Here is a 72,089-nt window from a genome sequence, read left to right on the forward strand (position 1 = left end):
TAAATATCAATCCAATCTAAGTCAACCTCATTAAAAAACGATTAAAAAGATATTGAGATATCTAAAACGCACTGTAAATTATTCATTGTGCTATCAAGGAAGTGATCTGCATTTGGTTGGCTATACAAACTTTGATTGGGGATGTGATTTAGATGAAAGAAACTCTACCTTTAACTATATTTTCTTAATGAATAGTAGAGTTATTTTTTGGAATGGCAAAAAATAGACTTACATAACACTATCCATAATGAAAGCTGAATTTGTAGCATTTTTAATTGTAATACAATAAGCTGTTTGGCTTAAAAGATTTTTAAATCATTTAAGATTTGATAAAGATGAGTCCAATTCAATGTTAGTGAATTACAATAGTCAAGTTGCAATCGTATTCATAAAGGAACCTAAATATAATTCTAAAATCAAACATATAGATACCAAGTATAACTACGTGAGAGACATGGCTGCACAAAAAAAAGTCAACATCCAGTACATTTTTATGCATAAGATAATTGCATATTCATTTACTAAGCCCATATTTATAGATGTGTTGAATAGTCATATGAGATTTCTAGGATTGTGTAGATGTTTATGTATATGTACTAATTGAACAGTTTTTATATGAACAATGCATGATATTTTTTTTATTTGAGTTGACTTATATTGAATATTAGTAATGTCATTAAAGTTTAGTACTTTGTTTTGTGATGCATACACACATGTATATTGTATATGTACATATACGATATGATTTAAAAGGTATGTTAGATGAATGATTGGCATTCTCACATAGGCAATCATTTTAATTATTTATCACCATAGAAATGAGACTAGTTTAAAAAAATAGATCAAAAGCCCAAGGTTAAAATAGAATCGCCTTGATAAGAGATCAAAATAAGGTCATTCGATATTGAGATTGTGACTGAAAATGAATAAACTCATAATTCACTTTGTTTGTCTTAATATACCAGGTGAAAGTCTTGTTAATTATATGACATCAAGAATAATTGTGGACTCAAGTTTGATATTTAGAGTATCAAAACTATTACCTATAGGTATTAATATATAAATGATAAAAGATATATGCTCCATAGGTAAAAGTGAGTAACATTATAGCATGCATTTCATACCACATGTGTATTATTTAAACAATAAGTGTAACAGAATAATATAACTCTGCTTCTAGTTATGTGATACTCTTGAGATAAAAGGATTTCATATTTAGTACCCTCAAAAACTTTCAACCATTTTTTAAAGTTTTAGTTCAACGTTAACTATTTTGGATTGTTGCTAACAATCATATATGATTCGATCTAATATGACATATCTGGATAGCAGTTGAATTGAAATGAAAAAATTTTATAAAAAGCGATGATCATTCTAGTGTCACATTTAGTTGTATTGATAGGTCGACTAATTATGTTTGAAATGTCGAACATAGTTAAGAATACACAAGTATATCATGCAATAAAATAAAAGAGAAATCATGAGAAACTTGAAATGTGACTAAATGGATTTAGAGTGTTGCATACTTACTCTACTTATACTTGAAAGTTGCTATATATATCTAATAGTTGTATAGTGACTAATTATGATAACGAGTTGTTATATGCATCTAACAATCATATAGCAACTGAGCTATCGAAATATGTTAGTCACACAGCTTATTTCCTTGTATGAACCCAATGCAAAGAAAAGAAAAAATATTCTCGAGATTATAAGAGTTTAACATCCATTCTGTATGAGTGAGAGATAAAAGAAATTAGAGATGTGGGTATGCTCATAATTGATGGCCTAATCCCCATGTATGAAGTAACTACCATTAGACAGTTTACTTCTTTGAATAAAAACTGCTTTAGGTAGTTTCCAAACACTTAAAAGGAAAAACTACCACTTTTTGTCTCACTAATTAAGGAGATAATGAAAAAAGACATAGAAATGAAAGATTTGAAAAAAATGAAATAAAATTGATAATAAATGTATGTGTTGGTAATAAAACTAAAATATTTGCATTTGTTGGTAATAAATGTGAAGTGGTAAAATAAAAGCTTTAAAAATAATTACTTTTAGAAATAAAAAATTATTTTTAAGTAAAAAATAATTTTTAAAACTTTACCTAAATATTGAAAAGATTCTCAATAATTATTTTTTATAAAGGAATAATATGGCAAATTTTAATGGTTATTATGAGAATTCCAAGTGGAGAAATATTTTTTTGAAATTTCGCCTATAAATTGAGGAATTCAAAAACAATTCAAAACTAAAAATTTTCATTTTGTTCCCAAATAAAAGGTTTTAAAAAGGATTTTACAAAAATAAATAAAATTAAGAGAATTATTTTAAATATTTAAATTACAACCATTTCTTTATCAATACTAAAGATAACACATGATTAATTAGTATCGTTTTTAAAACATACATTTTAACGATGCTAATCGTTCTTCACTTATAATTGTACTCCTAAACCATATTTGATTTCAAATACTAAAATTATCTTTTTGATAAACTTTAAGCTAGTTTTAAGGTTTTATTAAAAAAGTAAACTTTTTAGGCAACCAATCGTATTTAACAGAAAATATTAGTGACGACTCCCTTATTTTGGTTGTAAAATTTTGTTTAGCTATTTCGAAATCGTTAGGACACATTCATAGTCTAAATCAATAGCCTTATAAATTTAATGTAAAAAAAAACCTTATAAATTTAAATTAATAGAATTTATAGTTGAGTAATTATGGTTTACTGACTTTCTTATCTTTTTGTTTATTATTTAAAATAAAAATATCTTATCTCAATATAAAATCGCATGCATATTTTAATTTAAAATTATAAGATTTTTTTTTTATGTTGATAAAAAAATATGCATTATCACTAAATGATTAAAGATTAGGAGATAAATAAACAAGTCATGCAAAAATAAATAGAGCAATTTAGATGCATCTAAAATTAAAACATGTAATATTTAATCTCAACTATGAATAAATTGTAAAAAGTGGTGGCAGATGATGTCAAAAGCGAACTAGGTCTCAAAAATGTAGGAGAAGGCAACAGAACTCATGATCTCAAAGGTAAAAATATGTATATGACTATCAACTTTAATTTATTATTTTTCCATGTTACACGTATTATATTTCTTGCTTTCTTTTTTTTCTATTTCTTCCTTTTTTTTTTCTTGATTATTCATGTTAATTATCATATTAATCTTGATTTCTTTGAGATTTTCCTTTAACCTATTACAGGTGCCTATTTGATTTGTTATAGGTCTTTTTGGAATTTTTATTTTTATATGTACAATCTCTTTTTATATTTTTACTTGCACATTATATAATAATAATAGTGTTTTCATCATTAATCAATAAATTGAACACGATAAATTTGTTTGGTTAGTTTTTTTATTTTTCAATATTTGCAAAAATTTTTCTTTTTTCTTTCTTTTTTATTTGGTTGTTTTTAAAGAGAATTTAAGGTTATAATGAAATTTTATTTTGTTAGATAAAGAAAAGAACATGAATTTTATTTCCTAATTTTATTTTTCAATTTACTTTTCGTATTGCTAAGTTTTATTTTAGTATAGTTCTTTTCTAATTTACCTTCCATTTATATATTTTCATTTTAGTTGGGTATTTGGTTAGAAATTGATTGGACTATTTAGTTATCACAATGATGTCTTCATCAAAACCATTGCTTCAAATTTCATTGCTCAGTTTTTCCATTTTAATATTATATGTAGTATATACTATATGTTAAAAGATCACTCTGAATTAAGCCTCCACATTTTGATCTTTATGTATGATTATATTTTTTTTATTTATCTTTCTTAATTGTGATGGTTATGTAAGATTGTAAAATTAAATTAATTATATATTAAAAATTTTACAATGAATTATATATTAAAAAGTTTGTGAAAAAAGCAATTATTGTATAAGACAATAAAAAAGATTTTAAGAGTATAAAATTTGAACCTTTATTTGAGTTTTGGAACATATAGTAATTATCGTATCTCTCTAACTTGCATGACTTTCCATAACATTTTGGAAAAGTTTTTTTCTTGAAAACAAAAAAAAAAATTAACAATAAGTGAATAGAATGGACTAATAAAAAAGTATAAATGAAAATAATGAAAACAAATAAAGATATCTAATAAATTAAGAAAATAAACAAACCAAAGCTATTTTTACCTTAAGGCAAATAAATTTTAAAAAATAGGTATATCAATTATAATTGTTAAATTTCATTTTTAATATGCCCTTTAGTTAAGTTGTAATTGGCAACATCTCTTTAGGTAATGTTTGGTATGAGATGATCACTCAAAAAATCATGATGATCTATGCATGGTGATCGGATCACCATGTTTGATAACCATTTAGTAATTCTACATTGCAATTATCTTGAATCACTGAGAGTGATTAAATCATTATCTTGGAGAGTGATTTAATTTTCATCTAAAAGGGTGTAAAACTTTTATCACTGAAGTGAAATGATATGTAAAATTAATAATAGTCAATATTACTCTTTTAATATGTAAATTAAAAATAAACTTCTTCTTAAAATTAATTGTTATTATTTTATATTATAATTTTTATATTTTCAAATTAATATTTATTATAACAAGTTCAAAAATATTTGGTGTGAATTTTTTTAATTTTTTTAAATTTATTTATAATATAATCTTGTGAATTTTAATATATATATTTATTTTTTAATTCAAATATTTTTTTATATAATTTATACTATAAAAACTAGTTTACTATCAATAAATATATTTTAAATTTAATAATTTAGTTATATTTATTATGAAGTAAATAAAATATTACTAATATTTTATATACAGATTATTATCTTTAAATAATATTGAAATCATTAATTTATATAACTATTATAATTTACATGGTTATTTTGGTATTTTCAAATAAAATAATATTTGATTTTTGTAATACCAAGTACAAAAATCTTTAATTACTAAGAATTAATAATTTTTAACCTAACAAAGTGATTCAAGATCATAAAATCACCTTGATGATTAAATTATCATGATAATCTTAAAAATTATATCAAACGCTATCTTAATGTTTCCTTTAATTAACTAAATATCATATGTAGATGTTTTATGCTTTATGTTGATCATGAATTGGTAAATCAAGAATAAACTATTTTTTATTTTTCGAACAAATTAATTTTTTTAAAAAAAGTTATTTATCATGTTTTTGTTATCTTTATATTAAATAAAAATTGGACAATGAAAATGAAAGAAAGAATATGCAGCTTTTTTTTTTTTTCTATTTCCATTTCTATTACTATTACTATTACTATCTTTTTATTTTTAATAATTGATTTTTTAATTAAGATTTATATCCGTTCATAATTATCTCAATTTTGACAAATTAACTCATAAGTGTGTTGTAAACTTACTATTATATATTTTATATATCTTACACATAAATTAAATAATATTAAATAAATAAAATTAATTCATATATTGCATGGGTCAGAAACTAGTTATAATATATACTGGCGTGTTGCCTTTCTTTGCTGTGGCTGTTTGATTCTTTTTTTCTTTTTTGATACAAAAATTTTTAATACATTAGCAAACATAAAGAAATATAACAATTCAAGTATTAAGAAAACCTTAAGGATATTTTTAATATAGGGTAGTATAAAAATACTATATTATGAATAAATTCTTTCACTTAATATGTTAGTTCATCAAATTTATTTAAAAAAATATATATCTATAATCTATAATCCATAATCCATAATCTATAATTTATATTAAAACTATCCACCAAGAGGTTAAATGTTGGATACCTATCCAATATTGCAAATGACTATTTTATCTTTAACAATTACAGAAATTTTCAAAATATTAAAAAATAAATTAAATGAGTATTTTACCCTTAGTCAGCACACAAAAAATAGCCTAAAACCGATACCTAAAGCCTCTACAACCGATACCAGCCTAAAACCTCTATTACCCAGACTAACATCTCAAACTTTAAAAAAAGAAAAAGAAAAATCATAACAGTCAACGATCATAAACCAACAACAAATAACTAAGTACAGCAATCACACTAAAAAAATATAAAATAGGAAAAGTTTTAGGTTTGGGATGCTTTAGGACGTTTTGGGATTTATTTTTGAAGGGGAAGAAGGCCATGAAAGAAGAAAAAATATACTAAAAGGCACCCGTGTTTGGAGCCGCGCAAGTGGGTTTTTCGAAGGTTGAAACCAATTAGCGACGATTGATGGAGGCTGTTGATGGGTTTCTTTTAAGAGAAAGAGAGAGAGTTTTGAGACAAAAAGGATAGTTGGAGAGAGTAGAAAAATGAGTGTTTGGATTCTTATTTTTACATCTATTAATGATGCATATTATTGTTCAGTCCTTGTTTGCACATTGGTCTGAATGATGCATATTATTGGCCTGAAATAAAATATTGTTATTCAACTTTCAACTTTTTGTTGTGTTTTGATTTGTATTTTTTTGTGATAACGAACGAGACATGTTATCAACCACACTAGATGTTTTTTCTGTACTATTTTAGCCGACAACAAATTCATTTGCAAGTCAAATTATTTTAGACAATGATGATTTCTTAATGAATGAAACTTTCGATGCAACTGATTCTAACATGAATAAAACACCAACCATTGATGCCATAGATAAAGAATGTGACGATGGTGACCCTGCTAAGGGCGGTGAAGATAATGAGAAAAATAGGCAAGAGACATCTATTATTTGGTTGGAGTTTAAGAAAATCTTCCTAACGGTTTTAAAAAAGGTGAGTGTTTCCATTACAAAAAGAAGCTAACTATAAATATAAGTAAAAGTAAAACTCAGTATAATAGGCACTTGAAAACTTGTGTGAAGTGAAAAATTTATCAAAAGCAACAACAAAAAATCAACTTCCAACCAGTAGACAGTTGGTGATGTACAAATACTTTCTTGTGAGTGGTGTGGATTTCACCCATAGCTCTTCTCATTGTCGAGATGAAGTTTGATTAGGAGTTGCCAATCAATTTATTTATATATTGGGTATTGATGCCGGTTTCAACATCATAGTTTTGTCTTTAACAAATAACTTAGTTTAGATATTGTAAACAAGATTAAAGGAACAAAAGCTTTAAACCCTATTTAGGATGAACCCAGTTTTTGCTTATCCACTTTAGACCAATATCTCAACCAACTTACGAATTAAAAAGCATGTTTTTCCTTTTTATTCATGATAAAAAGTATTACATATAAACATTTTATATGTCCCATGATGTTATGCATGCATGTAAAAAATACATTTTGGTTGGAAACCTCGAATGATTGATCAACCATTAAATGATGCAAACACAGTGTTGTCAATTAACATTTAATCGAACATAGCTTTATAATATATTGCAAGAAATTAATATAACTATAGAAGCATGTCCTAGTCTAAATAGCATAAATAATGACAGTTTATATAAAAATGAAAAGATGCCTCAAAAACATATTTATTACATCTCATTTCATATTTCTATACTAAATGACAAGATAATGCATGATATACCAGATGTAGATTTACATAAAAAATATCCACCATCCTTAATAAAATAAACCTAGTTTCCACTATCACATGCCCGTAAAGGTACATGATTATATATCACATGCTCATAATAGGAGACCTAAAATATTTAAATTTGAAAAATATACTAGAGCAAACTGCCCGGTACAGGGTTCATAGGTATTTGGTGATCACAGATTGATGAAGACGAATTCCGGTTGGACTAATAGCGTCGCGCAATCAGCAATAGAGAACTTGTAGTGGGCCAGTCGACAACAGGGGGTGCTGATCAGTTAGGACTTTGCTTTTGGGACCTGCAAGCCGATCGGATCAAGTCAGGATCAATCGGTGGTTTCAGCCAACTTGGCTTGTTGAGTCTGATTGTGGTTGAAAATGGAGGTTTGAATTCGGTAAAAAGCTTTATAGGGTGTTTTGAAGGGAGTTGAGAGTAGAAATGATATGATGTAGAGGACTGAGTTATTACAGGTATCATTTGAGCATTTTGATTTTTACTATTCTTGGACTTATTATGGTAATTTCGATTCACTTTTAACACTTAGCTTAATTATTAAATACATAAGAGTAATTTCATTTATATGCCCTATAAAACATTTTTCTTAACAACGTGAGATACATAAAATTATAAACTACCCACACTTATAATCTCCATCAAAATTATCAATTCCCGATTAATTTCCCTTGGAATCAATCTCAGCACAAGTTACAATCAGCGTGGCAAGATTTGATGGTCAGGATTCATGGGAGTGCATTACAAAAGTTGCCATTGTAGGGTCATCGTTCTCCACTTCTCTTGCTCGCATGAGATCCATATTAAAACATGACAACTTTAATCATATCTCTCCGATTTTTTTAATCATTTATAACTCTGTGTCTCTCTGTATATAAAAATTTGTACTTCACAATAGAACGTGATCATCTTATCTCTCACATGAAATCACAACAAAACTACTGGTGATGGTAATTCATTAAAACCTTCAAAACAAAAAGTTAATTGCATGAGATGAGAATTTAATTTTTGTAATAGTAACAACACGACACAACTTTTGAGCCAGGCTAAAAATGTCCATTATAGTGCAGAAACTATATTTTGGTGTTCTACTAAATAAAAGGTCATTATAAAAGTTCATATTTGCATTGTTTTTTGGGTACTTTTGGTGAGGTGTTCAAGTGAGCATGATAATCAACATGGGTTTCTAGTCTGCACTAAAACATAGTCCAATATCAGATCAGATGGGTTTGAACTTTTGGGCCAATCATTGCACCCAATTTACTTTATGGGTTAGAACTTTTACAGCTATATGTTTTCTTACTCCTTTTCTTGTTCTTTTGTTCATCAGTTCAAGTTTCTTCCACGCTTTGAACTTACCATCTAACAGTTTATATCTGCTTTTTTTTTTTTCCATTTAGACACGTTTGCATCTGGTTGGGCAAGGCATTTGTTTCTTGCAACTATATAGAGACAGATATTTACACTGATCTAACTTTCTGTCTGTTTGGTTATTTTGAGTAATTCTCTGTTGCTCATGTGCTCACGTATGTTTATGCGTGGAATTTTAGTTTTCTATATTTTTGTACGTTATAATAAATATTGCAACCCAAGAGTAGTGATTATATCGTATAAGAAAAGTTTTCTCCAAATAAGATCGAAGTAATGATCAAACTGTGATATGAATACGATATAATACTCATTTTTTAAGATTATTTAAGTTTCAAAATATGATTTGGAGTATCTAATAGTTAATTTTGTAGAGATTTAAGAATGGAGAGGTGTTCAAGTGGCACATTTTATTTTTATTTTTTAATTAAGGTTTTTGTTTTTTTAAATTGGTTTTTTTTTTGTGTTTTTTACATTATTTTAAATACCTATCCCTCCTTTTTATTTTATATTTTTTCTAATCTTTATTTTTTTTGGATTTTTAACTTTAATTTTTTTAATTAGATATATTTTATAAAAAAATAAAAGTAATGACAAAAAATCCATATTTAATAAGTTTGCATTCAATTCAATCTAATGATAGATTTTCTTTTTTTTAATTTAAGGTCCGGATTGAGATTTTTTCTTTTTTAAAATCGGGGAAGGTGTCAACGTAGTACCTCTCTTCTTTTTTTTTTTTTAATTGTTTATTTCTTTCTTTTTTTTTACCTTTTTTAACCCCATCCTTCATTTTTATTTTTTATTTTTTTTGGGTTTTTAGCTTTAATTTTTTTAATTAAATATATTTTGTAAAAAATAATGAAGCTAATGAGAAAAAAATTTGTACCTGATGGATTTTGATTCAAACTATTCCAATAATAGGTGCGCTTTTTTTAAAATTTGAGGTCCGATCAAAATTTTAATTTTTTTTATAATAAATTTGAATAAGACTAAAAGTAGGTTTAGAATGTTCCAACTTTCTTTGAGTATATAAAAAATCATATATTTGGTTAAATATATATTTGGCCCTTAACCTTTATGATTTATATCACATTGATATCTAAACAATTTTTCTGTCACATTAGTACCTAACCGTTCAAATTCGTTATCACTTTGGTTTCTCGAATTAACACTGCTAGTCAATTTTGCTAATATAGTATGAACATTCAATATGATATTGACACATAAAAAAAATTTAGTCAATACCACATCATCAATGCCACATCATCTTTAAAAGAATTTTTTTTTTAAATTCACAAAATTATAAAAAAAATTTTTAAAAAAATTCTAAATTTTTTAAAAATTTTTTTCACAATTCTAAAAATTATAAAAATTTTAATAAAATTTTAAAAATTCTAAAAAATTCTAAAAATTTTTGAAAAATTATAAAAAATTTTAATATTTATCAAAAAAATAAAAATATGAAACATTTTTATAAATTATAAAAATTCCAATGATATATTAAAAATATGAAACATTTTTACAAATTATAAATATTTTCACAATTCCAATGATAGGTGCGCTTTTTTTTAAATTCGAGGTTCAATAAAAAAAAATTATAATAAATTTGAATAAGACTAGAAGTAGGTTTAGAATGTTCCACCTTTCTTTGAGTATGTAAAAACTTATATATTTGGTTAAATATATATTTGGTCCCTAACCTTTATGATTTCTATCATATTGACATCTAAATAATTTTTCTGTCACATTATACTTAATCGTTCAAATTTGTTATCACTTTGATTATTCAGATTAACAATGTTAGTTAATTTTGCTAACGCAGTATGAATATTCAACAAGATATTAACACATATAAAAAAATTTAGTCAATGCTATATCATCAATGACACGTCATGTTTAAAAGAAAATTTCAAAAAACTTCTAAAAATTTTTAAAAATTTTAAAATTTCAAAAAAAATTTAAAATTTTCAAAAAATTCAAAAAATTATAAAATTTTTAAAAAAAATTCTAATTTTTTTTAAAAATTTTTTCACAATTCTAAAAATTTTAAAATTTTCTATAAAATTTTAAAAGCTTTAAAAAAAATTAAAACTTAAAAAATTCTAAAAAATTTTAAAAATTCTTGAAAAATTATAAAAAATTTTAATATTTATTCAAAAATTAAAAATATGAAACATTTTTAAAAATTATAAAAATTCCAATGATAAATTAAAAATATGAAACATTTTTACAAATTATAAACATTTTCACAATTCCAATTATAGGTGCGCCTTTTTAAAAATTCGAGGTTCAATAAAAATTTTTATTTTTTTATAATAAATTTGACTAAAACTAGAAGTAGGTTTAGAACGTTCCACCTTTCTTTGAGTATATAAAAAATTATATATTTGGTTAATATATATTTAGCCTCTAACCTTTATGATTTCTGTCACATTGATACCTAAACAAATTTTCTGTCACATTAGTATCTAACCATTCAAATTTGTTATCACTTTGGTTCCTCGAATTACCATTTCTAGTCAACCTTGCTAATGCAGTATGAAATTCAATAAGATACTGACACATAGAAAAAATTCAGTCAGTGCCATATCATCAATGCTACGTCATCTTTAAAAGAAAATTTCAAAAAAAATTTAAAATTTTTGAAATTTTCAAAATATTATTAAAAAATTCTAAATTTTTTTAAAATTTTTTTCACAATTCTAAAAATTTTAAATTTTCTATAAAATTTTAAAAACTTCAAAAAAATTTTCAAAACATCAAAAATTCTAGAAAATTCAAAACAATTCTAAAAAATTCTAAAACTTTTTGAAAAATTATAAAAATTTTAATATTTATCAAAACAAATTAAAAATATGATACATTTTTATAAATTATAAAAATTATCATTATTTGAAAAATTCTAAAAGTTTTGAAATTTATTTAAAAAATCAAAAGAATTAAAAAAAATTAAATTTTATAAAAATTAAATTTTCTTAAAGTTAAAAAAAATCACAAAAACTAAAAAAACTAAAAACAAGAAAAAATGTAAAAACTTTTAAAATTTTTAAAATTTTTTGAAAAATTAAATAATTTCAAAATTTTGAAACATTCATTAAAATTAAAAAATCTAAAAAAAAAAAAAGCTTAAAAATTTAATAAAAATCCAAAAAAATTGCAGAAAACAATTTAAAAATTCAAAAATATATAAAAATTTGAAATTGTAAGAATATTAAAAGAAGAATTTTAGACTTTTTTTAAATTTTTTTAAAATTTATTATATTTTTCAAATTTTTTAAAATTTTAACAAAATTTTAAATTTTATTAACATCATCAGTTTTTTATTCTTCTAAATTTTTTGAATTTTTCAAAATTTTTAAGTTTCCTTAATTCTTTTTTAATTTTTTAAAATTATTTAAAATTTTTAAAGATTCTGGCACGTTTCAAAAAAGTCCAATTAGTGCCATATTATCAATTGAAAAGAAAATTTTTAAAAATTTTAAAAATTTTAGAAAAAATCCAAAAATTTTCTATAATTTTTAGAACTTTTTGAAACGTTTCAAAATTTTATTGGATATTCATCATACATTAGTAAAGTTGTTTAACGATGTTAGTCTTAGGTACCAATGTAATAACAAATTTGAACGTTCAGATACCAATATTATAAAAAAAATTCTTTAGGTAAAAAATTATAAAGTTTAGAGGTCAAATATGTATTTAACCCTTATAAATTTTATTATCCATCTATCCATCTATTATATTAAAGTTTTAGATTTTAGAAGAATGAGAGGGTGTCCTCGTGGCAACCCATCATTCTTCCAAAATCTACTTTTTTATTTTTTTTGTTTTTTAGTTTATTTTTATTAAATATATACATTTTAACATTTTCACTTTTTTATTTGGGTTTTTTTTTGTTTCTTAGATAAATTTTATATAAAAAAGCTAATAATAGTAATGACAAAACTAATCCGTATATGATTGATTTTAATTTGCATCGATCTAACATAGATACATTTTTAAAAAAATTTTGAGATTATCATTTTTTTTTTGAAAAATGGGGTCGAGGTCAAGATAGATTTTAGATATTCCACCCCATCTCGAAGTCAACATGACACCTTTTTCTTTTTATTTTTTTTTCATTTATGTTTTTAAAAGCTTTTTTTTTTCATTTTTTATTTTTATCTTTTTATTAGATAACTTTGTACTAAAAAAATCAATTTAGATAGAGATGACAAAATAACCCTTATCCGATGAGTTTTAGTTCACTCCAATTCAATTAATGCATTTTCTTTTAATTCGAGGTAATTGGCTTCATTTTTTTTTTTAATTGAGTTCAGGTAAGAGCAAGATTTTGGATATTAGGCCTCGAACCTGGTATATATAAAAAAAATTATTATTGATTTAATTCTATATTAGATATGTAATTTATTAAAAAATATTATTTATTCAATTAATGCGTTTTTTTTTTAATTCGAGGTAATTGGCTTTATTTTTTTTTTTTTTTTAATTGAGTTCAAGTAAGAGCAAGATTTTGGATGTTAGGCCTCGAACCTGGTATATATTAAAAATTTTATTATTGATTTAATTCTATATTAGATATGTATTTTATTAAAAAATATTATTTAATATTTTAATTTAATAAATTCATGTACCATCTTATTTGGCTTTTTTATTTTTATCATTTTCTTTATTTTTAAAAACTATTTTATTAGATAAATTTTTTAAAGAAAAAGTCAATAGATGCTGGGATTGCAAAACAATCCATTTTCTATAATTTCAATTTGCCACCATTCAATCGGTATGAGTTTTTTTTTAACAATAAGAATTGAATTAAATTTTATTTTTTTGAATAATTTAGGTCAAGTTGAGATTGAGTTTAGGGTGATTTGCCCTAACCCTCATCAAGATATACAAAAAAAATATTTTTTTATTATTCATTTAATTTATATTTATATATGTATTATATTAATAAAGATATTATTTAATATCTTAATTTAACAAAAAACTACACTTAATTTAATTTATATTTTCATATTTATTATATATATAATTAAGTTATAATTTATATTTAAAAAATAAATATACTTATATTTGTCTATATATTGTCATTAATTAAAATTTGGTATAAAAATTTTGCTTCTCTCATATTCGAAACATAATTTTAAAAAATTAAAAAATAGTCATGTGGCGAAGCACGGTTGAAATTCTAGCCATTATAATAATAATAACAATAATAATAACAATAACAATAACAACAATAATAATAACAATAATAACAATAACAATAATAATAATAATAATAATAATAATAATTATTATTGTTATTATTATTATTATTGTTATTATTATTATTATTACTAATACTACGACTACTACTACTTTTAATTTTACTAATGTACGACTCAACCTCTCTCCCCTTGATGTGCTACGTGGCACAAGCTATTTCTTTTTTTTTCTTTTTTGTCATTTCTTTTTTTTAATTTTTTTCAGTTTATTTCTTAAATTTTATAAATATATTTTTAAAGAATTTAATTTTTTAGATGGAATCCACTTTACCAAGTTTTTTTTCTTGTCTTTTTTGTTCTTTTCACAATTTTAGTCTTTTTAAAAAAATTCAAATTTCTTCCTTTACATAGTTTAACTCGGGTGTCACGTGTAATCCTTTAATTTTTTTGTTTTTTTATTTTTTTTATTTTGTAAAACTTTTTATTGCTTCTTTTTTTTTTTTTTACTTTTTTTAATATTTTTTATATTTAAAAATGTTTTCATTAAATTTTTAAAAGTAAGACCTTCCTTATTCCCATTTTTTTATCTTTTTCCTTTTTCTTTTTTAATAATTTTTATAAATATATTTTTAAAATTTTTAAATATTTTATATAAGAACCACTTGGTATCAAAGGTATGATGCGTACTTGCTTTTTTTCTTTATTTACTTTTTAAGTTTTCTATTATTTTTCTTTTTCATATATTTAATAAATATTTTAAAGATTTCAATTTTTTTGTGTGACCTACTTCATACTTAAGATATGTTACATGCCAAGTCCTTGACTTCTTTTTTTCTTTCTTTATTTACTTTTATGTTTTTTCTTTTTTAATATTTGATAAATATTTTTAATATTATACAATTTTTTATTGATGCCTATTTGATATTATTGAATAAAAATGTCTTTTTATTTTTTATTTTTATCTATGTAATTTTTTATATGTGTACAATATTAATAAAATTATTATTTTATAACTTAATTTAAAATATTAACATTTTAAACTCAATTTGGATGTTCATATGGCAATCCGATGATCTTTCTTTTTTTTTTTTCTATTTTTCTTTATTTATTTTTATTTTTTTCTCTGTATTATTTTTTTTAGATTTTTAATTAATAAAATTATTATTTAATACCTTAATTTAACATATTAATATTTTAAACTTAATTGGAATGTCATGTTATGCACCAATAAGCTCTATTTTCCTTTTTTTTTTTTCTTTTTGTTGTTTTTTTATTTTTTTCATCTTTTGTTTTCTTTTTCTTTTTTGTTTTTATGGTTTTTAAAGTTAAATTAATCTTGTGAAAAAAAAAAAAGAGGTAAATGAAAATGTTTACGTGATGTACTCAATTGGTTTTTTTAACTTTTATATTTTTATTTTTAATTAGATAAATTTTAAAACAAAAATACCAATTGATAAAGATGCTAAAACAATGTGTTGAAAGGATTTTGATCCATCCTAATCCAGTAGGGATGATTTCTTTTTTTAAATAAAAATTAAGTTGAGACAAGGTTGAGGTATTTTTAAAGATATAAGATTGGGGTAGAAACGTATTTAGGATGCTCTGTCCCATTATATTTAGGGGGTATGTATAAAAGTATATATATTTTGTTATTAATTTTATTATATACATTATATTAATAAGTTTATTATTTGATATCTTAATTTTAGAAATTAACATTTTAAACTTAATTAAAGTGTATATATGGTACCTTTTATGAGCTCTTTTTTATTTTTTTTAATTAGATAAATTTTGTTAGAAAATGAGGCTAATTAAATATCCACGTCTTACCTCTATTTGGCTTTTTTTAATCTTTTATCTTTTATTTTTTTAATTAGGTAAATTTTACAATAAAAATTTGATAAATAAAAATAGCAAAAAAAATTGACCTAGGGCATTACGTGGTGTTATGCTAGTAAATATAAAAAGAAAATTTATTTGATTAAAAAGGTTAACAAAGTGACATATATCCCATTTTTTTTATTTTTTTTATTTTTTTAAAAGTGTACACCAAGATATATGTGTCATTTTGTTAACTCCGCTTGTTGAATTGAAAAACATACTGTTAGTGTATTTGATAATTTCTTATAAAAAATACAAATATGAAAATATATGAGGTTATGAATGCGCTAAGAAAATGTGGGGTATGAACTGTTTAATTATGAGGTTTGTGGTATGAGCAAAAAAATATTTGAAAAAATTAAAAATTGATTCGAAACTGTAGTGTTTGGTTAAGTTTGGATCGATTTTTTGTTATTCGGTTTGGTTTAAATTCAAATATTAAATATTTTTATTAGGTTCAGATGTGATTTCATATTGGGAAGTGAAAAAAAAACCAAAAATATCCAAACCGAACCAAATTATATATCTTTATTAGTTTTTATATATTTTAATTTTTTATAAAATAAACTAATTATTTTATATCTATATTTGTTTAAATATATTAAAAATTATATTAAAATAATATTAAAAAATTAAGATTTAAAAACTAATAAATCGAATCGAATAGGCAAAATTTGGTTCATACCAGATTGGTTTTAAAGGAAGGTCCGATTGGATTTTGAAAATCCATAATACTATGCATTATCCACATAAACTAAATTGAATCCGATCTTATCTGAATCGTTATTACCTCTAGTTTGCAGAATAAAATTTAAGAGATAATATCATGAATGACCCTTAAATTATAATAAAATATTTAATGTGATTTCTAAATTTTAAAAATCTCTAATGTAGCATAAAAACTATGAATCTATTAATTAAATGGTACTTTGAAGGCTATTTGTCAACCGCATATCATCATTTGAAGCTAACACTATTAGAAGTGAATATCAAATTATTTAGCATATTTATAATTCAAGTACTGTTTTGAAAATTTTTAAAATTTAAGTGTTACATTAAATATTTTACTATAATTTAAAAATCGCGATTAATCATATGACTATCTAAATAGACAATTTTGCAACATCTCAATTGAAGTACTTGGTGACTAGGTAAAGAAATGATTATCAAAACTCACCTAAACCTTAAAATAAGCTAATTCATAAGTTTCTTTCATTTGCCCTATTGGTGTGTTTTTGTTGGTATGTTTTAGATTAGATGTAACTTGTGAAGACAACATATTTTAGAATAGATGAATTAAGTCATAAATGATTGATGAGATGAAAGAACGTTAGCATGTTTTCATCTCTCCTTAAAAGCAATGCTGCAATGTACATAACTAACCCTATCTATTATATGCAGTTCAATTTTTTTATGTTTCCTTCAAACTAATTTAGTCATGTTAGATTGCAAATCTATGAATGCTATTACTAAAACTATAGTTTCTAAAATGAAAGAATTGTAATATATGGCAAAGAGATGGGAAACATCTTGCATTTCCCCAATTAAACCACATTGCAACATGTTTGTAGAGGATGCTATCAAGGCAACAGTGAAATATATAGAAGCTAAATGTGTTAAGTTAAATGTATTAAGATAGAGTAATATGAATGAAAAGTTCACATAGTTTTCATTTCTTTGGAATAGATACATACGTACATATATATACATATATATACTTGCCTAAGTGGAAAAGATAAACTAGATTTTATCTCTTGTTCAAGATTAAATCTTTATCTTTTAATTTTTATCTAAGCTATAATAAGGAATAGATTGAGTTACATTTTAGATAACTTAAGTTACTAAGTCAATTACAAATAAGGTTTATTGAGTTTATTCTTAAGTTTCTGATGATGTTGTTGGGACCAATCTTTTGTGTGGAGATTGATCTTTGAACAGTGATTCAGTTAAGATTGCAGCTATTAAACTCTCAAACTTAGTGTTGCTACTAATACAAATGTTATTATGTCTTGTTGTGATCTTGCAGCTGTTATTGTGATTGTGAGGATGTATGTTTGGTGTTATTGCAGATGTCGGGATCAATCCTAATACAATGTTGAATCTATTTTTATAGTTGTTGTGTTGTCTTAATATGCTCTTGCAAGACTGTAAAGCCATAAGCTACACTAGTTTTGGTTCGCAAAAAAAAATGTTGTCTAGTTAATGGTTTTGTTAAGTCCATCAGCTAATTGATTTCTTGGATGATACATAAGAGACTTTGAAGGTTCTTAAGTGCACATGTTGTCGAACAAAATGATAGTCAAGCATTAAATACTTCATTATTGAGTGCAACATAGGATTGGTATTAAAGTATGTGGCACCAATATTGTAACATAGTAACGATTTTTATGTTTAAATGTAAAATAAAGTTTTACGAGTAAATTTTTGAACTATATAATCTCAGCAACAATGTTTTACAAATGCTTTATACTTAGGTTCTATGAATGATCTTACACTTATTTCTACTCAATAATCTTTTGTGACACTAGATTATACGAAAAAAAATAAGATGTAACATGATGTGGATGTTCTATCATCTAAGTTTCTTGTCATTATGCATCATTAAAGGCTATGAGTTGAAAATATGCATTTTGGTAAGAGTCAACCCATGATGAACGGTACATGTAAGACCAATGATTTGTATCTAATAAATTAGGTTTAAAATCATCTATAAGTCATGGGAATTTTTGGGCGAATTGGCATTAAAGTGTTACTTATGCATTAAAGTTGATTTTGAAACCATTAGAAGAACTTTTACTTCCATCCTTAATGTTATTTGATTTTGAGCTCATAACTTTTGCAATACTTGGAATTATTGGACAAACTTTATAATTTTGGAAAGGGCATTCCAGTCTCTTTCTTTTGATATATTATAAGCTTAAATATGATTAGTATTCAATAAGATATGATTAAAATACTAAACATGTTTAAAAATCTAACATACCTATAGTGATTTTAACATATTTTATAAAATACTTCGAATTTTTTAGTAAGATTTATATTCATTGGAATCTAAACTCTCTAAGTTTTCCAACGGTATAAACATCACACAACTCCAACATCAGATGAGAAAGTTATGGCCATTTGAAATTGGCTTGCGATGTTAGAATTGCACTATTGGTCAGTAATCACAAATGCTGATCGGCTCACCTTATTTTTACCTGAATTTCATTTTTAATTTTGTATTTTCAAGATTTATCCTCCTAAAATGATATTAACAAGTGATAAGTGACATTTTAAAAGATAAAAAACATAAATAAATATCGTAATAAGATAATTTAGGTGATGAATGTGACTTTTTTTGAAAATATCTCTTGATAATTAATCCTTAAAATTATGTCTCTCATTTGATAGACTTTAACCCTTATCTTTAATACTCAATCGTTCACTATAAATAGCCCCATTCAATTCTTCATTCAACACACCTTAATCATTCTTGTTTTTACAATTAGAAAGAGTCACGATTTGTGGGCTTTGAAGTGTGTAATAATTGACCTTTGATAAGTGTTGCCAACACATCTCACATATGACTTTTTACTACCCTTTTATTGGATCACACATTCGAGCTCACATGAAAAATGAAAGATATGGACAAGAGGCCAATGATAGTTTCGATTTTTTGAATCTTTAAAACAGTCCATGTTTAAGCTAACTTTTTGAAATGTTGAGATTGATTAATTTGGCCCATTGGTCATTTGAAGGAAACCTCAAAATTAGCTATAAATAAGACTAATAGTTGAATTTAAATGAGAGGACTTTTTTATTTTTTATTTTTTAGTCTTTAGGTTAGTTTCTCAAGATTTATTGGCAATACACTTGTTAGTCAATTAGACCTTCTTTGAAACATTATTTGCTTCTTATTTTCAAGTTATTTTTTAGTACTTTTATTTCTCTTTAGGTTCTTTTTTAGCTTGTTTCATTTCCTTTCATTGCAAACATTGAAACTTTTTTCTATTTCCTTATTATAGTTCAATTTTGGTTTAAATTTGATACTGCAAGTGTTTATTTTCATATTCAAGTTTGTGTTTTCTTTATTTTGCCAACCTTCTTGTATGTATTTAGAGCTCTTTAAAATTGGAAAGGGATGGCCTTAGATGCTAGTTTGGTGTAAACATCATAGGGCTCTAAAAGTTTTGACTAATTGTGTGTTTATTTACTTACACTACAAATTTCATGTTTAGTTAAGTTTTTGCCTAGTTTTTATTTACTTTTTTTTACTAGCTATTTTGTTATTGTTTTTATGGTTAAATTATGTTTTTATTTCATGTTATTATGATTTTTACTTGTATGATTCAATACCTAGTTACATATGTTTCATTTCGTGCCTTTTTTTTTTAATTTTCATGTTTGGTTTTAAAGTTAGTTTTTGTGCATGTTCTATTTGGTTTTTGCCTATGGTCACTCATACATGTTTTTTTTCATTTTTAGTATATTTTAAAGCTGTGTAGTTGATTTCTAGTTATCATGTCGTTATTTTAGATTTGATTGCATTTAGTTCATTATATCAATAGTTTAGGTTAGATCTCTTGTTCCATTTTGCTCATTATTTTGAATAATTTTTTTATTATTTTTAGAAAATGTTCATTTATAGCTTTTTGGTATATTTTCAAGTCTATTTTAGTGAACCTAATTTTTAAAATTCTTTTAGTTTAGTAAGCATTTTCACATCATTTTAGGTCATAGCTCTTATTATCTTGCATTTTAAGGTCTCAGGTTTAACGCATGTAGATTATCTCCATCTTTGTTCTTTTTTTTTCATATAGTTTTTGATAGGTTTTTGGTTCCATTTTAGGTCTATTTTAACCATGTAAAATAGTTTTTTTAGTTATTTACATTTCATGCATGAAAGTTAGCAATTAGGTACATTGGTCATGTAGTTAGTTAGGTTTTAGTTTATGCATTCTTAATTTCTTGTTTGTTTTAATTTTAAGTTTTTAATTTAATCATTTAATGGTTTTATTTACATTTTAGTTATGCTAATTTTTGTTTTTATGCCTTAGTTATTTTTTGCTTAATTGCGTAACTTTCTAATTGTAAAACTTCCTATTTTTAGTGTTTTCTATTTTTAGTAAGTTTTAGTCTCTTGTTAATTACCTTTTTTAATAATATATATAGTAATTAGATTTTAAATATTTTGTAATTTTAATTTCATGTAAGACTAATTAAAAGAAAACAAAAATTTTGGTTTGACTAGATATACTATAAATGTAGCAACGGTACTTAACCCTAAGTCTAGTACCCAATCCTTATGGAAAGGATACTCCAATACTTCTTACTGTATTACTTATACAACTTATCCACTTGCAGTAGGCTAGGAAATCATATCAAGGTATGACTACTTTGAATCACTATCTTTCGTCAACTCGAGATATCCTTAAACTCTGTTTTTCAGCATTATTGGGGGCACAAATCCACATTCATTCCAAAAATTCACCATTTTTTTTTCTAAATCATCCCTACACATTATTTTTTGGAAAAAACCTTAACAAAGACATCATTATTTGTAAATTTTAAAAATCAATCTTAGCTTTTCCACTTTAAAAACATTTGCCTCATTCTTTCTAACCACCTTAAAGAGTTATTCTAAACTTTTGTTCTTACAAATTTTGTTGAAATTCCCAAAGAACTATTTCAACCTTTGTTGGAAACCCCAACAACTTTCTTAACAAGTTCAAGAATCATCATTTCATGGAGCCCAATGCTTATGTATCATTTAAGATCGACAAGCCTTAGTCTTAATTTTCTTTCCTTTTGGCAACCCTAAGAGTTGAATCCAATTCTAGCTATAAATGGCTAATCAATTTAGACATTTCATAAATTCAAGTCTTACCCTCACTTTTTTTTTGGCAACTCTAAAAAATGAACCTAATTCTAACAATAAATGGCTAATCAACATAGAGATTTAATAAACTCAGGTATTATCCTCATTTTCTTTTGACAACTCTAAAAAAATGATCTAGTACTAGCCATAAATGGCTAATCAACTTAGACCTTTGATAAAATTACTTTTATTTTCTCTTGGTAATTTCAATAGTCGAACCTAATTTTACCCACAAATCGCTACTCAATTTAAACCTTTGATAGGCTTAGGTTTTACCTTTATTTCCTTTTGGCAATTTTAAGAATCAAATCTAATTCTAGCCATAAATGGCTAATTAACTTATTCTTTCGATAAATTCAGGTCTTAATCTCATCTTTTCTTGGCAAAACTAAAATTTGAATCTAATTTTAGCCATAAATGACCAATCAACTTTAACCTTGAATAAACTTAAGTTTTACCCTCACTTTCTCTTGGTAATCCTAAGAGTCAAATCCAATTCTAGCCATAAATGACAAATCAACATAAACTTTTGGTAAACTCAGGTTGTACCCTTACATTCTCTTTGCAACTCTAAGAGTTGAATCAAATTTCAACCATAAATGGTTAATCTATTTAGACTTTCGATAAATTCAAGTAATGTCTTTACTTCCTTTTAGTAACCCAAATAGTTGAATCAAATTCTAACCATAAATGGTTAATCAAACTTGTCCTTTGATAAACCCAAGTTTTATCCTCACTTTCTCCTAACAACCCCAAGAAGTGAATCAATCTAAAAAATACATCCCAATATTCTAAATCAACTCAAATCTTGGTCAATTTCTTTGGATAATCTTAAAAATTATCCCAATTCTTATTGGAAACCTAACAACCATTCAAAACTTTGCCTTTAAACTAAGTTAGATTTGATTTCTTCAAAATATTTAAGCAATCTAACTTAGGTGTGATTTGACCTATGAAGTTTTATAGGCATAAAATTTTGTTTCAATAGTTTTGAACTTCGTTATCTTAAGCTTGATCAAAGGGAGTAAACTGTAAGCCTAAAATTTTGCACCTAATAAATTAATTTTTAAAAAGGTTTTAGGACACTTAAAATCATTTTTGGACCACAGAAATTTTGGGGTAAATCAGCATTGATATGTTACTTATGCTATAAAGTTGATTTTGAAACTATTTGAAAAACTTTTACTTCAATATTTGATGCTATATGTTTTTTAGGCTTATAACTTTTGCAATATTTATAATTATTAGACAAACTTTTATTGTTGGAAAAAGTATTCCATTTACTTTATTTTTATATATTATAAGCTTCAATATGATTAGTATTCAATAAGATATAGTTGAAATACGAAGCATATCTTGAAATCTAACATAACTTTAGTGTTTTAGAATATTATATAAAATAATTTAAATTTTTGAGTGAAATTAATTTCATTCTAATCTACACTCTTTAAACTTTTCAACTTTATAAAGATCATTCAATTTTGATATCAAATGAGAAAGTTATGGCCATTTGAAATTGGGCTTGTGATGTTGGAATTGCACCATTGATCTACAATCGCAAGTGTTGATCGACCCACTTTATTTTTTCTTGAATTTTATTTCTAATTTTGTATTTTCAAGATTTATCCTCCCAAAATGATAATACCAAGTAATAAGTGACTTTCTGAGGGATAAATAATTGAAATAAATATCATAATGAGATAATTTAGGTGATAAATGTGGTTTTTTTAAAAAAATATCTCTTGATAATTAAACCCTAAAATTATTGTTCTTTTTTAATAGAGTCCAACCCTTATTTCCAACATTCAAACCCTTACTATAAATAATTTCCTTCAGTTTTTCATTCACCATACTTTAATCATTTTTCTCTTTCCTTTTAATAATTCAAGTTTTGAGCCTTTCCTAGAGAAATCCTTCCAAAGCTTTGAGGAAATCTCTTTATTTTTCCCATTCCAAGCCTTCAAAAAGACCTTTTTTAACCATCATTAATAATCAAAATAGCTTAAACTTCAGCTTAAGTCTCCATCTTATCCAAAGCCTCCACTAGATTGATCTATTGAAACCTTAAAAAGCCTAAAACATAGCTCTAGATGATTAGCACATTCCCTAACCAATCGATACCAGCTTTCAACCACTCCATCTTGCCTTTATTTCATAAGTTTATTTCACACCAATATCAGGCCTTGTTCCCACCTCTCCAACACATCATTCACAACCTAGACACTTAACCAAAACCTTGTCTCAAAAGTTCTAATTTAACCAAAACTTTGTCCCAAGAGTCCCAATCCAATCAAATCTTTCCTAAAAAGTTTCAGTTCCATAAAAACTTTATTAAAAGAGTCCCAATCAAATTAAATTTCTTTAAAAAAAGTTTTAGTCGAGCTAAAGCTTTATTCGAAAACTCAATTAAACTTAACTCAGCTCGTAGGTCTAAACTTACAGCTGTCATATTGGATCTTGTATTATGTTGATCTATTCAGGTATAATTCTTACAAACCCTTAGGCATTTTAGGTCTCTTATTAAATTATGAGCATATTGACATGTCATTCATGATCATACATTATGAAGTATTAAAAATGTATGATGATATGTCATACAGTTAAAAGTAGGATTTACTTTATTGTAAAAGGCGATGGATGTTTTTCATCTAAATTCACATCTAGTATGCCATGCATTATCATGTCATTTACATTAGGTAAAAATAATGGGTTGTATTAAATATGCCGTCGAGGTATATTTTAAGTTTGTCATTATAATATGCCATTTAAATTAGGGTTGCATTTCATGCTTTTCTAGTTACTTTATTGCTTTATAAATATTAATAGCATAACTGTTTTATTTATGTAAATTTGATTGAAAACATGATGCTTGCATAATTAATGGTTGATGAACCACCTGGCTTGTCAGTTCATATGTATCTTTCTAGATACATGTGTGATAGCACAAGATATATTAATTGTTAATATGCATTATTTATTACTAAGTACAAAACAAAGAGGCATGATTCTTAATACATAAGCTAGTTGGTTTGTTGGTATGAAATGGACAAATAGAGGTTGGGTTCATCCAAATAGGGTTTGTGGTTTTGGTTCCCCTAATACTCTTATTTACAATCTTCAAATCAAGTTCTTTGGTAAAAACAAGATTATGACTTTAAAATCAGCATCAATTTTTAGGATATAAATAAATCGATTAGTGAGCTCTGATCAAATCTTAGATATTAATATTAAGACAAGTGCTAAGGGGTGAAACTCACATCGTTTATAATTTTTTTAGATTATTTAAGAACCATTTTTAAGCTTGTGAAGTAAAGTTGTGTTAGGAATGCATAAACTTAGATAATTTATTAACTAAAAATGTAATATTAGGTCTAGTCAATGATAGATATTAAAAAGACCTTAGCAGTTAGTAATATACAATGACATTAGGGTTAAACTTCAAGACCAGTGCCATCTTGAAGTTTCAGTTGATTGTTATAGGCAATTAGGGTTAAAATGTCTTCGTCATTGGATATTTCAAAGTGAAATTACTTTAATCCCAAAGAAGTAATGTAAAGTACAAAATTTTTAGTGAACATCTACAAGATAGTTGAGCTAAAAAACTATTGATAATGTGTTCATTATTATTAGTGATGACAAGATAATCCACATAAACTAAGAAGTAAATTAGATCAGTGTCTTGAGCATACATGAATAAATAGGCATCTAAGGTTGAATTAATGAATCAAAGATTAAGAAGAAAATTACTTAGCTCTTGGTGGTACCAGACTTTAAGAGCTTGTTTAAGACCATAGATGGTTTTATGCAACTTATAAACATGTGTAGGATGGTCTTTGTCAATAAATCTAAGAGGTTGAGCCATGTATACTTCATTTATTAAAGCATTTTGCAAAAAAAGTATTATTCACATTTAGTTGTTTTACTGGCCAACCGAAATTTAAGGCAATATAAAGAACTGATATGATTACGGTTGGTGTATTCATTAGACTAAAGGTTTCTTTGAAATCCAAGCTAAGTTGATGAAAGCCTTTGGCCATTAACCTAGTTTTGTACCTTTCAACATTACCATCAACATTCTTATAACTTGAAATATCCATTTGTTACTTATTATATGTTGAGATGGCTTATAAGGTATTAGTGATAGGTTTTATTGGAAATAAGGGCAATTTAATTGTCATTATTGATTTTCATTCTAGAATTTAAATTATTTGAGATGTAGAACTAGTTTTTAAAAGTGGTGGAAATAAGTGTTTAAACACAACAGAGAGCTGTGTTAGTTTTTTAAAATATTATTTAAAAAGTGTGTGATCATACTATGCGTTTTGACAAACTAAATAGAAGTGATTAATTGGTTGTTAGTATTTTATGATGATAAGATGGTGTCTAGCAAAAAAGGTGATAAAGTATTATGCATTATTTTGGGTTTTCTGGTGCTGGTAGAAGATTGAAAACTACTACATAATGATGGATCCACTGTTGGAGTTTTACTGATAGGAGACAATGACAAAAAAATAACATTTGAACTAGGAGTTGAAGAGGATGGTGAAACTGTGGCCACTGAATCAATTTTTTGGATTGGTGTTGCATTAGAATCTAGAGCTGTTGAAGGTTTAAAAACACCATTGTCTTTTGTAAAAGGAAAAACAAATTCAATAAACCTGATATGTCTAGATATAAACATCTAATTAGTAGATAAATCTATGCATTTATAAGCATTTCCGTTAGTTGAGCAATTAAAAAAAACACAAGGTTTAAACTTAGGTTAAAGTTTATTCTTCATGTATGTTTTAAGCCATAGGTAGCAAAGACAACCAAAAAGTTTTAGTTTGAAGTAGTTTGAATTATTATAAAATAAGACTTAATAAGGTGACATTTTGCAAAATGGGTGTAGGCATTTTGTTAATGAGATAAATGGTTGTTTGAAACGCATGAGGCCAATAGGTTGTTGGTATTAAAGCTTAATGAAGAAAGGTGTGACTAGTTTCAACAACGTGTCAACACTTCCTTTTCAGAGGTTCCATTGTGTTTAGGAGTATGAAATGGTGTGTTTAGGTGTTTGATGCCGTAAAAAGTAAACAGTGATGTAAAAGCTTGATACTTCCCACCATTGTCATAATAAATAGAAAAAATTGAATAGCTAAATTGTTTCACTACTTGTGTTTTAAATGCTGAAAATATGTGCATGACATCATATTTTTATTTGATTGGAAAAAATCAAGTGAACTTGGAATAATGATTTACAAAAAGTGACAAAAATGATAACCATAATTTGAGTGAAAAGAAGGACTACCCCATACATTAGTAAACAATAATTACAAGGATATGTTGGATAAATTTGAATTATTGAATGGCATTTTATGACTTTTGTTGCATAAACAAGAATTACAAGCAAAAATCTGTTTAGAAGAGTCATAATCTAAACTAAAAGATTGGAACATGAAATATAGAATTCTTAATAATAGATGTTTTATCCCTTATGTCAAAGAGTAGTTACTATTTTCAAACTAAGCAAGGTTGTTTTTGGTTTATTTGTTGCAATGAATGAGGCTAAAATGCTTTTTTTTTTTTTTGCAAAAAGTTCTTAAATGCTATTTTGGTTGTGTCCTCACATTAGCGTCGCCCCCGTTGCTAGATCCTTCATAGGTAAACAATATGGAAAGAATTTAATAGAAACTTGATTAATTTGGTAGAATTTTAAAACAAAAATAAGATTTCTTTGCATTTGAGGTACATTCAAAACTTTATAAAGGATTAAAGGCTTTTGTGATTTAGTGATGTATGTAGTACTTGTGTGATTAATGTTCAAATCTGAGTCAATTTCTACTAAGGTTTCATCTGTACTACCATAATTAGAGTAAAGTGACAGACTATTAAAATCATCGATAACATTATGTGATGCTCTATAATCCATCACCTAAGTCTGTTTATTTGTTGACCTTAGAGTTTGAACAAGTTTTGCAGTAGGATTATGTATTAATGAAGAGATTTTGTAATTCTTCCAGACTTTTGCATTGTGACCAAAATTTTCACATAATTGACATGTTGGTTTTTTGTTATCGATATTAAAATTTTGTTGGTTGAATTTTTTTCTGGTAAAGCTATAGATTTTGTGTAGATTGTTAATGACATTAGTTCTGAAGTTCTGGTTCCTTGGTTATTGAAAGTTATATTCCTTCCTTCTCTTAACTAAGTTGATTGCTATGATAGGTGTAGCTATCAACTCTTCTTATTTGATTACTCTTTCAAAATCTATCAACTTATTATGCAATTCTTCCAAACATATTGCACTTTTCTTGGCTCGTATTAGTATTGAAATTTCTTTGAATTCTATTAAAAAGCCATTAAGAATGAAGATTTTAAGATCATTTTCAACTATTGATGCTTGAGCTAAAGCTAACTCTTCTGTAATGCTTCTTATAGCTTGTATATATTCTTCTAAAGACTTATTCCTTTATGTAAATAGTGATAATTTGTTCTTGAGTGACATCATGCTTGATCTAGTTTTGTTTGCTAATAAATTTGTATGCTTAGTCATTGCTTCATGATATGACTTGAAATTGGTTATCATAGGAATGACTGTTTTAATGACAGATGACACAATGACATGTAGGATTAGTATGTCTTGTCTAATTCATTTGGTGTATTTTGGATTTGGGGTTATTTTATCTTAAGTGGTGATGGTAAAAGCTAGACATGGATATGTACTATTGACATAAACTATTAGATTAAGACTAGTCAAAAGAGTGTCAAATTGCAAATGCCAGAAAAGGAAGTTGCTGCTACTAAGTTTGAGTGGGAGCTTAGTGGTTGAGTAGACATAGTGATATGAATGAAAAGTTCACACAGTTTTGTTTCTTTGGAATACTTACATACATACATATATATATATATATATACACTTGTTGGAGTAAAAGAAATAAGCTTGATCTCATATCCTACTCAAGATTAAATCTTTATCTTATAATTTCTATCTAAGCTACAACAATGAATAGATTAAGTTACGTTTCAAATAACTTCAGTTACTAAGTCCACTACATATAAGGTTTCCTGAGCTAATCTTTAAGCTTCTATTGATGTTGTTTGGATTGATCCTCTGTGTGGGCATCGATCCTTCAACAATGATTCAGCTCAAATTGCACTTAATGTTGCAACTAATATGGATGTTATGCCTTGACATGATCTTATAGCTATTGCTATAATTGTAAAGGTGTATGTCTACTGTTGCTGCAGTAAGTTGGTAGATATGAAATAGAAGGTGGGGAACTAAAAAAAAAAACAGTTGCTAGAGATGAAATGGAAGATGGGGAACTAAAAAAAAAACAGCTGCTAGAGACGAAATGGAAGATGGGGAACTAAAAAAAAAACTATATAGAGGACACATTGAAAAAACTCATTGCCTTATAGAGATGTTTGATTAATGGCTACTAGCTAAACTATATATATGAATATTCTTGCTTCCACATAGATACAATGTGATGATGTATTAAAGCTGTAGTAGACTTTTTGCACCTTTTATCAAGTATATGAAGTTTTGCAATTTACTACCCCACCTCACCCCTTTTTATTTTGAAACTCATTATTGTACAAATTGCATTGATGAAAAGGAAATCACATTGTTTTTCTTTTACTTTTTTGTTTTTTTTTCTTAGTTCAAAAGGGTGAATTAATTGGACTGCAAAGAAGGAAATGGAATAATACTCACCAATATAGGTGTGATAGAGTAGAATTTAATTGATCATTGCAAGCTCAAGCTTAGACTCATTTTAAAAACTCGAAGTCATTACGAAACTCGAGCCTTGGCTAAATTTAAAAACTTGAAATTTGAAGTTTAATTCAACCTCAATCAACCTTTATTGTTTATACTTAAGTTTAGATTGTAATTTAGTTTATTGGTAAAATAGTAAGTATAAACATTAAACATTATAGCCTTTCTATTTATTTATATATACATATTAAATAAATATATTTTAAAAATAAAGGTTTGATTAATATTTTAAATTGAGGATTAAAATATTCGAACTTAGCTCAACTTGTTATTTGAGTAATTCAAGCTTAAATTAAGTTCGATAATGAATGAATCAAATTTGAATATTTATCAAAATAAACTCATGTAGTTTGACTTGTTTACTCATCTTTGTGAAGGCTACACCAGATTTCCAGCCTTTCATTGAATCATGAAAAATTTTATTGCTATATATACTAGCTAATGCAAATGCATGGATGGGGTGTCCAAGTTAAAAAATAAGAAAACTTGAAAGATAATTTTCCTTTGGATATTTCCAAATTTTTTTCTTGAATACTTTCAAATTTTTTTTCTAAATATATTTTTATAAATTCTCTAACCACTTCATTTGTTGCCACTACTTAACAAATCAATCACACCTAATACTAAACAATCACCCATTATAATTAGTGTCATAAGTGGACACTCCTACAAAATTTTTGGATCCACTATTGCTATGAATCGGTCCCTAAAAATTTCTTGTGTATTTAGTACGCAAAAGATGGTCATTTAGCCATTTTAAAAGCTATTAAATAAGCTTCGCCAGAAACAGATGAGAAACCCAATGGCGTACATTGCCTTAGAAAAGATTAGCTATAATTTGACAAAGTAGTTTTGGATAGTGTACTATTAGCGGCTGCAAGCCAATTTCAAGCATGTCTGCAAGAAAGCAGAAATTAAGCATTAAAACAAGTCCTGCGCTCTGGTTTTGGATTGGGGGGGGGGGGGGGGGGGGTGGTTTCATTGAAATCTTTTCAATGTCTATAAATGAAGCTATTAATACTAAATTTAGCATTTCGGTTGTAACAAAAGAGTGCAGGCTGGCACCATTTTTAAGACCAAAAAACAAAGACTGGAGATAGGAATCTGGATACGCTGTTGCTGAAGATTGCTAGAAATTTTGAATCCGAAAAATTTTTGGAATGGCTTTGTGAGAATTGGAGATAGAGGTGATAATGATTTAGATTGAATTTGATTTGATTTTTTATAATACATAAAATTATAAATTTTTAAAATTTAAAATCAAATTCAAACTGAATTTTTATTAAATTTAATTCGAATTAAATTTTAATATATATAAATATATATAAATATAAAATAATTATTTTTATTTTATAAAAATTTAAAAAATATATAAAAATTAATAAAAATGTATAATTTGATTTGATTTTTTATTTATTTTTCAATTCAAAATTCAATCCAAATTTAATATATACATATAATATTTGAATTTAATGTAAATTAAATAAAAAAATTGATGAAAATTTAATTAAATTGGATATTATAATTTTTATTTAATTTTTTTTTTTTTTAATTTTTTGTATCCCCAACTGGAGCCAAGTTTTGAGGATACAATGCAATGGCTTTTTGAAATCAAATTGGGTTCTAGTGATGTAACGAGAATGAATCCCCGCAATGGCTTTTTGGAATCAAATCGGTTTCTACTGTAATCTAATGAGAATAAATCCCCGTCACATTGGTCCCATTGGTCTCTTACTGAACGTGTCTTAAACCTACAAACCAAAAGCTGCAAATGCTACAATTGGCTATGAAGATCTTCACTAATTTGTTTTCTTCATTTTTGTATTTAATTGAGAATTTTAATATTTTAATATTAATATAATTAACATTTGTTCAGTCTTAATCATGCTACAAAAAATATATATTATAAAAATGGCATACAAAGCATCTTTTAATAAATTAACTCACAATTCATGCGCTTATCCCAAACAATATGTCGGTTGGTCAAATTTTTTAAGATTATGGATTTTAAACGGCTTAAACATGAACTTTTTAAATAAATAAAAACAAAGATTAAGTCTAAATTAAAAATTAAAATTAAAATTAAAAAAAAAATACTACTTTGAAACGTATTTGATTCTAAAACCCGTTCGCATATGGACCAATCTAATCCAAAGTCTAAACTCACTGGAAGTAAACATCACGTGCTTTCCTCGCGGGTTTGACTAATTTTATCTGCGCGACCACTTTCCCAATCTCAGTGTAAAGTAATATCGTACTTGAGGGTTTCTTTTTTTTTGTATGCAAATCGTGTTCCCAATATCCTGGTACTCTGTTTTGCCATCACCGCCAACTCAACTCCAGCAATTATCAACTCAAAAAAGTCTTTTAAAGGTCGGGCAGTTTTCTCACATTATTATTGGTTTTATTGTTTGATTTTCCCTTTTCTGTTTCCGCTTCTGGGTTGGCATTTTCTCACCCACTCCATTTCTCATCTATTTTATTCATTAACAATTCCTTTGTTTTTTCTTTCCTTCTTTTTTGACTTTTGACTCTCTGGGATTGAATTTTGAATTATGCTTATCTTTGATCATTCAATGTTGGCTACTTTTCTTGTTGGCCTTTTCCTGCATTAAATTATAAATATTTTTATTTCTTTCAACTCTTTATTTATAATTTGGCTCTCAATCAACCATCTGGTCAATTCTCAAAGCAACCCACTTTCTCAGCTTCATCAATTAATTCAACAACCCCATTTCATATTTTAGCTTATTGATTTGCACAACGAATTAATTTTTTAGTTATTGGAGAGCTAATTTTTTGATCCAGTAAAATTTGACTAATACTATTGCTTAATTATTATACAAGTTGTATTATTTCTTTTTTTTTTTTAACAAAATGAATTTGATAAATTGAGTACAGGACAAGTGACCAAAAAGGCTCTGTCCAAAAAAGAGTTGGGGCGGTGTGGTTAGGCAGCAGGTGGTGTGAATATTGTGGGATTAATGGCTGGTCTAACCGAAGACCTAGTTCTTGGAGTTGACGATAAGATTGAGGGCTTTCAAAACAAGAATAATAATAATAGTAATAGTAATAATAATAACCAGAAGGAGGTTATAGACAAGGAAGGGTTGGGGGTGAGAGGAGAAGAAAATAGTAATACAAATAATAATCAGGGAGGGGAGAGAGATATGGCTCCTCCTGCTAGCAGTTCAATTCACAGGTCAGGTTCAAGGCCTCAACTTGACCTTAGCAAAGCTGCAATCCAAGGCAATTCTGAGGAAAGGGATCCTACCATTTTGTTGCCTAATCAATCTGATGATATTTCTCATTTGGCTCTTGATATTGGAGGTATGATCATTTCTAATTCAACCTTTGTTGCTTTTCTACAAGTCCTTTATGGGTTGTTCTTTCAGGTTAGTTTTGGAATGTTTTTGGATTTGGAGTTGGCTTTTTCTGAACTGTTGGCTATTGCTTTCTGGGATTTTTTTTTTCTTTCATTTTCTTGGGGAATGGAGATGGAGAAGAAAAGCCGGGTCTCCTGTGTGCTCCATTTTATATATCTAATAGCATGCATATTGTTCTTTTTCTTTCTTCTTCTAGTTGTTTTCTTCCTCCTCCTCCTTTTCAATCACCCTTGTGTGGAAGTTCTACAATGCCAAATCTAGTATGAATTATCTTGGAATTTATAATGAGGGAAGATTGATCATACTATATCTGAAGGAACCATTTTAAATTTTAAATTGGGTTCCCAAGTTATTTTATTTCGCAGCTACATGCGTGGTTTGGATTATTATATTCTGTTTCTTTAACAAATCTTTGTTCCTGCTTGATTTCATCATTTTAGCTTCTTTCATAATAGTGAAGATAGCAGTTATAAATTCTTACTGTTTCAACAGTAAAATGAGACCCCTACTGTAACAACTTCTACCCTGGCTGTGCGTGTTGCTTCTGTTCTTTCTTTCCATTGTGCACAATGGCAATGGTTCTTCAATCATAGTACAAACCTATTCAGAATATATTTGCAGCATCTTCTAGTGCATTCAAAACTCCACATCTTCTTTGGCAGGTTCTCTCATTAAATTGGTTTATTTTTCAAGACATGAAGACCAATCAAGTGATGATAAGAGGAAGAGAACAGTCAAGGAAAGACTGGGTATTTCAAATGGTAATAGGAGAAGCTATCCTATTCTTGGTGGGAGGCTTCACTTCGTTAAGTTTGAGACAAGCAAGTTGAATGAGTGTTTGGAATTTATATCTTCCAAGCAGCTTCACCGTGGCAGTATACATTCTTATTTCTTTCCCTTTTCACTTTTACTTGATCCATTTTCTTTTCTTATTACTGAGAGTTGGAGATTGCAGATGCCAGTTGCATAACATGTGGTTTTATTTTCCTGCATTAACATATTATATTTAGCAATTACATTGGCCTTTTGTATTACTCTTTTTTTTTTTGTAAATAGGAATTGATTCCCATCATTGGAATTCTGAGGCCCCAGCCAATGAAAATGCAGTTATCAAGGTAGTTTTGTGTTTATGACTTCATAGCACTCTTACATTCTAATTTTGTCGAAGCTGGACTAGTTTTATATTGTATTGCATAGAAGATCCCGTATTAAAGCTTTGTTTTCAAAAACCATGAAATAATTTTCTGTGGAAAAAATGGCAATTTGAATGTCCGGCTAGTTCTAAGCAATTTTTCTGTATACTGACACAACAAAATATTACTGCTTTTAACTTTATATGCTGCAGTCTAATTTCTGCTGCTGCCTGTTCTGTTAGTCTTCATACAAAACACCGTCTCATAGATTCTGAGTTACATTTCTCATTATATGACCTGGATCAAGTTCTTGACTATTCATTTCCCTAATATTTAGCAGTCTTGTATCTTTTACTTAAGCAGCTAAATTATGAATTGTTTTCCTGAGATTCCATTAAAAAACTATCGAAATATTTTATGATTTGAGAATTTTAAGGCCTTGTTCTTGATTAATAATTGCAATGATAAGGTCAAATGTTCTTTGTAGGTAGACGAATTGTTTAACTAAGGTTTAAATTGTTAATAGCCTCAATCGCATGACACTTATACTTTTTTTAAATGCATACTTCTAATAAGTTGAGTTTGTGAAAAGGCCACTGGCGGTGGGGCATACAAGTTTGCAGACCTCTTTAAGGAAAGGCTTGGGGTCAGTATTGACAAAGAAGATGAAATGGATTGTCTTGTAGCAGGAGCAAATTTCTTGCTTAAGGTCAATTCTTCATCATAATCTCATTTTCATCTTTTATCAACTAGTATACACACATGCACAAAAATCTTTACTTTTATCTACTCGTGGAGGTTTGAAGTTCAATGCCAAGAATGAAGCTGTTAATCTTGAAGAATTGATGAAAGCATACTAATTATTGTATGGCCTTGTCTAGCATTCTTCATATAGATTAACATTGAACAATGAATTGCCAAATGCCAGTTATTTAAGCAGAAAAAGATGGTGGTAGTATACTCTTGAAGCGGTCGAGTAACTTTCTGGAGGCAAATATATACAACAGTAGTGTGATTAACAATCTTATAAGAGTATTGGTGAATAAAGAATTCGGTCATTTGTGGTAATAGTTCCTAAAGTGTGTAGAATTGATGATTATTTTGTACTCTTTAATCTTGGGAATGCTTGAGGAGGGCTTTCCTGGCTAAAGAGGATTTTTGGTAGAAAATTGAGCAAGATAGATTGAGGTCATTTATAATCCTAAACAAGATGAACTTTGCCTTATATATAGTCTAAACATGCATTGGTATAAACAATTTTTTTAAACTTATATTTAGGAGTATTTTTATATTCTTTTACAAATTTTATGCCTGCTCTAATAGTTTACTGCACATCGCTCCATGTAAATTTAGTATTTGTTACTGAGCAGGCTATTCGTCATGAAGCTTTCACGCACATAGAGGGTCACAAAGAGTTTGTGCAAATTGACCACAATGATCTGTTTCCCTATCTTCTTGTTAATATTGGATCTGGTGTCAGTATGATAAAGGTATTTTTTTTGTTCTTTTACCCTCATTTTTAAGCTGCTTGGGACCTGAGCTTGATTAGGATATAAAACAATTTACATCCTGGTCTGGTGCAGGTTGATGGGGATGGAAAATTTCAGCGTGTTAGCGGAACAAATGTTGGAGGTGGTACTTATTGGGGATTGGGAAGGCTACTAACGAAGTGCAACAGGTTGTTTTAATCTCCTTTTGTCCTTTTTGTGTCAGTGCAACATGCTACATCTTCTCTGTTTATAATTTTATCGAGACCTTACTCTTAATGTATCCCCTTTTCAGCTTTGATGAACTGCTAGAACTGAGTCAAAGGGGAGACAATAGGACCATAGACATGCTTGTTGGGGACATTTATGGTGGTATGGATTACTCTAAGGTACATCTTATCATCTTTTCTTTTCATTACCTGATATGTAACAGGCATGGGCAACTCTAAGATGCATCAATTCTATGATTCATGGACAACTTCGTTTTCATTCTCCATTGTGGTTTGTGGTTAGCACCCTCTAATCTTAAATTGTCACAGATCGGTCTCTCTGCATCAACCATAGCTTCAAGTTTTGGGAAGGCTATTTCTGACAAGAAGGAGCTCAAAGATTACAGACCTGAAGATATTTCCTTGTCTCTCTTGCGAATGATTTCATATAATATTGGGCAGGTTAATTTCAAGAAAACAAACTATTATGTAAAGTACAATTACCTCACTTGAAATATATTGGTTATGTTTTCTTTTCTAAGGAATTGATACTAGGATTAGGCTTAAAGCCTGGCTTGAATTGTCTTCAAGGATCATCCTTCCTATTGATGGCAATAATTGCCACTTTATTTAGATGCTTGAGAAGGATAAAGAGCAATTCATTTGCATAACGTATAGAAAATTTTTGAACCTTTAAGAACAAACTTTTTAAATTTATTTTATATTATCTTGTAACTAGCTTATATTGTGAATTTGTCATTCAAGCTCCTAATAACCAATCAGATAAGTAATATCAATGCTCTTTATGTCGTTAGATGTCTCTCTGCTTCTAATTTGAGTACTTCTGTTATGTAGATATCTTACTTAAATGCACTTCGGTTTGGGCTTAAGCGAATCTTCTTCGGAGGATTTTTCATTAGGGGTCATGCATATACCATGGATACAATCTCCTTTGCCATTCATTTCTGGTATCTTTAGAAACTCTTTATTGTGCAAGTTTATCCTTGTGTATTTGTGTTGACGAGTTGATACTGTACTCTCTAGAAATATCAAATGTTTTATCTATGGTCTAGGTCACAAGGAGAGGCACAAGCTATGTTCTTGCGACATGAAGGGTTTTTGGGAGCTTTAGGTGCATTTATGAGTTATGAGAAGCATGGCCTTGATGACTTGATGGTGCATCAGTTAGTTGAAAGGTTCCCAATGGGAGCACCATACACAGGAGGAAAGATACATGGACCACCACTCGGTGACTTGAATGAAAAGGCAAGTATAATTGGACTTTGTCTTATCTGGTCTGAACCCATTAACCCTTAGAGACCAATGGGTGTGGGTTTGTTCCAAGTTGATAGTAAATGGGTTGGATTTGAGTTTGCCTCTCAACCTCATCTTCAAGCTATTTTGAAAACATTTTAAATATTTATTTTCTAAAATCTTCAAGCTTTAATCTTTTGTATGGGCCAAGAGGAGTTGATTTCAAACCTTACCTGATGAGTTAGTCTTGGCATAAAAATTAATCTGGGCCTAACACTGGAAAATCAAATAGAGGATTGTATGTTAACAAAACTTGTTATAGTACTTTCAAAGATGAACTCTTACCCATTCACGACATTTAAAGTTTTGGTATATATCTTTTACATGAATTTTCTTTCTTTATTAGTTCCAAGGAGGTCTTATTTACACTGTTTGCTCTGTTATCTGTCAGTATGGGAAATTTCATGCTTCTCTCAGTAGTTGAATTACAAAGGTTATGCAGAAGCTATTTCATGAATTAGGCAAAAGCACCATTCCTGTGAGACAATGAATTGTGGAATTAATGCTGCATAAAAACTTAGATGCATATGCGTTGGCCCAGATGGAACAAAGCTTTAGACATAACAAGTAATTCATTGATTTAGTACCGAATTCTTTCTGTTATTCTTGATAGTTCATTAATTCTTTCCTTAAGTTAATAATTTAAACCAAGTAAAAGGAAAAATTTTAGAATCAAAATCAATGACATGTTTGTGTGCTTGTAGTTGTTGAGACAGCTTAAGAAAGTAAAATGGACTCAAATTTTGTCAACAGTGGATTATTTAATAGTGGTAGAGGTGTGGAATAGCTTTCTTGTGAGGAATACTCCACCACCCAAAGAGCATATTCCATTTTAAGTGGATAACTGGAGCATCCTGCAAAATTGCTTCTTGATTTAAACCCTACTCATCCAGGTTCTATAGCACCTGTATGCATAGCATAAGAAATATATTAAATAACTAAAAGTTGAAAAGTAGTCCAATATAATGATTCCCTAGAATCTTAGCATAAATGCTTCTTTTCTAAGGCAACATAAAGACTTGATTCCTGAAGCACCTGTATAGGAATATATCCAGTAAAATTGGATTATTATAGACAAACTTGACTAACAAAGAGAGATTAGAATATATTGGTGGCTTAACAAGATTTAGGTCCCAGTATTGCTGTTGTCAAATCAAACCATTTAATTTGTTGGTGTACTAACTATGAGTAGGTAATTTATTTTACTACTTTTCATGTGATGAAATCTTCCCCAATATCACTCTGCAGTGGGCTTTATTATATTTTTAAATTCACTCAATGTTTAATAGGGAACATTTCTCTTCTTGGATAGCTAGTTTATATAATTTGGGTGTCATTCATCCTGTATTAGGATGCAGCTTGCTGCTCCCTAGAAGTAAAGAATAAACTTGAAGTGTAATTTTTCCTTTAAATGCATGTTGGAGTAAAAGTAACCTTATCCTTTCAATCATAAGACCTCATGTTATTTAATTAGTGCCTTTTTTTCCTTATATTTCTTTTCCAAGGCACTTGAAAGCTTTTTCCCTTCTTAAATTCTTTTTTGAGCTTTGGTTCTCCTAATAGGCCTCACTCCCTTTTGTGTGGGTTCAACTGCAGATTTCTTGGATGGAAAAGTTTGTGCTGAAGGGGACTGAGATTACTGCACCAGTACCAATGGCTCCACCTGGAACCACAGGACTTGGAGGATTTGAAGTTCCCTCTTCCAAAGGTGGTACTCTGCGCTCTGATGCAAGTGCCTTAAACGTTGGTGTTCTCCATCTTGTACCCACTTTGGAGGTGTTCCCTCTATTAGCCAACCAAAAAATGTATGTAAATTACAGTGTTCCTCACTTTTTTCTTTTTCTCTGATCCTGTTCCTTTTTTCTTTTTAATCTGTAGAACTTACAAAGTTTGCATGTTTATCCAGCAGATAAAATGTTTAGAGAAAGAACAGTAGTTTATAGGTTCTGTTGTATATATTGTTATAATATATATAAATATGAGGAGGGAGTAAGTTTCACCCGTCTAAAACTAAAACTAATTAGTTTTACACCCTTTTATAACTTCATTTACGACTAATATTTTAACAAACCAACTGTTGGATTTAACATACTTGTACTTGTCATGAACGTAAAGTTTCAAATCAATCTGATATCTTTGTCATATAAGATGAGAATATTGTCTTTTTCAATATATATTTATCGATTGAAGATTTTTTTATATCAAACAAATAGTTAGACATTTTGAATTAACTCGAAATTTGGTGTGCATGATCTACATGAATAGAGCATGACAAAGGTCGGGTTAAACAATACCCAATTTTACTATAAATTTTTCATGTTTGGAATTTTTATATTGTAAAAAATAGCTATGCATTTTTATTTAATTTGAAGTTCTGTATGCATGATCTATATATAAAGCATGGAATTTAATGAAAAAGATATGGAAGGGTAAAATTAAATAAGTTGTATGCTGGTGAAAGTGGATCCCTCTCTCTCTCTCTCTCTCTCTCATATATATAAATATATATATATATATATATATATATATATATATACACACATATGGTTTTTGGACCATCTCCTATTCACTTGCAGCTGCTAAAGCTTAAAAAGTTTTTTTTGGGGAAAAACAATGTTTGATGAAGTTGGACGTTATTTGCTGCTCTTTTGTCTACTTAATGTCATGCACTAGGAAGCAAGAAAATATTCGCTTTTATGTAATATCTATAATTATACACAATTTCTTAGTAGTTATTTTTATATCTGTCCATGCAATGTTTCAATTTCATATCTTGAATTACATGCAAACAGGTATGAGCCCAATACAATTGATCTAGCAGATCACAGTGAGCTAGAGTAAGTATGCACTTCAAATTTGCTACTTAATCTAGACTTCCTAAGAGTGCTTTGCAAAAAGATCATAATAACTTTTACTTTCCAATATACTGATTCTGCAAACATGGATTCTTCAGCTTATTTTGGATATACGTGTTGCTTCAGGTATTGGTTCACTGTGCTTTCAGAGCACTTACCAGACCTTGTTGATAAGGTAAATATAAACACTGTCACGCCCCTAGAATTCTCTCTCTCAGAAGAGCGTGGCCAATTATCGAGTAACTAAATGATGAAGATCTGCCAGTCGTATTCTGACAAAGGAGGCATTTCTAGTAGGGTTTTGATGACTTCGTAGTTGCTGATGGCTGATTCATTTCGTAATAGAAATCAAAATTCAATATAAAAATTTGAGCATTTCGCTGATGTTGCCTGCTGATGCCTGGTCCTATTGTCAAAAGAAATATAAATGAAAACATAAAATCATGAAAGCTTGAGGCTGTAGTTGTCCTCTCCAAGCTTGTCTAGATACTATTCAAAGCATTTAGGGTAGTTGAGCTTTAAAAATGCTTAAAATGATTTCTTCTAGTTATTCATTTCTTTAGGATCAGATAAAAGAATTTTCCCTTTTTTGGAGGAGAACAAAAGAAAGAAAGAGAATTCCCTGTGCCTTAATTGTCCATGTTAAAATAGCATAAAATCCAAGAAAATTAAATTCTGGTGATTAGTTTAAATAATTTGAAGTTGAAATACTCCAAGAACTATGTTATAATATTTGAGCTCGTCAATTGCGTTAGGCAGTGGCAAGTGAAGGTGGAACTGATGATGCTAAAAGAAGAGGTGATGCTTTTGCTCGTGCTTTCTCTGCTCACTTGGCAAGGTGACTTACTCTAGTGAAACATTAAAACTTTTCTTTTTTGTAGTTAGTTGATAACTGGTAAAATCTAATTAACCCGTATAGATGGCAAACTATCATGATTGTAGCTGAGGTTCTATTTCTTTTATATCTATGAGGATTGTTATATAACGATAGACACTTGTTAGGTCACTTTGCTTAGAAATTTTCATCTGAGAACAATTAAGTGCTGCTTATCGCAGGGTGAGGTCCTAAATGGAGCACAATGGAATGATATAGTCTATTTAGCCACCCCCACAGAATGGGAGCAGGCTTTGTTTGTTATTGTAACCAAAGTAAATTCCGCTTTTATTATTTGGTGTGCAAATGTAAACAGCAGTTGTTACAAAACTTGCTTCCTAGATTTTTTTTACAGTTAATTATGTTTTTCAAAAGCTTGTGATACTTCTACCAAAAAAAAAAAAAAAGCTTGTGATACGTTGTATTATTGTTTCTAAATTCTGTTGAACTAAAAATCATGGAGATAAATTGAACTTTTACTTTTGGATGCTTATGCACTTACAACCTTCTGAATAGGTTGATGGAGGAACCAGCAGCTTATGGGAAGTTAGGATTGGCCAATCTGTTGGAACTAAGAGAAGAGTGCTTGAGGGAGTTTCAATTTCTTGATGCTTATAGAAGCATCAAACTGAGGTAACCTGCATTTCAACCTAGTTTTGAAAATCATTTTTCTTTTTTAAAATTTAGCAGTCCCCTTTCCTTTGTTATGTCTGTGTCCACACTTTGCATGTTTGCTTCCCTATTACTACCTTGCATCAATATTTTCTTTTTTACTTGTCTGTACATGAGCATCAAAAATAGTTTTTTGTGCAGACCACTCGTAGGAAATCCTTGTGTGATGGATGTGGAATGTTTATTTAAATGCATATAGCTGGCAGAGTATATATTGTCCCTTGATTTGGGTAGATTTAGAGTAGTTTTCCTCAATGTGGTAATTTTTAGTATAATAGCCCTTGGTATGGTTGCTATTTTGAAAATACAAAAGCAAGCAATGAGCAGAGTAAAAATAAATATACCATAATATAAAAGTGTTTAACACCTAAATATGTATGAGGTAAAAGATAACTTTCTTGGCAAATAGCAAGCAAAAATTAGATGGGCTGTTGCATCCATTTTTCCATTTATTACTTTGCTTTTGTTTCTTATAAAGTAACTTTATCATCTATATTCTATTTAAAAGAAGGATTTTTTTTTTTTTGGGGGGGGGGGGGGGGGGTGGGGGGGGGGGCATATTAGTTACACATCGATAATGGTGTGGATAAATTTAAAGAAGCCCAATACTGCATTGACAACCTTTGGGGGGCCTATGGCCTCCCTTGACCAGAGCTAAAGTATGCCCCAAAATACAGGGTAGGTCTATGTAGTGTAATACGTGATTTTTTCTCGTCACTATTATTTTCCAAGCATTTGTGCATAGTACATGAAAAGGACATTAGAATTTAGAACTATTTGGAAGATTTGTTCAAATATCTTCCTGGACGAGTAGTTTTACAGAACAGATATACACGTACAGTTTCATGACACGTTTTACCAAGTTGATGCACACAGATGTGCATATTAATGTTGTTTCTTTGGAGTTCATTAACTTCATTCATTTATCGCTGTTTTACCGATCATGACAGGGAAAATGAGGCATCTCTTGCTGTTTTACCTGATCTGTTGCTGGAGCTTGACCGTATGGATGAGGTATGGTCATCTAGAATTTCCCCTTCTTTCCTATTCGAAGGAGCTTGCCCATTAACAAAAATACTATATCAGAAGCTGTTAATTATCTTGCCTCAATTTTATTCATTCTTGCCTGAAAAATGTAATTTTTGTTATGAAAATTGCTTGATAAGGTAAAAGATTCATTTGTGAAATATGTGTCCGTTTGAAAATTTCTGACTTAGATTTTCAGTTTGCTTCACATAGTGCACACTACCAGATCTATTGCCCTGCTTTTGCCACTATTTTACAACCTTTCGAAATTCTCCTCACTTTGCAGGAGGCAAGGTTGCTTACCTTAATTGAAGGTGTTCTAGCTGCGAACATATTTGACTGGGGATCCCGTGCCTGTGTTGATCTCTATCATAAGGGAACAATTATTGAAATTTATAGAATGAGTCGCAACAAAATGCAAAGACCATGGCGGGTAAGTTGAGAAAAAAATTGATTATCTATATGTAATCTTGGTTTGCACTGTATTAGTCTTTATTGAATGTTTGGTAGAAATTTCAGTGCATGAGAAAAATTCTTCTTTCCTGTGTTACAGGTGGATGATTTTGACCTCTTTAAGGAAAGAATGTTAGGATCTAAAGGGAAGAAACCTCGTCCCCATAAGAGAGCTTTACTCTTTGTGGACAACTCAGGTGCTGACATTGTCCTGGGCATGCTTCCACTAGCAAGAGAACTCCTCCGACGTGGAACAGAAGTAAGTTTGACTCTTTATTGTTCTGGTGAAAGATCTCCATGTGGATAATTAGTTTCACGATAAGATTGCATCAAGTAGTGTTGACTTTACACTTCTGAGCCCTTCGTTGCCTGTCTGAAATATATCTCAGTTCTCTTTCAGTGTGATGTGTTGTAAATTAAGCAGTATAATTTTTCTTTTCTGAAGATGATGATTTTGCTACACAGAACCGCCATAACATTAGAACTGTACTAGCAATCTTGCCATGTGGATTGGATATCCTCTGCAGTGACTTTATCTTGTTTTCTTACCATTTAAATTGCAGAATAACTTATAACAAGATGTTTCTGCAGGTTGTTTTGGTTGCAAATTCTCTTCCTGCACTGAATGATGTAACTGCTATGGAGCTTCCCGATATTGTCGCTGAGGCTGCAAAGGTTTGCCTTTGTTGATATAGCTTTCTTTTCCTTTTTCTTCACTTCTACATTATCGATTATTTGATAGCTTATTAGTTGTACATTTTCTTAAGCATCTCATGAATGTTCTCTATTTAATTCTAGAAAAAGAGGGAATAAATTTCAGAAATAAAGTTGTATAGATGAACTAGTATACAACTTGTATTTAACTGGCAGTGTATCGAACACTTATGTAGCAGAGATGGGGTTAATGAAATAAAAATTCTAATGCAACTGATGCATATAAATCATTTGTGGTTTCATTTTAGTTTTTGTTGTATTTTGTACTATCATGCATTGAAAACAGTAGGCTGATTCTTCTAGCACACAGCATTGTGACATTCTTCGTAGAGCTGCCGAAGCTGGAGGTCTCCTAGTGGATGCAATGACTAACACCTTAGATGGTTCTAAAGAAAATTCTTCTTCAGTTCCTTTGATGGTTGTTGAGAATGGTTGTGGGAGCCCATGCATAGATCTAAGGCAGGTCAGCTCTGAGCTAGCTGCAGCAGCCAAAGATGCTGATTTGGTATGTTATTTATTCTCTTGATGCCTGAACTTTGTCAAGCATTTATTTGGATTAACCTTTTCACTGCCTTTCTTACTTCTGTTTTGAGAATAAGAAAATGCTAAAGGAAGTAAGAGAAATCATGCATTTTGCTATGCAGATTATTTTAGAAGGGATGGGTAGAGCTCTTCACACCAACTTTAATGCTCGGTTTAAATGTGAAGCCCTGAAGGTATGGTTATGTGATCTTGTATCTCGGAATATAAAAGCTGGAAGAATCATTGAGTGGACCTCTTTATAGGCTTTTTCTTTTGCTTAGGGTTCTTGATACTACGGTGATCTTATTCAGCAAAAGGCTTTAATAATCATTTGAGAGGGTAGAAAACATGAAAAAGAGGATAGTGTTTCCAACCTGCAAGTTTCAGCCTTTGAGGTTTTGAAAAAGATATGTCTTAGAGGTTTCCCTTGACTCTTTAATTTTTGACAAAATATCTTTGTTTGCAGCTTGCAATGGTGAAGAATCAGAGGTTGGCCGAAAAACTGATCAAAGGAAAGATATACGATTGTGTTTGTAGATATGAACCCGCCAGTTGAAATCTTCTTTAATTACAAGCTGCTGTCGGTAAAAAGGAAAAATAAAACTTGTGGAACGGAAATGGAGCAACCACAGCTTTAGCCTATATCTTTCTTTTGTCTTAAATTTATGATTTTGTTGAATAGTGCACTCAGTGTTTACCGAGGCAGCTGGGCGCAGAGGTTCTTAAATTATGTTAGTAACTTTATCATTTGCTGATTTGAGAAGGAAGATAGAGTCTTCATTAGTGCTGTCATCAGAAATGTTCTTCAATACATCAAATGTACTTTATCAGGAAAAAAATTGTTTGTAGATGTTAATACCTATCGTCGTCGGTTATGTAGTTTGGTGATCAGAACTATTATTAGTTTCTACTTAGTGATAAGTCTTCATGCCTGCTCCAGATTTTCCAACGGATGGTAACAGACTTTCCAAAGTGTTGTTCCATCATGTCTAACACGCGTACAAATACAATACAAAAGGCAGGCCCAATCACACTAGCTGTAGGCTTTATGCAATATATCGATCATGCAGATCCCTTCGACATAACATAGGTTAGATCTCCTTTCAACATAACATAAGTTGTCGAAAGAATCTCAGAAACTCAGCAGAGCACGTATCATATTTTATAAACTGGATTTTTATTCTAAGAGTGCATAACCGCAGGCATGAATAAGCTCACACTAAGTGGATTGCATTCGGATCATATAAATATCCTTTCAACACAAGTAGATATCCTTCTAACACAACATGCCTTGTTGAAAGGATCTCGAAAACTTATCAAAGCATGAAAGCCAGGATCTTTCAGAAAATATATTCTTATTCGAAGAGTTCATAACTGCATGGATGAACTGACTAACCACGATAGCAACAAAACCAGGGAAAGTATACAGAAAAGATAGTTATTTTCTTTCTACCTCTTGATAAAGATGGCTATTAGGCAGGTTGAGGAAAAGTCATTTCAAACATCAAAAACTAGGGCTATTGAAATAGAATAAAAAATTCAAATTAAGCAAAACAAAAGCAAGTACAAAACTGATTATTGCTTTGCATCTCTGAATCTGACTAGTAACTGCCTTCCATACAACAATGGAAGTACAATATCTTCGAGATGACTGACCCAGTAAAAGAGAACTAAAAAAGCAGTGAGAAGAAAGAAAAACCCAAAAGCTTACTCCATGACAGCAAATCCTCCAGCTGCCTTTATCTTCTCTATTATATCATTTGCTTCCTCCTTGGTGATCCCTTGTTTGAGCAAAACAGGTACCTTTTCAACAAGGTCCTTGGCCTCTTTCAAACCCAAATTAGTAAAAGCCCTCACTTCCTTAATGACCTTGATTTTTGCAGCAGCATCAAACTTTTCCAACTTCACATCAAAAGCTGTTTTCTCTTTCTTCTCCTCTACCTTTGTAGCTCCTGCAGCTGCTCCAGCCTGTGAACCCAAGTCCATCCCTTCAGTCGCAATCGGCTGCAATTTTGGGAGACATAGCCTCTCAGTGAGAGTAGGACCAATTTGTCTACGCTCTTCAGGTGGTAGGGCAGCAATTCGTTCTGCCAGTTGAACAATCTTATCAGAGGGTGGAGGTCTTGGGCCATATGGATCATAGAATTGTGGATACTTGAACCTTTTAGGCTTAGCATTGGGATCTCTTGGAACAAAATCAGGCTGGAATGTGCGAAACTGTAAAGGCCCAATTATTTCATAAATGGAGGGGTGGGCGCGAATTGCTTTTACAAGTCCAACCAACTTCATTGTTTTGGATCAGATAAAACAATGACTCATGGAAAATATAGATGGAAAGAAGTTATCTGCTTCAACCAAGTAACTAAAGCTCACCTGCAGGGAAAGGAAAATTACCGCTATTTTTCCCGAGGAAAAGCAATTCTAGTGTCTAGAAAGGCAACTAATATCAGGCAATCCAAACAACAGATGTTGACTGTTGGAACAACTAATAAATTATGCACATTCACTAACAAACGAAGTCAATCAAATACACTGAGATCATATTCTATATATTTACTTAGAATGGTTACATTTAGTTGATACAATCATTGGCTAAAGCTATCCTGGAGCTTTATCAATGGCGCAGGGAATAAAGAAGTCAAGCCTACTCAAAAATTACTTGGGCTCTACTCACAATATATTAGCTTCATTTAGTTCACAATCGAGTCAAGCTCTATAATCAAGCAAGCCAAGCACAAGTATTTGAAGACTTGGCTCAAGCAAGTCCCAAGCCTAACTGAGCTTTAAAAAGTACATATATAACAATAAAATGTCATGCAAATATATAGTTAAAGCATGCTTTGAAGCTTGAGCTTAATTGTAAGCTACTAATAAGAACCTAATGGAGTTGTTAAAATCAAGTAGCTCTTCCTCTTTTCCAGGTAAGCTTGAGTTTAAACGGCAAATTTTGATCAATCACCATTTACCAAATTTATTTCAAATTGGGTTGCTTCTGACTTGTTTAGAAAGTAAGGTTGAGATATTGGATAATTTTCAATGAGTATGAGAACAACATTTGTCTAACCATCAAATTAAAGGGTAAAAATTACTAAAAAGATACGGAGAATACCTCCTTTCTAGCAATAAAAAAATCATTGTCCAAAAAAATTCCAAAACCCAAAATGAAAATGAACTAGAACAAACATGAAACCAGTATTTTAGACTAAATTTTCGTTTACAATAACAAAGATCAATCCCTAAACGAAACAAGGAATATTTGTAGGATGCCTGGGATAGGAACAGCCCAAGTAGAAATTTTAATATCCTTACAGTTTAACACAATTTAAGCATAATTTTAAAGAAAAAATCATCCAAAAGAATACATACCTTGACTAGAATTGGCAATGGGATCAGAGCTTGGCTGCTGCCGTAACCCTGCCGCCGCCAGTTATGGTGCTGCAGTGGTCACTACTCAGTCCTGGCCGAGAAGAGGGAAGATTGAAACTAACGTTGAGGGAGCTTGGCTGCCACTGCCGCCGCTCGCTCACTGATCAGTGATGCTTATCGGCAAAAGGGACCAAAGGCCAAGGGTTGAAGACATAGGGTTAGATGTTGGGCAGGATTAAAATAAGAAAGACATAGGGTTTTTTTTCCCGATAATTGGTAGGATTAAGGTTAAAAAGTAATTAAATATAAAATATTTATATATTTACTTAAAAATTGAATTATATAAAAAGAATAATCGTTAGTATATGTAAAGTGTTTCAATGACATTAATGTCATTAATTAGTGAAACCAAATTAGAGAATTTACATAAAAATTAAAATAAAATTATAATAATATAACTTTTGGAATATTTATTTTTTTATTTCTTAATAAACACACATTTTTTACATAAGTAATAGTCCTCTCGTAAAATAACTCTTTCTCCAAAAAAAAAACATAATTATTAATTTTCATTTAAATCATTAATTTTTTATTTTTTCACTCGCACACAATGAATATGTCAAAATCTAATAAAATAAATGTATTAATAAAAAGAAATAATATTATTAGTACAAAATTATCTCATATGATATTTTAAGTGTACACAATTAAAATTATCTCGCAGGGTTATTACATAGTACATACCCCTTTAAAATATATTTTATATATTATGAAAAATATAGAAGATAATATTTTAGCATCCCTTATAAAATATAAAGATTTTATAAACTTATAAAAATTAACTTTTATTATTACGAGCACCAAAAAATGCCCGTATTTCATTTCGGGATTTGTTAAAATTTAGATGTAATTTTTTTAATTAAGATATTTTAAAAAATATTTATTGAGAGAACATATATAATCTACATGTAAATTTTTTTAACTAAGGTAATCTAAAAAGAATTGATTTCAAAACTAATATAATATAAATGCATTTTTATTTTAAATGTGCAAAACAATTGAAAAAAATATCTTTTTGTTCCATGTGTCATTATGAAATATTGCATTACCAACATCAAGAAATTAATATTTTCAATATCTTAAAAAATTATAAACATAAATTTAAGAAAGCCACTTTAAATTTTAAAAAAGGGTAAATATATGTAACACTCAACTATAAACTTATAAATTAAAATCCAAAATTAAATAAATAAATTAAATATCAGATTAAATTTTACCAAAATAATTCTATCTATCTACATATTAAACTTAAAATTGCAGTACCTAAATAACTCTTATCCTCAGAGTTATTTCAAATACACATGTTAGACATGTAATCAACTTTTTTTTTCTACAAAAAAAGCTACATTGAAAGATATAAAAAGAGATTATAGGTGATTAAATTTGATATGAGATTTGTTAGATGCCCAATAGTGATTTTTCAAAGAGTCTAAGGGTCATGGCTCCCCAAAAATTTTGAATTTTTTTGTATACTTATGTTATTTTCATAATAATTTTAAAATTTTTTTCAATATAAAAAACTAGTTTGACCCTTTCAAACTTAAATTTATTGTATTGATATATATTACTTTTTATTCTATGTATTTATATTGGATATATAATTACAAAATTTTTTGTATCTAAATATTACAACTCTTAATTTTTAAAAAAAATTACAAATCATTAACTTGTATTTACTTATTGTAAATGATTTTGAATTTAAAATGAATAAATTTGTCAACAATATATATTCACAAACATGTAATTTTAAATTTAATATATATGCAAGTATTATAATAATTAAAACTGACTTAACAAATATTCAATTGTGATTCTCTTTTTAACTAATTTTTTACAAAATTGTTATATGTCAAAATAATTAATATAATTAGTTTAAATACCTTTTCATTTCTCCTAATGTAAAATTATTACGTAAAAAGTATAAGGTTTCATTTTATCGTATCAAAGTCTTTATTTTATTATTTTAAATTTTAATTTTTACTTAAAAATATATTTTTGTCATATTTTTACTTTAATACTTTAATATTAAATATGATAAAATAATATGTTAATATTGTAAAAAAAAATAATGAGTTTATTTTTATAAAGAAATTGTTAATGATTTATAATTAGAAATCGTAAAATCAATTATTTAACATATCCATTTTATTTTATATATATAAATATATATTTTTATTATATCAATATGACAAAATCTTAGTACAAGTAAGTGAAATGAGGAAGCCTGATTCAAAATCAAGCCATTGATATCTTCTTAAGCGACTTTAACTATTAGAGTGAAGGCTTGAGGAAGAATTGAGTAAAAAAAATGTCAAATAGTAATTTCAAATGGGAAGAGAGCCAAAGTAATATTTTAGTGAGCTGGAGTACTATAGCATAGGAGAGGTAATATATATATATATATATATATATATTTACATATTAGTATGCTTATAATTGTAGGTTTTGTTATTATATGTTTACATTTATTTTTTATTATTAATAGATTTAATCTATTTCTAAAAACTTATTATAAAATATTATTTTGTTTCTTTCAAAATTAAATGTCAAGATCTTTAGATGCCAAGAGTAGTTACATGAATTATCTTTAATTTGAAAAAAAAAAATTATTATAAAAAATATTAAATACATATAGCTTTTATTAAAAGACCCAAATTGCTTTCTTAAATTTTCAAAAGCTCAAATATAACGCTAAAGACACTTATCAAATAAAGAATCCTTGTATCTAACTTTCATTTATTGGATATAAATTATATAAACAATTTATCACCAAATACTTGGAAGACTATAAAAGAACCATGGCGAGAAGTACAATGAACTCTACGAGAGAGGAAGTTAGATGGAAAGCAGCGAGGGTTTTGTGAAAGCAAATTTTGATTGGGCCTTAAGAGCAGAGAAGGGATTATACGGAATTGGTGTCGTGATCAGAGATGAGACTAGATTTGTTTAAGGGCCATGCTCAACTGTTGTGAAACGAGTTAAAGACCCAATAGTGGAATAAGGGTAAATAAAAGTTGGTTTTAATTGATTAAATTAACTGAAATTAAGTGAATTTAGTTGATTTAATTTAATTTTTTTAGTTTTGGTTATAATCGATTTTTTGATCGATTAAATTAATTAATTCGATTGATTTTAATTTTTAAAATTAATAATTAAATTGACCAAATTAGTTGATTTTCTAATAAATAAAAATAAAAAATTGATGAGTACTTTTATTTTATTTTTGTAAATATTGTTGAAATTATTAAATTTTTTAGTGATTTAGTTTCAATAATACTTGAATTTGAATTTTATAAAATTGAATTTGTTGTTAAATAACAGTTTATAATAAGAGAAAAAAATGATGAAAAATTTTGTTATTTAATCGAACCGATCGAATTGAATTGATTTTTGATCGATTTGGTTATAATTGATTATTTAAAAATTTTCAATCAATTTAAATTATTTGTTGAATAAAGTTCAATTAATTTTGTTGTTAACTATTTTAAATCGAATCAACTAAATTGATCAATTACTCACTCTTAAATAGAAAAAATCGATCAAATTGATCAATTGCTCACCTTTAAACAGAAACTTTAGCAGCAATTAAAGCCATTGAAGTTACAAAGAAAATGGGATTCAAGTCTGTTATCATCAAGGCAGATTCTTTGATGATGTTACTTCTGAGGAATGTTTTAACTAATTGATCTAAAGGAAACCAAATTTAAAAAAAAAAACTAGAGCTTTAATTTATGCTATTAAATTATGCAAAATAAAGTTATTGATAGTACTAAATTAAAAAAAAAAAAAAAAAGTGAGAGAGAACTATTGTTTTGGTCAAGAAACTAATGCTAACCAATACTTTTTAAGCTGTAATTAATGAAAAATGTAATTTCAATTTGCCAACTAGATACTTGTATAAAATAGACTACAGATATATAGACTAGAGATCTTTTAGAAGGCATTCAAAAGAAAATCAAGGACCACCAAACTTGGACATTAATTAAATTAAAAAGGTACATGTACATTTGCTATTTTATTATATTCTCATATTATCATAGGTAATAAGTTTAATTAGCTTTATTAATTTTCAACTAATTTTGAACCTCAATTTGAAAAGCATGGTTTTAGTGACTTTTACACTTTAAAGTGATTAAAAGACGTCTTAATAAAAATCGACTTATAACTTTTGAAGAATGATTGCTAAAGATTACTTAAATTATTAAAAATAGAATTGAAAATGCTAAGAATAATCTAACACCAAACAAATACGATTTTGACAGAAATTGAAGTTAAATGAAATCGAGAGATGAGAAATCTTATCGATCGGAAACTATCGGCCACAAGGAAATTATATGAACTCAATACAAAAATATTCATAAATGCAAATGTTGATTGATCGAGTGCTCAAAAACTTACAGAATCATCAATTCACACCAGTCTAAAACTGAAAATAGAACTTGTTTACAAAGAAATCACTCACGTAAAACTTTACAAAATAAATTTAAGAAAGATTGGAAATAAAAAATAGAGCTGCTCTGCTGCTCAAGCACAAGTAGAATTGTCTGAAGTGTTTCTTCAATCTTGGTGGCTGTCTTCTTTTATAGACAATTTTGTTTCTTATTGTTGGGATAGAATTTAGGAATTACCCTGGCCAGTTGATTTTTTTAAGGCAATTAACTGTTACCTGCAACAAGGATGGAGAGTAGCATTGATTTGGATAAAGAATTTAACTAGAAACCAAGGAAAATTTTAATGTGTTCAAAAGGTAAAAAAAAAAAAAAAAAAAAAAAACCTTAAAAAATGTTGAAAGTTAGTATAAATGATGAAAATATAGGTTTTAACATAAAATAATTAGTAAAAGATAAATATAAACATAAAACTGATTTTGGTTTGATTGTTGGAGTCCAATTTACATACGAAAATGAAGAGAGCAACTCTTAGTTGACTTCCGACATGAGCTCCTTAACTGCAGTACTCATCAGTTGGTCTTCATGGTTGCAGATCATGGATGATAGCCACCCTTGATCTGCACCTAACCGCCTTGTTCTTGTATATAATCTTTGAACATCTGCCTTGCTTTACTTCTCGTGTCTTGCTTTAAACCATGTTATTCTTCCCAAATTATCTTTCAAGTTGGGCTCACCATCAAAGCCCACAAGATCTTTTTTTTGGGTATATAGGATGGACATGCCGACATCCACATGTAAAAGATAAAACAAGAAACATAAATTTAATTAAAAGAAACTGGCAAAAGCACTCTATTACCTTCCTCGGTGTGACAACAAAATCCTAGAGATTTGAATGCCTTTTGCCCAAGACACCCAATCAGAAAGAAAAGAAAGAAAGAAAAAAAAAAAAAAATCAAACAAACATTAATGCACTAAGGTGGCCATTTTTGGGAACTCCTTAAAGTTTTTCATTCACCACACAGTTTCCCCTTGTTATCTTAAGTCAATAGAGATTGAAGGCCACCCTAACAAAAAAAACCAGATATATAGTAGAAATTAATTTAAGGACCTTTCTTTCTACCAAAGGCATTTACTTGAAGCTGGATAATCTAGACACTAAAATGCAGATCATAACCACAGTCATTTTAAACCACATGCCAGGCTGCGACCAGGATTCTAAATGGTAGTTTATTACAGATTGCTTCAGACTAATGGATTTGTCGTGGAAGGTCCATAATTGTTCATCATTCCAGTCCAGGATCCCAAGTTGTTCATGTATCCATAAGTGTCTTTCCCAGCGTCAGAACACCCTTGGTCTTGCCATTCAAGGGACAAGAGTTTGGTGTTTGGCTTCACATCCATTGCATGTTGATCTTCATTTGCATCATAAGGAAGCATTATCCTCTGGCAGGTGTCCATGAAAGTACCACCATTGCCATCAAGGGACATCCCATATGGAGAGCAAAAGCCATGGAGATTTGGTGCTAGCCCATGAACCATATCCCCAACTCCCGCAACCGTACCCAACTCACCATTCCCCATAAAATCATAGTTCCTAGAGCTCCCAGCTATAGCTTCAAGCTTGCTCTCCATGAAATCAATCGGCATTGGATTTTCAAGCAGAGAATTGTATTTACTCTCCATGAAGTTAGTATTGGTACCATGAGTACCAAGTATGGTATTAAGGTGAGCAAGGTGCATTTCAGGAAATGAAAGGTGAAGATCAGTGGGATTATGAGAAGATGCTCCAGGGATGTTGTTCGCTGATTGTTCATTTGATTTTTTAGTAGCAGCTTTCTTGTTCTTTCTACAGCCTCCTCCAACGGGAATGTTCCTTAGCGTCCCTCCCTTGGTCCAATACCGTCTACAAGTTTTGCAAAAGTACCTCGGCTGGGAGAGGCTGTAATTGTTGTAGTAGCAAAATTTGGTGTGCGTTGAGTCACATCTGGGGCACTTCAGAGCTTGGTCATGCTGGGGCTTTAGCCTCCTTTCTATCAAGGGCCTTGAGCATGTGAGCATATCCCCAGATGGGGATGAAGAATCCATTCCAGACTCCTCGTGAATCGTTCCCTAAACATGCAAAACAAGGAAGAAGTGGAAAATATTTCAGAATTGTTAATTCAAACCAGTAATCTATAATATTAATTAACACTAGAGATTCTTTGTCGTTTACAGGCGGCAGATAATGCAATGACTAAATATTCCTTTATCCCTTTCACACATCTACCTAGATTGTCTGAATGCAAAATATACCAACTACACTACTACGCCAGTAGAGTCGTACAATAATTGCTAAACGAAACCCAAGAAGGAAATTCCCTAGTTTAAGCTACCAAATCTAGTAAAAACAGTTGACAATTTTGTAGCTAGTTTGCCTTATTTTAATAGTAGTATAAACGAATAATGCACAAATTCAATGTTGCTTGAATTTCAAAACAAATGAGAATTAATGCGTTTTCATTTGTCTAAACTGCTCCGTGCATCCTTGTTGCAGCTTCTTTCTTTCATAGTAGAAGTCCAAAATCTTTCTAACACAAATTAAGCTCTTCTAATTAACATTGTTTCATATGCATGGATTAATGCCGATTAGAGACAAATGTCATCCCAAGCATAACGAAGCACTTCCAAGTAGCAATGGTCTAGTTTGGTCGATGATGAAGAAAAATAAGGATATTATGTAAGACTTAATAGAGCTTTCAAATTCATAGAATATGCTTACCTGAAGCCAGTCAGATGAATCCATGCAAACTTGGAGAGAAGTAAGACCCATTAAACAAAGACAGAATACCAAATATGCAAAGAAAACAATTAATCTCTGCTCAATAACACTTCATTCAGTTCTAATAAATATGCCACTAAGCACTATAGAGAAAGGGGGAGAGAGCACGAGGATAGAGGAAGAGAGAAGAGAGAGTGAGCGAGGGAAATCAGAAATGGAATGGTTTGTCAGCTAAGGGGAAGGGGGGAGGCTGTGAATAAGAAGGAAGAAAAAGGCACGAGTGTAGAGTACAGCCAGAGAGAGCTGATGCTGTGTAGATACGGTCCATTCTATTACTAGTCGTCGGTGAGTTAAAACAATATATTTGATGGCCCCACAATGCTGTCCAATCTATGGACAGAGGGCCCACTTGTTGGCTCCTTGACTTATACTCAACTAGAAAATCAAGGGAGGCTGTCGTCCCGTTGGGACAACCTGAGCCGTAGGATCATTAGTTAGAGTACGTCAGAAATATCGGCGCAGGCGTCATACCAAAAACACAGACTCGTGTTTGACGTGACCGACCCACAGTAGGCGAAGAGAGAATAATAATTTTTTGTGGGTTTTTCGATAAAGAAGGGAGGGAAGGGCATACCGAAAGAGCACTCCACTTGCGGGCCCAAAAACGAGTAAGGGCCCCACTCACTCTCCTCCTACAAGCAAAGGATCGATTCTGCTCGCCCCACCTCATCACGTGCCTCCCCCCTAATAGCTAATACAATACCATAGTCCCTCTGCGTTTCTCTTTTGCCAGTTATCTCTTTTCCTAGAGCATTCGCTTGCTCCACTTCGACTAACTACAGTAATTTGTTTAACTTGGCCAGATTCATGGCCTATTTAGTCAGGTGGATGGCTTTATCCCCTGGTTTTTTATTTAGATTATTGGAATTTATTTAATATATTTTTAAATAATTTTAAGTAAGTTTATTTGTGTTGAATTTAATAAATTCATGAAAAAATCATCTTCTAAAAATTTTTCATTCGAATTTAATTAACAGAAAAAACACATTATTTTTGTTATTATCCAATGGTTGGGATTAGCCTGTGCACAATTGAATTTCTTTCATTGGTCCAATATTCTTCGCAATATATATGCGTGCCCTGTTCTCGTGTTTTAAATGGATTATGTACATTGAAATGTGAAGGAAATAAAAATAAAAAAAGGATGAATTAGATAGTGTAAACTTCTTTAATTATATATTTTTTAATAATTAATTTTAATAAATTCAAAAAATGAGATTAAATTATTTTTTTATTTGTCTCTTTCATTTCTTAAATTTATTAAAATTAAAGATTAAAAAAAAGTAAAACATTTTTAGATTTACCCAATACAAATGAATCCCTACTAAAAAAACAATTTGATATCAAATGTCATTTTTATACATCAAGTTTCTGGTTGAGAAATTGGTTTATATATTCTCAAGATTATATTATCATTATTATCTTATACTGTTAAACCAAACTTCCAAGCCATACCCAAATGCATGATTTTTTTTTTTTTTTGAAAAAATTTTGATTGTTTTGAGTTGTCCGGGATGATTGCTTCAAATGTTGGCATCTAAATTCATCACCAAGCTAACCCAACCTTCCCCGTCTGTGAAAAAATAAGTGAAACCTACAAAAAGATAGACAGAGAGAATGAATACTTTAATCAAGATACGCAGTTCAAATGAAAATTCTACGAGCTAGGCGGCTTTGGTTCTTGGATTCAAAAACCAGACAAATATTGAGTAGAACACTTGATGGCTAGCGACAAGATGAGATGCCTTGGGCAACCAATTTGAGTAACTAGCTTGAGGATCACACTTCACCAGGAGGGCCCAAAAGTACAAACTGTCAGGTGAATAAAGTGCCCTATATGCCCACGTTTCACCGTACACCTGACAGTTCCTTGGAGTAAGGGGTATGGATCAGTTCACAATGGTCCACACAGTAAATCCATCATTAATTTTCCTTTAGGCTCAAATTTTTTTGGTCCAGCAAACAATGATCTCCCAATGATAACCCAATGTCTCTTGTTCTCTTATCCCCAAAAAGGAAAGCAAGGTTTTGGGGAGGCACAGTAACTAATCATTTGTTAATTCATTAAGTAGCTCAATTTTATGATGCTTGTGTTGAAATCTTAAATTTTGTACTGATAATGTGAAAGAAGATTTGGGTTACTTTTTGAAATATACTAGGAATTGAGGAATCATTTCAGCCACTTGAGAAAACTGGCCGGCAGTTATCTTCGTTTACATAGAATAGTAATAGTGGACCTGTAAGATTTTGTATGTCTTATGCCTGAGTTGTGTTTGATGCCTGATGGTGACAAAAATCAGTTTGAATTCATGGTTCTTGACTTGGATCGATCAAGATGTTTGTCAAATTAACCATTTGAAAGTGAGAGTGGCTTCGGTTCATTTGTCGATTTCGTGTTTGCCAAAACAAAATCGAGGGGAAAGAAAATGAAAGGCAAGCATTTGTCTTTTGTTTTCTCAGTTCATGCAAACACATTTTCAATGTTGCAATGTGCATGCTTGCATAGTATAGGGTCGGCTATGCGCTACACACACTTTTATATTTTCAACCTTTCATCTTCAAGACTAAAAGTTGAAGGGTCAAATTTCTGATATGGATTTAGCTTTAAAAAAATCATCATTTCATAAATGAGATACCAATTATTTCAAAGTTTTCGCTTCAAACTGACATTTTTTCATAAATTTGCAACCCAATTGCAATGTCAAACTAAACATATGATTATATAATGAAACATTTAATTTATAAAATTTATATTTGATACTCCAACAATATATAAACTCAATGAGCAAATTCTAAATATTAAAAGTCTTAATTGCTAAGAGACCCAATCACATTACATTGTCAGACTAAAGCGTAAACTTTTAATTAAATTTGATTCAACAATAGGTTCTATAGTTCATTTCAAATCGATCAGCATACTTTGCTTCAAAATTATTCCTCTTTATCAAAGTAATTATATACCAACAAAGAAAGTGAAAAAATCTAGCTTCAGCTTCACGGTGCCGCCACACAATATCTTGAATCAGTTCTTACAAACCTGTTTGCTTTTATTTTCTTTATTTTCTCTTTAAAGATCAGCCTAAAGTTCAGGAAAAAGCCATTAATTCATCTATCTCATATATATAATTAAAAGATCAATTTTTGTTATCTCTCTTTAAAATTAAAATCTTGAATCTTAGTTTTTAATTCTTCTCCTCCTTTACCTTTTGGAAACTCAATCTTTTGATATTCAGATTATAAGTAAACAACAGTATTACACGTACACCCTACTAGAAAAGACAAGAATATCGTGCTCTTATCTTTGTCTAGGCTTAAAGGTGAACTCAAAAACAAACTGAGGAAGCCATTGAGGAATGTCCAAAAGCAGATAGTGAAACCTTCAAAATTTTAAATTGAAACCATGGTGGCTTTTTATCTTTAGCCATATATCAAGTTATATATATATATATACACACACACACACACAGAAGAATCAAGCAAATTTCATGAGGTGGGGACTGGGGAGGGGAGCATGGCTGTTGGCACGGCATCCAGTTTGAATTTTGATAAAATCATTCATCGGAATCTAGTGTGGTCCTCAGCATGATGGAATGATGAGAGTGGATTGTGGTCAAGCAATCCAATCTCGTAAAGAGTGCAGTCAATCTGGGTTGTGTTAGGGCCTAGCTTAGAGGGAAGGGACAAGGAGAGTCTTATCATTGATCCTATACTTTTTCAGGCCACATGGAGGCAATGATGCACCCCAGCAGCAAAGTCCCTGATCAATGATCAACTGGTTTCGGGACCATGATCTCATGGGAACAACTAAAAAAGTTTATGCAATTGATATCACTGTCTCTCGATCCAACAGCGTGGTTGCTTTTGATTATGCAATAACAGCTTGGAACAGTTGCCAAAGTTGGTGAGATACATTTTAGGTTTTAGTGCACAAACAAAGTGGATTAAAAAAAATAAAAGAAAGAATTAACAATTAAGAGTCCTATGAAAATGAAGATAATCTAAAAGTTTGTCTGATGTGCGTCCAGGATCCATGAAATGAATATATCCTGGTGCATGTGAATGATTTCGTGTGACAGATAAGGTTGACCGACTAACCTACTTGCATGGACCTTTTCCAACGTGAACAATGTTGGACACCACATTGTTATATACTAGTATGTATAATTTCTTTCCTCAGCCTCCAAGGAGCGTGTAACACACATTTACTTGCAAATTACTGAATTTACATTTACTTGTCAATTAAGTAATTAATATTTATAACAAGATCTAAGCATCTGTAAATTTTCATTTATTCCATAACATATCCTACAAGGGTAAGCGTTATGTTTGAATTTGTTTGAATTTCTTATTAGATCTATCCAATTATGTGTTGATTTTTTAGTCGGTTTATTTATTTGATTTAATTTAATAATTTTTATATACATATATTATTTTATTATAATTATAACTTTTTTATATTTATAAATTTATTAAAAATTTTCTTTTTTATCAATTAAGATTCAAATCATCATCGTAAAAATATTTTGACAATAAAATTCTAATTGCATCAAGTAGATATAAAATTATTCTTTGAAGATCATTTGAAGAAAAAGTTATATCAAGAATAAAATATCATATGTTTTCATTATAAAATAATTTTTCCTTACATATTCCTCACAAGTCACAATTTGATATAAGATTTGACCAGAAATTAAACACCTTTTTAACTTGTTGGTTAGTATTAACTAAAGTTCCTTAAAAAAAAATTATTAAGTAATACTATCAGCCAATATTGCCTGGCTGAGTGGCACACTCATTTGGACTGACGCGTGGGTTATACGGACTCAAAATTGGGGGTAAGCGGCTGTAAACAATTGCGACACTGAGTTGGTACAGTTTTATTGCGCATGCGTGACACCTCCAACGGTGACTGCGGCGGCAGAGGTCAAATCAAAAGGAAAACGCCACGCCATGTATTCACTTGCCTCAGAATTTGTAATAATAAAAACGAATCTGAGGGGTCGGTGGACAGGATCTTTATTTAGAGGACTTGAAACCCCTCCATTATCTTATTCGCCCTATTTCTCTTTTACTACTGTTTTACTACACTATTTTGTTCTCAACCTCCCACCTAGAATGATTGTTGTTTCTTTTTGGTCCCCACTCTGGCCACTCGGCTTTTATTTGATAAAATTATTCATAAAAGAAAACTACAATTATAATTAAATAATTATATTTAAAGGAGAAGATCAATTTATATTAAAAACTTTTATATATTTTTTAAATTTTAATAAATTAAAAGGATGAGATTTTTTTATTTATTTCTTTTATTTTTGAATTTATTAAAATTAATGATTAAAAAATATGTAAAACTTTTTAGTTTTATATTAGTATAAGTTAATCCCCTTATATTTAATGTAAAATTTTAATGAATTAAATTAAACAAACAAATTAACTAAAAAATTAATAAATAATCAATTAAATTTAACATAAATTAAACCTAATTCATATATCATAAGATTTGATCTTGAACTTTTCATAATTTCAAAATTTTTTTTAGCATTAAAATAAGACCTAATTGACTTGTGTGCCAATTGACAATATCCTCCTACCATAATTCTTTTGTCATTTTTGTTCACGGCGTGCGTGATTCGAATGCTCTGAGTTAGTTTAACTATAATGAGTTACTTTAATTATAAGGGAAAACATAAAGTGAATAATCCATTGGTTCAATATTGAAAAATAAAACTGACCCCTTTCAAAAAAAAATCAAAACCTGTTGGCTTATTTTTAATAATCAAATTAACATAAAATCGATTGTTTTGGTCGAATTGTTAGTAATTACCCTAATGTCAATCGGATTGTCAAAGGACATGCAATCTATGTTGCATGCTAATCACTTTTGTCTATTAAGTAATAAAAGATTTTCCTTTCTTATTAGCGTAAGAGTAAAAAGTTATTAAATGCTAATTGAATGAAATTGATAGAACAGAAATACCTTACCATTGAATTATAAAGGATTATAATTATTAAATCTTTATGATTAAAATCATGTGTCTAAAATTGTTCCTGGTCATTGTATTGTTAAGATAGACCATCAATAATACTCAAAGATTAGTACATGTTAAGACTCCTAACTTGTAAAGTAAGTAACCAATCTCATAAGTTAAAGTATAGAGATATTTAGATAATATGTAGGTTTTTGTTAGATGAAGTTCACTAAAAATGAACTGCAATGAGAACTCTATTTATTTATGAAAATATTCTCATGTGTTAGTCATGTAAGTCATTTAATTTGTGGCACTAGATCATCTTGTATGTGAATTATTACACTTGGGTTTAAATGGGTGATTTTGGATGTGACATAAAGCATACACAGACAAAATAGTGGTCCAAAGAAGATTCATAATTCTAAGTGGTATGAAGAGATATATCTCATATGTTCTTGACTCAAGTTAACTAAATAAAATCTTTAACCAAAGCATGATAAATTTAGAAGACATAGTTTTGCTAAATTCATAGAGTTTAACTATAAGCTACAAGAATTAAAATAAAAAGACATCATGAGTAGACACTACACCATGCTCATGATTTTTTTTTTTTTTGAGATATTTGATAAAATGATCTAATGACACTGCATTATGAATATAGAAGAAATAGTTTCTCTAAATTGATAGAGCTTAAGTATAAACTATAATAACTAAAATGAAAACACTTTATGAGGAGACGTTGCACCATACTCATGATCTTTTTTGGGTACTTGATGAAAAGATCAAATTACACTAATAGACTAAATAATAAAAGATTAGGTCAAGATTATCTTGACTTTTCAATATTTGAATGATCATGATATATTACTATATGCCTCTTATGATCTACGAATATAGATAAGCATCCTTAATATGGATTTAATCTAATGTGACATACACAAAAGTGCCATTATTGGAAATAAAATGGGAATTTCAATTAATTATGTCTTAATTGAATGACGCCAAAAACTAGAGAAAGTGAATTAAAGAATTTAAAGACTTAATTGAATGAAGGTATACATCATTGGCTCATTTTATAAAGGGTATACATCTTAAAAACCTTTTAATCAAATCAAATCTTTGCTGGCATGTGAAATTGCAATAAATTCATAATCCATGGAAGATAATGCCACCCAAGTTTGTTTCTTTGATGACTTAGAAATAATATAACCACATATAGTGAATAACCAACCACTTAAAGACTTGGAATTTCTTTTATCTGAGGCTCCATTTGCATCACTAAAGCATTTTAACATAGGAGTTTCACAATGATAATGCAACCCATAATTCAAAGTATGCTTCAAGTATCTCAACAATCTCTTTATCTCATGCTAATGATCATTACTAGGATTATTAGTAAATCTACTTAAAATTCCAACACATGAAATGTCTGATCTAGTATAATCAATAGTATAGATTGAACTCTTTATGATTTTTGCATATTCTTTTTGATTAACTGGTTCTCTTTGATTAGCACTAATTTGTGATTAGGGTCATAAGTGTCTTACAAGGCTTGCTATCTAATTTATTAAACTTAATTGCTAAGCAAATTTTCAATTTAATAAACTTACCAATCATTTTATAAACTTGTACACCTAATATCATATCGACAGGATCTAAATATTTACTATTAAAAACTTGAGTTAAATATGACTTAGTTTCATTTATGTTATCCACATTAATGCTAAATATAAGCAAGTGATCAACATAAAGGATAATTAATACTTTGAAATCACTTGTAACTTTAGTCAAGACATAACCTTCAACCTTACTACTCTTAAACCCAAACTTTTTAAGCTTTTTTCTTGAATTTTTTATACCATTATCCAAGTGCTTGTTTTTGGCCATATAAAAAAAAATGTTTACTTAGTTTTCATACCTTTTGCTTTTATTCTTAAAGCACAACCTTCTGGTTTTGATAAGTGTAAATATCTTGTTCTAAATCACTATTGAAGAAGTTATCTTGACATTTATTTGATGTACTCTAAGATTGTAAATTAAAGCAATTGCAAATATCACTATTATAGAAGTAAACTTGGTGACCAGAAAGAATGTATCAAAGTTATCTAAACGTTCCATTTAACTATAACTTTTGGTTATCAATTTTGCTTTATATTTATCAATACAACCGATGGTTTGGAGTTTCCTTTTCAAAATTCACTTACGATTAATAGGTTTAGTGTTATGAGGTAGATCCATTAAAGACATATCTTGTTTTCATGTATGGATTGGATCTTATCATTCATACCTTTCTTTCATAAAATGGATCATAAATGTTCATTACTTCTTGAAAAGTTTTAAGATTCTCCTCTAATATGTAAGTATACATAGCCTATCCTAAATTCTTTTCAATTCTCTTTCTTTTGCTTCTTCTCAATTCAATATTAATCGGTGCGTTATTATGAGATGTACTAACATGATTATCCGTAACATAAATGTATAATCAATTTCAACATTAAGAAACACATGCTAATTATGACCAAACAATTCATTTGACAATTCTTTCTCTAATTCAAGATCATTTGCATATTTAATATTCAAATGCTCAAAGTAAATAACATGTGCAGATTTAAGAACACTATTAGTTTTTTATTTGGAAACAAATCAAAAAAATAAAACTTTATTTAAATACGATAAAAATATATAGACTTACTTAAGAAATGTAAAATAGTTCAAGAGTTTTATTACTATTTTAGCCCATTTAGAATATATGCAATACATTCAAACACTTTGAAATAATTTGTAAGAGGCTTCCTATCTTTTAACAAGCTATAAGGGGATTTATCAAAACATTTATGCAAAATTCTACTGGAAATATAAAAAGAATTAAATAACACTTTACCCTAAACAACTTGTGGACAAATTTGAATGCAAAAGCATAACAAATTCTGCTTCAAACAATAATCTATTTTTCTTTTCTGTTACTCCATTTTATGGTGGAGTACTAGGAGTAAAAACTTATCTAGCAACACCATTAATTCACAATATACATATATATATTTGAGAGAAATTCACCACCCTTATCAAATTTAAGTTTTTAATCTTTTTATTAATCAAAATTTTTTCTTCTTTAAAAACTTTAAATTTTTCAAAAGCTTCATTTTTAGTATTTAAAAAATAAACAGGAATATATTTTGAAAAGTCATTAATGAAAACAATAAAAATCATCCATATTATTGCCTATTGTATTGCGTGTTGATTTATTTGTCAATTAGTTGATTAGTTTAGCTTGAAATTATATTGTGATTTATTATTAGTTTGAGATTACTGTTGGTTTGCTTGTGGATATATTGCAATATTGTACTTCTATATTGTTCACTGCTTAGGTAATGTCTAGTAGAAGGTGATCACCAAAAAAATTATGGTTCTCTATGCATTGTAACTAGATAATCATGTTTGATAACCACTTAGTGATCCTACATAGCAGTAATCTTGAATAATCTAGGTAATGTTTAGTATGGGATAATAACTCTAAAAACCTTGGTGATTTACACATGATGATTAGATCATTATGTTTGGTAAGCACTTGGTGATCCTACATGACGATGATTTTGGATCACTGAAAGTCTTGGTAATCCAATATCACTACCTTGTAAGGTAATGTAATTTTCATATAAAAGGATGGAAAACTTTTATCACCAAGGTGAAGTGATATGTAAAATTAACAATAATTAATTTTACCAATTTAATTTGTAAATTTAAAATTTGCTTCCTCTTAAAATTATAATTATTTTATATTATAAATTTTTATATTTTCAAACTAATATTCATTGTAACAATTCAAAAATAATTTATGTATTTTTTAACTTTTTTTAATATTTTATATACAATATAATTTTTATTTTTCTTTTATTATCAATTTAATAGATTGGTTTTATTCTCTAATTCAAATATTTTTTGCATAATTTATATTATAAAAATCAATTTAACTATCAATAAATATATTTATTAATTTAAGAATTTAATTATATTTTATCATAAAATAAATAAATATTACTAGTATTTTACAAATTATTATCTTTAAACAATCTTATAATTATTAATTTGTGTAACTATGACGAAGCATGGTTATTTTCGTACTTTAAATAAAATAATGTTTGATTTTTAATAATACAAAATAATGATTTTTAATTTTTAAGAATTAATGATTGTTAATCAAATAAAGTGATTTTAAATTACAAGAGTTAAGATCACTTCGGTAATAAGATTATTCGTTGATTTTATATCATGGTGATCTTGCAAAAGATACCAAGTATTACTTTAGAGTGATTAGATCACTATCTTGAATGTTGATCTAATTCATATCTACAGGGGTGGGAAACTTTTATCACTGGAATAAAGTGATATATAAAATTAACAATGGTCAATATTATACATTTAATATGTGAATTAAAAACTCACTTCTTAAAATTAATTGTTATTACTTCATATTATAATTTTTATATTTTTAAACTAATATTTATTGTAGCAAGTTAAAAAAAAATATTTGTGTGATTTTTTTTTTAATTTTTTAAAATTTATTTATAATATAATCTTTTGATTTTAATATATTAGTTTTATTTTCTAATTCAAATATTTTTTACATAATTTATACTATAAAAATTAGTTTACTATCAATAAATATATTTTTAATTTAAGAATTTAATTATATTTATATAAAGTAAATAAAATATTAATAATATTTTATACATAAATTATTATTGTTAAATAATATTGAAATTATTAACTTGTATAGCTATTATAACGTATATGATTATTTTGGTACTTTCAAATAAAATAATATTTTATTTTTACTAATATCAAATACAATAATTTTTAATCAAACAAAATAATTTTAGACTACGAGTGATAAGATTATTGTAATAATAAAATCATTTTATGATAAAATTACTGTAATTATCTTAAAAATAATATCAAATACTATCTTAAAGTTCAACAATTCCCTCTAAAATTCGATCTCTTTAAAAAAAGTTGATTTATAAGATGTTTACTACATCTTAGAAATATTTGATAAAATATCAGGTGAAATAAAGAACATAAATGTGATCTTGAATTGAATTGACTGGATAAATCAAAAACAATGAGACGTGTGATACATGATTACAATATTTGACATTACAAGCCGTCTTAATAAAAACTTTTATTTGTGTAATTAATTTGGCCATAAATCAAAGTTATACTCATGATGAAATCATTAAACTTAAATTATTAAAGCATAATATTTGTCGTACCATGTAAATTATTAAAGCATAATGGATTTGTGGTACCACGTTAATACTTAATTATCGAGTTGCACGTGTGAATAGGATCGGTTAAGTGGATCCGGTGAGGGATAGTGCTTGACTCGGTGCTTTTAAGAAAGAAGAAAACGACTTGTGACTTCCGGTCAGCAAAACACTGCGAGCAATTGGCTAGATATCCCCTATTTTAAGCTGGCAAATGGCAATGCAAATCAACATATATAATGGAAAAAGAATTTTTAATTTGAAATTTTATATAAAACAATTAAAACAATTACTGTTTATCGGGTCGATGTCAAAGTGATTAGTGCGTAACTAATTAATTAAAGTCCAAAACATATATAATCGCTTTTGACCCAATCAGATTACGTAAATTAATTAAAATCTAATTAACTATATATGAAAAAAGGCATAATTAATTTAATTAATTAAAATTGAAATCAAACGTAAAAAAAAAAAAAAAGCTTAAATAAGCAATGAAAGATATTTTTTCTTCAATTAAAAAAAAAAAGTTTGAGCTATCCTTTATACCTCCAAGTTGCATTTGGATTCGGTCTCTCCATTTTGGTTGAGCATGAGAATCCAGTTAATTATGATAAATATAGATACTCGTTTGTATTCGGGCTCAATTGGACTTATTTTATTTTTGTTACTATTATTATTTGTTATCGTTGTATTATATATTATATTATATTATATTACTATTTTATGATATTATTAATATTTATATTATTATTATTATTATTATTATTATTATTATTAATTTTTTTGCATAATTTACATTTGAACCAAAAGAAATTGAAAATTGGAATTGAATTCACACAGTCAAAGGTTTTAATTTATTTTTAGATTTAATCCAAACAAACAACAAAGAATTAGCCAAATCATGCTCAGACAAAATCAATCCAAATTTGAATCTTGAAATTAGATTATGCCCGATTCTTAAATTGATTGAGAATTGCCTATAAATTGAATTAAAAAATTCTAAAGAACATAGAGTTGATTTTTAGAGAGAGAGTCGATGTTCTAAAAATTTTTTTGTACTAAAGAATTTATGGGATTTTGACTTTTGTCTGGGTTTGATTTGAAGTTTTTGGATTTAGATTTAGGTTTCTCAAGGTAGGATTAAGGTTTTGGAGAGTTCTTGAAGGAATCTAGGCAAATCTGGGAACATATGGGATTTTTTCTGAAAAATCTTGGTTTATGATGAATTTTTTAATTTTTCGGTGAAATTTTTTGGCAAAAGTTAAATTTTTCGGTGAGATTTAGGCAACTTTTTCAGAAACCATTGGGTTTTTCAATATTTAATTGAACTTTTCGATAACTTTTTCAGAAACTAGTAGGTTTTTCCAATTTTCGATTGAATGTTCTTGGGGGTTCTTGTTTTTCTAGAAAAAAGCAGAGAAAACAGAAGCTAGAGAGAGAGAGTTGGGTAGTTCTGAAGAAAAATAAAGGGGAATGGCTTTTATATGGAGCTGAAATGACACTGTTTTGCCAAGCCTAGATCCAGGCATAACCCCACTTGGATTCGCATGCCGACCCATGTACTAACCCAACCCAATCATAAGTTTTCTTTTTTTTTCATTTTATTTTTATTTTTTGATTTGATTTTATTTGATTTTATGAATTTTTTTATTTTTTTTATTTTCAGTTTTTATGTTTTGCTAACTTTTATTATTTATTTATTTATACTGAGCTATTTGTTATTTGTTAAATGTTTTATAAAATTCTATTTTTATAAAAAAACAAAAATAATAAAAACAAAAAAATCTTTTCAAATAAGTAAGAAAAAAATATTTTCAAATAAGTTTATGGAATTCACCAAACTATTAGGAAATTTCATAAATCATTTTTTTCAAAAAAATATAAAAAATAAAAAATAAAAGAAAAAGTAAAAACAAAAAAAAAAATTTTTATCTTCTAAACTATTGAAATATAGCTTTCCAAATTAAGTCTCACTAAATCACTGGGGATGATTTCTCTCAAAAATAAAAATTTAAACAAAAAAAAGAAAAATGTTTTCATCCTCTAAACAATTGAAGGATTACTTTTTAAATTAAGTCTTACCAAACTATTGAAAAATTTAATGAAAATTTTTAAAATTTTTACAAACATTTTTTAATAAAATCTCACCAAACTATTGAGAAATATATTTCAAAGTGAGTCCTACTAAACTATTGGTAGACTTTACTAATTTTTTTGAACGAAACATCAATAAATTTAACGATAGAGCCTCTTTAGAGTGAGAAACTAGTCTTTATGAATACTCATGAGGTGAGAGAATTATTTTAAATTACTATCAAACTATTGAGACAATTTTAAGATTAATTTTTAATATTAAATATTTTGACAAATTCTAAACATGTTTCAGGCTTGGATAATATACAATCAAACCAGTACCATCCTATGAATGGGTACTGTGAGGGTGCTATAATCTTTTTCACATGTAACCATACTCCTAAACTTATTTTTGGTTTTGTAGATTAAATTCGATCAGATGACCAATCATACTTAAACAAAAAAGATAGGTAGTAACTCATCTAATCCATGTCTACATGAAAGTCCATGGATCTATTTGTTACGATAGTTTGGTGACTATCTAGGGAAGGTATCGAGAGTTAGGCCAATAAATGATTTCTTATTATCTAAGGCTTACTTAATAAATTTAAGATTATTTTCTTTCTTTATTATTTTTTTCTTTCCATTGCTTATATTTGCTTAGATATTCATTTTATTTATTGTACATACCTATTATTCATTTGCATAACATAAAGCTCTCCACTCGAGCTATACCCTTATAAGGGAGTAAAGTACCTATGCTCTTATGAGATTTCATATCTCCACATGGGTCTGTGAAACATTCTCACTCAAATTGAACCATTTTTACTTGTAGCCTATGATGGACGAAGATCGGGGTGCCTTACTAGTCTGTGATGGACAATGATGTAAAGAATAGTTTGAAAACCTTCTAGAAGTAATCCAAGCTACATATAATTAAGTCATAAGAATCTGAACCTAGATAGAGCCATGCTTTCCCCTGTGTTAGAAAATTCTAAATAAGATACATGATTAGATGTTTGTTTACTTGCAAGATTATGTATTGTCTTCTTTTTTTATATATGTTTGTATACTAATCCTATATGTTAGTCTTTGTATATTATTTTTACTAATCCTTTATCATGCATTCATATTATTAGATTTATCATAAGGACTATTTGCCATAAAATAATTTTAATAAGGAAAATCTTAGTTACATTCATGAAAAGTCTAGCAAAGTCTTTTATTGGCCTAAAAAGAGAGTCTGAAGAGTTAAAACTTGCAAACAAAAAGCTAAAAAAAAAAGTCCAAACATTAGAACGAGAAAAGGGTGGGTGAAAGAGCTTATGCATTGACTTCAATACAACACGGTCATCCATTCGCCAAGAAGTGGCTCAATTTTTACAAGAAAATAGACAATTGCAAGTAAAATTGTAAGAAAAAGATGTGATGCTTTTTAAAGTACAAAATTATATCTAGATGCTAAATGGAGTAATGATGGGAATCAAAGTACAAATGAAAGCCACGGCTGAAGAATGTGAGTAAGTAAAAGAAGCATATGTGCAAAAATAACTAGTTGAAGTCCCTGCTTGACTAAATCATTATGGCTGTTTACAAAGCCAAGGACATGGTAAAAATGATTCAAAAGTGGAAAGTAAGGGTGCCACCAATGGGAATACACGGTCAAAAATTGGTAAATTTTCTTAGTGAAGTGCAAAGCCAATATCGATGGGTCATGGGTTTCTTTTCTTAGTAGTTCTAAACTTTTCATGGATGTAATAAAAGTGACTTTTAATAAAGATTTTCTTCGATAACAATTTTTACGTGGTAAATTCTCCTTATTACATTCGTACATTATGTTTTTACAGTCATTCTCGTACATAATTTGAGAGTTCCATAAACATCATCTTAAATTTGCATATTGCAAAAATTAAGGTTCGAAGATAGCTCAACACTAGTATTATACCCAGACTAGAGCTAAAAAAATAGAGTAAGATAATGCAAATCATCTCCAAATGATAGAAAAATACCAAGAGATACTTGAGAAAAAATTAAGCAAGATTTTGGATGCTCTAGAAAAGATAAACAAAGGAAAAGAGGTTGAAAAAGATAGTTCACATAAAGTCACTAAACCACCGTATTCATCAAGTTTTGGTCCACATTATGCCCAAACCACTCTAAGTCTTTAGCCATAGCAGACTACATTATGAAATTACAAAATGCCTTATGCACTTGATCAAAGGAATGCTCAGAGTTGTAGCAATTATATCTTTGTTGAAAAGGTATAAGATTGATCAAGTACATAAATGAATTTTTTCAGAATATGAATTTTTTTTATGTACTTGAATTTCATCTTATCTTTCATCATTTTAATAAAGTGACATGCTTGATGCATTTTCATGATATTTTTCTTTTGTGTGAATCCCCATTATCTACTTTACTTTCTCATACTTTTTTTATATCCATTCTTTGATTTCAAGTAATGAATGTTCAGACAGTCATAACCATAATTCAAGGTTTGATTTTGAAAACATTATTCATGATGATTGGATTGATAAATAGAGATTATTAGGACTATTAAATAAAAAAAAGGTAAATCTGGTGATGAAAAATTTTCAAAGTGATGCAACACATGATCTTTACAATTATTCACAAGTCTGCTTTTAGTCAATAAAGATCTTTTATTGAGAGTATTCATGTTTAAAATGAAAAATGGCTATCTTTCTTTTATCTTTCAAAAAAATTCTTGCTACCCCATTTGAGGTTATTGAAAATTTCTTTTGAGGAATCTTAACCAATGATCACCCCACACTGGGGGGCAAAGTTTGATAAACTTATTTATCTTATGGACAAAACTCTTTTGTGATCAAGTTTTCTTGACAAACAAAAAAAATGAAGAAAAGATTGATGGGGCAAAATGTCAAATGTGCTCCACAAAAAAAAAAAAAAAAGAAAATTGATGGGTAAAATGTTAATGTTCTCCACGTGAAGAAATGATCCCTAGTTTAATTACCCTGCAAATACAACCTAGGCCAATTTTATCTATTTTTTTCATAACCCTTTACCTTAGCCTACATTACATCCCTTAAAAGTTCATTTTGATTGGATGTGAATGCTTGAATCGGGGAATCATGAATTGAATTAAGGTAGACTTGCCATCAGATTGTTTAAAACTTTAATCAAAATACCATTGATGGATAAAAGGGAAATGAAAAGAAAAAAAAGAAACAAGGTGTTAAAAAAAAACAAATAAAAAAAGGGCAAAAAAGAAACAAATAGTGAAAAAAATTACAAAAAAAAATGAAAAAAAAAATGAAGACTTAGACTGAAAACCTGAAAGGGCAGTTTAAGTAAAGATGAAAACTTAAAAAATACATTCATGTGAAGATCTCATGAATGAGGATGATGATTGGCTCAAAGATTAAGATATATATATTTTTAAAGATGATTCTGAGTTTGAGTTCAAAATTGTCTGAACAATCATTATTTTGGATGTTAATATCCTATTTGAATATATCACGGCATTTTGCCTTTGTTCACCATTGAGTTGTTCTCAACCATATCTTTTATTCTTTCAATAATAAAGACTCATTTTTCTTATCCTTCACCAAATGAACATTCCCTAAATGAATTAAGAAAATATATCATATCTGTCACTGATTTAAATGATGATAAATAAATGAATAACACTGTGCGTAAAAGATTTTTTCATTTTTTAAAAAGAAGTCCAAGATGAGATGAGTGAAAGAAGCCTAAAAAAATGCTTAAAAAAGAGGGGCAAACAAGGTGATCCAATGATAAATCCAATGATAAATTGGTTGACATGACCTATGAGTTATGACCAGATGAAAAGAATGACATGGATTAACTGACAGAATTTACTCTGAAATTATTAATA

General features: G+C 28.5%; 2 protein-coding genes and 1 pseudogene across 6 annotated transcripts; 1 reads left to right on the forward strand and 2 right to left on the reverse strand.

Annotated features, from left to right (window-relative positions):
- The first annotated feature begins 31,904 nt into the window (after positions 1-31,904).
- On the forward strand, positions 31,905-45,185 carry PANK2 (pantothenate kinase 2). Of its 4 annotated transcripts, XM_022881197.2 has the most exons (23): positions 31,905-31,999; positions 32,528-32,956; positions 33,675-33,887; positions 34,069-34,127; positions 34,738-34,854; positions 35,516-35,635; positions 35,729-35,823; positions 35,928-36,021; positions 36,172-36,303; positions 36,697-36,809; positions 36,915-37,107; positions 38,752-38,960; positions 39,948-39,992; positions 40,137-40,185; positions 40,766-40,848; positions 41,401-41,517; positions 42,507-42,570; positions 42,869-43,015; positions 43,136-43,294; positions 43,627-43,710; positions 44,060-44,254; positions 44,394-44,465; positions 44,738-45,185. In XM_022881197.2, the coding sequence occupies exons 2-23, from the start codon at positions 32,611-32,613 to the stop codon at positions 44,825-44,827; spliced, it is 2,796 nt and encodes a 931-aa protein (XP_022736932.1). In that variant the 5' UTR covers positions 31,905-31,999; positions 32,528-32,610; the 3' UTR covers positions 44,828-45,185. The 4 variants fall into 4 exon arrangements, with proteins under 4 accessions (XP_022736932.1, XP_022736933.1, XP_022736934.1 ...); XM_022881198.2 differs by lacking the exon at positions 39,948-39,992; XM_022881199.2 differs by lacking the exon at positions 34,738-34,854.
- A 606-nt stretch (positions 45,186-45,791) lies between these two features.
- Positions 45,792-47,897, reverse strand: LOC111289850 (uncharacterized; annotated as a pseudogene). The gene is made up of 2 exons (XR_016346495.1): positions 47,638-47,897; positions 45,792-46,644 (listed from the first exon to the last, which is right to left on the reverse strand). The product of XR_016346495.1 is annotated as an uncharacterized LOC111289850 (transcript).
- A 5,011-nt stretch (positions 47,898-52,908) lies between these two features.
- Positions 52,909-55,079, reverse strand: LOC111290081 (dof zinc finger protein DOF5.6-like). Its single transcript, XM_022881477.2, has 2 exons — positions 54,847-55,079; positions 52,909-54,197 (listed from the first exon to the last, which is right to left on the reverse strand). Exons 1-2 carry the CDS (start codon positions 54,895-54,897, stop codon positions 53,331-53,333), a joined length of 918 nt encoding a protein of 305 aa, XP_022737212.2. The 5' UTR covers positions 54,898-55,079; the 3' UTR covers positions 52,909-53,330.
- Between the last annotated feature and the right edge of the window lie 17,010 nt (positions 55,080-72,089).

The sequence above is a fragment of the Durio zibethinus genome, chromosome 11, assembly GCF_047325235.1.
Source record: "Durio zibethinus cultivar Kanyao isolate XHJ-2024 chromosome 11, ASM4732523v1, whole genome shotgun sequence".
NCBI lineage: Eukaryota > Viridiplantae > Streptophyta > Magnoliopsida > Malvales > Malvaceae > Durio > Durio zibethinus.

Excerpts from the sequence above, each read along its gene's own strand:
- PANK2 (XM_022881197.2), top strand. The coding sequence starts at position 32,611 with ATGGCTGGTCTAACCGAAGACCTAGTTCTTGGAGTTGACGATAAGATT. Across the intron at positions 39,993-40,136 it reads GCAGATCACAGTGAGCTAGA|GTATTGGTTCACTGTGCTTT; the intron begins GTAAGTATGCAC and ends GTGTTGCTTCAG. Across the intron at positions 42,571-42,868 it reads AGCTTGACCGTATGGATGAG|GAGGCAAGGTTGCTTACCTT; the intron begins GTATGGTCATCT and ends CTCACTTTGCAG.
- LOC111290081 (XM_022881477.2), bottom strand. The coding sequence starts at position 54,897 with ATGGGTCTTACTTCTCTCCAAGTTTGCATGGATTCATCTGACTGGCTT. Across the intron at positions 54,198-54,846 it reads ATTCATCTGACTGGCTTCAG|GGAACGATTCACGAGGAGTC; the intron begins GTAAGCATATTC and ends TTGCATGTTTAG.